The sequence below is a fragment of the Anabrus simplex genome, chromosome 5 (assembly GCF_040414725.1).
Source record: "Anabrus simplex isolate iqAnaSimp1 chromosome 5, ASM4041472v1, whole genome shotgun sequence".
In the NCBI taxonomy this organism is placed as follows: Eukaryota; Metazoa; Arthropoda; class Insecta; order Orthoptera; family Tettigoniidae; genus Anabrus; species Anabrus simplex.
This window is the reverse complement of record NC_090269.1, coordinates 352684428-352756516: the sequence shown is the minus strand read 5'-3', so window position 1 is coordinate 352756516 and position 72089 is coordinate 352684428. Positions and strand designations below refer to the sequence as shown.

Sequence of the window (72089 nt, the reverse complement as noted above, 5' to 3'; positions counted from 1 at the left end):
ACAGGCGTTTGGCACGCAATCTAGTGTTTAGAAATTGTATACCATCACCTCTCCTACCTTGCCAGCTAACATTCTGATGACGCACATGTTTACTAGCAACGGGACTCCAACCAGCTAGCCATAAAGACTTGATGTGTTAGCAATCATGGCCATAGGTGGGCTAGTAAGTTGGCTGGCCTGAACACTTTCAACACTACCGTAGTTTAACATGAACCCTGGCAGCGAACTGGGTCCTTTGCCTGAATTTTAATACATTATTACACAACAGCGAAACATAGTACATAATTATCTCATTTTTGTATCATATGAAGTCATCCAAAATGAAGATGTTTATCAGGAACTACATATCTAAACTGATTTAATTATACAAGTCTTATGAAAAACAATAAAAATGTACGAGAAGGAACTTTTACATTCAAGTTTTACCAATAAGTCTGCTCAAACAATAAAAATGAATCATCTAATGTGGCTACTTAAGCCACAAATGAACACAATAATATTTGGAATACAACATTAATTTATCTATTCAACTAGTTTGTTTTGATACAATAGCGTTGAAAACATTGGACTATGCCCAGTCCAACCTTGCACTCCTTGCGCCACCATCTCCTTTCTTTTCGCGGTACAGGTGAATCATCATCCCGAGTCCCTTCGTCTAAACGAAAAAATAAGCCCAAATTTCTGAAGAGGTGAAGTATTTCCATCATTTGTATTCGGAGTAAAATAATGCAGCTAAAAGGAACTTGCACTCGAAAGTGACGTAACAAATAGAAATCTTGGCCGAAATATTACTTGATATGTTATCCAGTCGTAAGCAGAGTATATACCACTGTCAGCTATTTCTGGACCCGCTTCTCCGGATAAAAGATCCAAGATATCACTATAATTGAGCCGGTGTGAGCACATGTTTGTACAGAAACACAGATGACAGATTTGGCGCGCTCAGCATCTGGCATATCGAGTGCTTCGATGGAGGTTACGGCAAGGAGAAACTATCATTTTTATCGTTTCAGTTTGAACTTTCTGATAACTGCTGCATTTTAGTGCACACTAGATAAGCTGCTACTTCCAAGCAAGGGACGAAAACCGTATGGTATACGTGCAGCCTATAAACAGGCGCAAAAATCACGACCGTATGACTGTCCACAACCAAGGAAGCAATGCGGCCGTAGCCCGTATCCCGTGAAGTAGTGATGGGTTGCGACTGGAATCGCGAAAAGTCGATTCCATATGCCGGGTACCCGATTCCGGAATCGATTCCGAGGAACTAGTAGCACCATCTATGATGCAGATACGTAAGCACGTACAGCACGAATGTGTTCTGTAATGTAAGCTCGTTTTGTTTTATAACCAGATCAGTGTACAAGCCATGCCTGCTCTCATTATAGTGTCCTGGAGTTATATACTCTAATACCATTGTAATTTGATCAGAAAATATGATTCCCTGTTTGAAACTAATCAAATTGTATGGATTGTAAACAAATCAAAGCTTGTACGGGGATTATGAGTTAATATAATTCTACTATTTCAACGAAATACAATTTACTAAAGAGAGAGTCCGCCTCTGTGATGTAGTGGTTAATGTGATTAGCTGCCACCCCCGGAGGCTCGGGTTCGATTCCCGGCTCTGCCACGAAATTTGAAAAGTGGTGCGCGGGCTGGAACGGGGTCCACTCAGCCTCGGGAGGTCAACTGAGTAGAGGTGGGTTCGATTTCCACCTCAGCCATTATGGAAATGGTTTTCCGTGGTTTCCCACTTCTCCTCCAGGCAAATGCCGGGATGGAACCTAACTTAAAGCAGGCCACACACGAGCGAACATGTTGGCCAACATGCTCTCCGGCGTGCTCGTCAACATGTTCTCTATTGCCCACACACGGAGACAAATTTCAGTTATACGCGAGCTGGGCTGTGGGTAATATATCTGTATAAAAATGGCAGTGTTGTCTAAGCAACAGAAACTGGCAATTGCAATAGGCCTGCAAATAGCGGTGGAAAAGGGTAGAAAAAGAAGAAGAAGGATGTGGACAAAGCAGTGGCTATTAAATCGCAGAAAATACACCGTTAGGAATTTGTTGTGAGAACTGAAATCTACGGAACCAGCAGACTTCCAGAACTATTTAAGAATGGACGATAATACTTATGCCACCTCTTAGGGCTAGTGAGACCAAGGATTGAGAAGCAGGACACCATAATGAGGGAGTCAGTCAGTGCGGAAGCACGATTAGTAGCAACATTAAGGTTTTTAGCTACAGGAAGAAATTACGAAGATCTTAAATTTAGTAGTATAATTTCGCCACAATTGTTGGGAAAGCTGATTCCAGAAACATGTCAAATCTATGAAGTACTACAGAAAGACTACTAAAAGGTAAGTTCAACTTTATTACATCTTAATAGTGCAATACAAGAATAATGAATTCTGAAAAACATTAAGCCGGAGAAAAGATATAATAATAATAATAATAATAATAATAATAATAATAATAATAATAATAATAATAATAATAATAATAATAATAATAATAATAATAATAATAATATTCAAACGGAATAACACGAGAAATTTCTACAAAACCTTTCGCGAAGAACTGACCAGCTACAAGCCACCCACTCTTTCTTTTCGACGCCCTGACGGAACTCTCGGGACAAATACAAAGGCTAACTGTGACATCCTGAAACAACACTTCAAAAAGTTACACAACTGCGAATCACCAACTGAGAAACTTCAATTCCACATACCCACTCCAAACCCAGATTCCCTTCCACCGACTCATGAGGAGATAAGGAGCATCATATTACATCTCAAAAACAATAAAGCACCAGGAGAAGATGGTGTAATCGCCGAGATGCTGAAGATTGGAGGGGATCAAATAATCGACCAATTACAGGTCATCATTACGAACATATGGGAAAGTGAAGTCATACCTGTAGATTGGAAAACTGCCCTGATCCATCCACTGTATAAGAAAGGTGACAAGATGGATCCAAACAACTACCGAGGTATCTCTTTTCTGTCAATAGCATACAAAATTCTTTCACGTGCTCTGCTTACCAGATTGGAACAACAGACAGAAGATAAGATCGGCAAATACCAGGCGGGCTTCCGTCCACATCGATCGTGCGTGGAACAGATCTGGAACATGAAGATGATACTCCAACACCACCAGTCAAACAGCACAGTGGTCACTTTCGTAGATTTTAAAAAAGCATACGACTCAATAGACCGTGGTACCCTGTTCAATGTTCTTCGAGAATACGGTGTTGATAACAAAACACTCACGTTAATCCAACAAACCTTAACAGATACAACCTCTAAGGTGAAGTTCATGGGTAAAATCTCTGCACCCTTTGAAATAAAAACAGGCGTTAGACAAGGTGATGGATTGTCCCCACTTCTGTTCAACCTAGTACTGGATAAGGTCGTTAAAACATGGGAGAAAGAAGTACCCGGAATAAACATGGGAACGAAAAGTAAACGGATTAACATTAAATGCCTTGCCTTTGCTGACGATCTAGCAATAATTACCCGGACTCCCGAAGAAGCCAGGCACGCCATCGAGAAGCTTCACGAAATTGCAATAAAAACTGGTCTCCACATCTCTTATGAAAAAACACAATACATGGACTCCAAGTGCACACACCTAACATCACTAGCGACCAAATATGGCAACATTTTACAAGTCAAACAATTCCAGTACTTGGGTGAAATTATTGGTGATTCAGGCAATGAAAAAGCAGCCAACAAAATGCGCGCAGAAAAACTACGTAAAGCATACCTAATCACCTACAAGTTCTACAATAAGAAATCAATATCCACAAAAGCCAAACTCCGACACTACCACACCGTTGTCCTCCCTGAGGCACTCTACGCAACTGAGACATCAGCACTTACCATTAACATCAAGGACATTGAGAAAATTGAACGACGGTACTGAGGAAGATATTCGGGCCCAAGTTTCAAGGGGGTAAATGGATGCGAAGAAGCTCGGAAGAACTCTATGCATTAACTGAGCGATTCTCTTCAGTCGCACGCAAACGGCGTATGAAATTTTATGGACATTTAGCACGAATGGATGACTCACGACTGACTAAGAAGATATTTATTATCAATGGAAACAGACAATCCAAAGCTCGCTGGCTAGTGGATGCACAAAAGGACCTTGCAGAAGTCGACGTTGATCCAATGGCAACCACAAGGAATACATACAGACAAAAGATCAACAGCCATAAATTTACACCCAAGAATCCATCTGAGAAAAGCTTGAAACTCAAAAACTCGTGGACACAAGAAAGACGGCAGGCCCATAGTGAAAGGATGAGGAAGTTTTGGGAAGATAAGAAGAACAAGAAGATGAAGAATACCAGTGCTATGTAATGGTTCCACGTGCTCCTTAAGGGGCTAAACGAATGTATATATATATTGAACCCATGACCTTTGTGCCCTAAGAACATTATGCATAAAGTAACAATTAAACTAAAAGTTGGATTCTTGTTAGCATGGATTTGACACGTGACGAGGGGGTGATTACCTTCGGTGCCACGCTCTGGGGTACGTGACGTCAGCCACACGTGTCGATGGCGGAAGAATCTCAAGTCATTTTTGTGAACTATTTCAAAGCGCGTGTACATGGCGTGACCCAAGCCAAGTCAAAAAATTATAGTGCCTATCAAAGGGGGTCAATCATCTCACAAATCGAACCCGTAAAAATGTTAATGTCCATGAACACTACCGCCAGAAATGTAGCAAGCATGTAGTCACTTTCAAAACTCTTGAAATTACAGTTTAGTTAAGTCAGAAAATTTATAGAAATTTTCTTGGCGGCAAAGGGAGATATCCGAAGAGAGGGGGCAACTGCTATAAATATGAAGGGACGCCATGACGAAGTCTCCTTCTCCGGCATTTGTGATACAAAGCGGACGAAAAATTGTTGAGCTGCTCTGCGAAATCAAACCAACGAAAGTAGACTGAGTTCAACTGCAGATTTTAGCCATTGTGGCTAGGTCATGTCTCCATGAGGAGATAGTTTTCTTGAGTGAAATAATTGTACCAGATAGGACGGTCAAAATACTGAATAAATTCTAATGTGATTAAGTAATTCGTGTGCGGAAATAATTATAGTCCATCGTATGCGCTCAGCAAACAAGTGAAGGGTATTTTCTTTTTTTATGCTTTATTCCAGGAAACCTGAAGATATATAAAAATGGTTTGTAAAGCCATGAATGTAAAAATGGCTAAATAAAATGCCAGGGTCGCAGGTGAGCCCTATGACGAACAATGGTGTGACTACATGAGGTAGGTGACTTTCCATCTTACTACCTCTTATATCTTGTCTCATGATCTCTAAAAGTGTATTTGAATGGGGATATACGACGCAGTGGTCACCCCTACTAAGTTTTGTAAATGTGAGAGTACGACTAAAAGAGTCATTTGTTTTATTTTCCACTAGGATAAATTTTTGAAGTCTTGCGAGTGCCGTATAAGGTTGTAAAAAGTTATTGAATAGGGTTCCGAAGTGATATCATGTCCAAAGTAGATCGTCATCCGTGTGAGTGTACTGCCTATATTTTGTGATGTCAAATTAAGATGTTCATTCGACGTAAAATTTTTCTGGCTGCAATTTGACGTTAATAATGTAGAAATCCATGGTTACTCATTTTCAATCGAGTGGAAGCGCGCTGTCGGGTGCGAACCTAGGGTGATGAACTTGGTCACCGAGAGAAACGTTTTCTAGGCCCATTTTTAAACTGTGTCTGACTGACAATAAAAAGATCTAGTAGAATGTTTCAGTCATTTCTCGTAAAAATCAAGTTATTAAATACGATAACATTTATGCGATGTTATTCATGATTAATGCATTGTGCGATATTAGACGTCGAGATTTCTAGTGAGGATTTTATTCCAGTTCTTTGTCGATGATAATTGTGGAACTGGGAAACAGAGGTTAGTTTTGTTGATATGAGATTTGTGAATCAGGTTGGACCTGTCATTGAAGCCGGGACATGGAAGCCCGAGGAATGTTTTATATGAGTTGAGATGAGATGTGCGAATCAGGTTAGAGTCCTGTCATTGAAGCCGGGACGTGATAGCCCGAGGAATATTTTATAATGTTGGGAATGGAAAGAAATACATAGAAATCCATAGCGGTATTAATTGGCGACGCGTATAATTAGTGTGGGCATCTTGAAGCATAATCTGTGCATTTTGTTGGTTAGAACATCGGGTTTGTTTAATTTTGTCGGCAGAGTTTAAAGAGAGCATTTTGAGAAGCCAGTCAACTGGAATAAACCAAGTGTTTCATGTAACTGCCAAGCGAACTTGGGGACGAGAGGCCTCAGCTGTGATAACGGGACAGGCGTGGAATTGAGATTGTACTGTATTCTCGGCCGGGGAAAACGTTAAAATGCTGGATTTAGTTGAAATTCATAGCCGGTAATGATCTGAGTATTGTGAAATACTGTAAAATTTGTTTAATTGGGGACGTAATGAACATTTGAAATCACGAACTATGAGTATAAGGAACAGAGTAACCAAATTCAGGGTTGTACAAAATATAGAGCGATGGTCGTGATGATTGGTTTGTCTGTGAGGGGTGTGCAAAATTCATAAATGGTATGACGAGATATGACATCGTAATTATATGGCGAGTTGTTTGGTTTGTACGTAGATTATTAGGATATCCAAGTTCTAATAACGGTTAGGGCTAGATTAGATTTTAAAAGTGTGAGATCAGGAGACAAGATATATAACTGGACATGAATTATGTAACAATTCTTTTCCAGCCAGATAAATATCACTAGATTGAATTCACATCACAGCTGCGTAGGAATTTGTGAAGAAACCAGAGTCCGCGGAGATAAAATTTACGGTTCTTTAACATTTCGTTAAATCATTTAAATTTATTTAATTATTAAATTCAGTGAAACCGCATTTTGAAATAACTTTAATCAAGCGAATAACTTGGAGATGCATTCTGGAAATTTTAGTTTGTTTTTTCTGGGGGAATATTAAAATATAAAGTAACGATTAAGGGGACATATCCGAAGGAAATGGATTTTGCTGCCACAAAGTTTGTGAGCATTGCTATTGTTTTAATTATTGAACTTTGATTGATTGAGCAGTGAATGTGCTGGGGATAGTAAAGTGGAAACTTTGGTCATCAACCGATGTAACTTAATCGTGTTTAGCCTTCAGCCTAGAAACTTGGATGGTCAGGGGGTCATCAACCTCAGTGACTTAGATTAGGGCCATATGCCATTGTAGCATCATTTTCCTTGCGGTCATCATCCACAATGACTTTAAAGTAACTTAGAAGTGTAGATGTCGGTCCATGACATAGAAGCAGGTCACATCGATTCAATTAAGGGTCCATGCCGTAGAACCACTGTGTGGCACACACCAATTGGGCTGCCTTAATTATACCCAGAGTCCAGAGTTCGTGTTACGAGGGCTGGACTATAACGAATCACTATGATGGTGCATGTGGTCTCACATGGAACCCGAATTTAAGGATGTACAGACTTGCCTTTCTTAAATAATTAATAATTGAGACAATGGTTTCTAGTAAGATTGCCCATCAGGCAGTTACGTTAAAGTCTCACACCAGTGTTCTGACCTTTATGTTAAAATGATTGCGGTGTCCAGTGGACACAGTTGACTTCTATGATACCGTTGACATATCAGATTGCTTCAGAATTTTCCTGAATAAATAGGAATCTTTTAAATAGACTTTTCATTCCAGTAGATAGATTAGAATTACTGAACCCTACCTTTACCTCAGCAAGTGACGAAGAACCCGATACGACCCAAGAGACAGATCTCATGAACTTTGCTGATAGGTAAAAAAGGTAGGTATCCCTCAATATGGACCAAAGGGTTCATTAAATATATATAATAATAATAATTAATAATATAATATAAGGTAATATAACATAACATAACGATAACGCCACTTTAACCAGCATTTTTATTGCCACTTATTTCCACATTTGGCGTTTCTGCTCCAATGTTTTCTTCATTTTGTTGGGAAGCATACTTTGATCCGGAACTCAAAGATCCGTAATATTCACGTGCAAAGAACTGGTTTTTTTTTAATGTCCTAACTAAAGAAGCATTAAATGTACCACCTCGTAGGAAATTGCCTGGTATGGAAGTTGCATTGCCATACGTTTTTGTTGGGGACGCAGCATTTCCTTTGCAAGAAAATATTATGAAACCTTATCCACAAAGGATTATCACACACGACGAAAAGATTTTTAATTACAGACTTAGCCGGGCGAGGAGAGTAGTTGAAAACGCCTTTGGCATTTTAAGCTCACGGTTTGGATTTCTTCAGCAGTGCTTTTCCATTCAACTGCAGAATGTAGACGCGACAGTACTTGCATGTTGTGACACAGCACGAATTACTTGCAGTCGTCTTCTACAGATTTCGAAGATGTCAACAGCGGTGAAATTAGAGATGGTAACTGGCATCGAGAAGTAAATCAACTTTTGGGTCTTCAGCGTTTGCGAGGAAGACAAACATTATTGAGACAGACAGGAATTAGAGACTTATACAAAACTTATTACAATAGCAATGCTGGATATGTGCCTTTTCAAGAAACAATGATCAGTCGTCACTGAACTGGTAGAGTACGTTAAAACAGTTGGATATTGTATACCTTGTGCTAAGAAAACTACAATGTGCTTCAAATGATTTATTACATACGTGTACTCTGTGGTAAGAAAACTAGAATACGCTATAAATGATTAGTATTAATGGCAATTACTTACCGGCGTATGGCCTTCCTCATCTTCACTATTGCTATTAATATAAATCATAGATGACATGCCATCTCGAATAATTTCACAATCGGCAGTGAATAAAAGCAGGTCGTAGTACCATGGATACGGCTCATAAATATCATCGGGAGATGCACCAGTTCTTTTCCACGTTAAAACTTTCCTGAGTTCTCTTCTGAACGATGCTCTTAGGCTCTTAATTTTTTATTTACGAATTCTTTATCCGTATTAGGATAAACACTCTGACATTTTTCCATTAATGTTGGTATTGCTTCATTCTTCAGGTGTTTATTTGAATATTATCTTTTCTTACTATCCCACAAGCATAGTAAAGATTCATATAGTTCAATAAATTCTTTCCAAAACTCTTTGTTATAACTAGGGCCCGGATATTTTGAAAATGCATATGAAAGTGCGTATTTTGATACATTTTCTCTTGTGTGTGACTGATTATCGAAGATTTCTGAACGCATTGAAAAATCTAATGAACTCTATATATGTTGTATATCTCTTGGCAATACGAGAAGCCTTTCCTGATCAAGGAAAGTGCTTTCAGTATCGCAGGCGGATAATGACCCTTTTCAGAACAGCTATTTCCTTCCTTCAGACATTCAATCCATAAGCAACTACATAAGTAGAATCAGGCATTCTTTGCCAGAAGAATGTTGTAAGCAGTCAGTGCCAGTGTAGGCCTACAAGTATTGCCTAGTCACGTCCGTCGACGGAGAACGATTATTTGTAACGTATAAATTAATTCTGTCTGACAACAAAGTAATTGAACCCTGAAAACATTGAAAAACTGTTCATAACCCACTGCCATGCATCATTCTGTAAACAGCGAAGCATATTTATCAATTTGACACTGAGTTAAAATTAAATGTCCCCCTCTGTGGTGTAGTGGTTAGTGTGATTAGCTGCCACCCCCGGAGGCCCAGATTCGATTCCCGGCTCTGCCACGAAATTTTAAAAGTGGTACGAGGGCTGGACAGGGGTCCACTCAGCCTCGGGAGGTCAACTGAGTAGAGGTGGACTCGATTCCCACCTCAGCCATCCTGGAAGTGGTTTTCCGTGGTTTCCCACTTCTCCTCCAGGCAAATGCCGGGATGGTACCTAACTTAAGGCCAAGGCCGCTTCCTTCCCTCTTCCTTGTCTATCCCTTCCAATCTTCCCATCCCCCACAAAGGCCCCTGTTCAGCATAGCAGGTGAGGCCGCCTGGGCGAGGTGCTGGTCATCCTCCCCAGTTGTATCCCCCGACCCAATGTCTCACGCTCCAGGACACTGCCCTTGAGGCGGTAGAGGTGGGATCCCTCGCTGAGTCCGAGAGAAAACCAACACTGGAGGGTAAGCAGATTAAAAAAGAAAGAAAGAAAGAAAGTTAAAATTAAATAATGCGTTTGGTAAATGTATTTTGTTTTATTTTTAGTGCATATTTTCAATATTTTTAATGGTTATGTGCATGCATATTTTTGGAGTTTCCAGTGCATATGAATCCGGGAACTAGTTATCACTGAAAGACATCGTATACACTGTTTATTGCAAGCAGACCACTGTCTACTGGCTGCCAAGACGTTGGAACATGTTGACACAACGCCACACACGCAGCAACATGTTCGGCTCGTGTTGAGGCTTTTAGCATTTCTTCGCGAGCCTGCAACTTGCTAGCAACTTGGCAACATCTTCACCAACCAGCCAACGCACGAACGAACTTCTTGTCGCAACTTGTGTTGACGAGCATGTTGGCCAACACTGGAGGGTAAGCAGATTAAAAAAGAAAGAAAGAAAGAAAGAAAGAAAGAAAGAAAGAAAGAAAGAAAGAAAGAAAGTTAAAATTAAATAATCCCCCGTAAGGCCCCTGCTCAGCATAGCAGGTGAGGCCGCCTGGGCGAGGTACTGGTCATCCTCCCCAGTTGTAACCCCCGGCCCAGAGTCTGAAGCTCCAGGACACTGCCCTTGAGGCGGTAGAGGTGGGATCCCTCGCTAAGTCCGAGGGAAAAACCAACCCTGGAGGGTAAACAGATTAAGAAGAAGACTAAAGAGAGAACCTTAACTAATGTTAAGCAGTGATGAAAACAAAAATAGTAATTCTAAGTTTCTCATAATAATATTTAGCAGTAGTGTGAAATGTTCTTCTTCTTCTTCTCCTTCTTCTACTACTTCTCTTTCTACCACTTTACCCAAACCTGTGCGATCGTGAGTGCGAACTGTATAGCACATGTGAATTTGGCCCTGTTTTACGACCGGATGCCCTTCCTGACGCCAATCCTGTAGAGAGGGATGTAATCACTATTGCGTGTTCCTGTGGTGGTTGGTGGTTTAGTGTAGTGTGTTGTTTGAATATGAAGAGTAAAGTGTTGGGACGAACACTAACACCCAGTCCCCGAGCCCAAATAACTAATGAGAGGCGATAAAAATCTCGCCCCCTGTACCGTAGTCGAACCCGGGACTCTCTGAACAGAAGGCCTCAACACTGACCATTCAGCCAATGAGTAGGACAGCAATAAAAATGTTCGTTGCAAATTAAATCTAACGAAAGAGAGGTATGCTACGAAACAAGTTCTGTACGGTACTTATTAAAAATGTGTCTTAATTCCGCAGACTTTATACGTTTATACTAGCGATATTTGAAAACCACATTAGAAAAAATAACAACGTCGATTGCTACACCCAGTGCCGAAAGGTGTAATGTGATTTCCAGACTACCAGAATAAATTGTTATTTCAATATTATGTGTCATAATTCATTCATGACAACCAATAAGGCATTTCATTTAAATGGGTGTTATACTATACTGTATACAAAAGAAATGGTAAATCTTACACGTTCGAATTTGGCCCACTTATGTACGGACGACTCACTCTAGTGAGTACGCCCAGCACACTCTGGTGATGTCATTGGAGAACCGATTGAGTGCGACCGCGGAATCGTAGGAACCGATTCTCGCGATTCCAGGCGTCATTCGCGCACATCACTACCATGAAGTAATATAGGTGCTTCGCAGAAGTTGGTTTTCAGCTTTAACTCCCGCTGTGTCGGTAACCTCTCTGCTTGACCCGTGATGAGGGACGAGCCGCTTCGGAGGAGAAAACATCGAGTAATAGAACCGAGAACAGAGTAAAGAGATCAGCGCAATTTTCTTTACCGTAATGAGTTAATTATACAAGGAGGGCAAAGTAAATATTTATAAGACTGACGCGGAACTGACCCTTGGTAATGAATAGGAGAACTGCCTATCACTGGAAATGCTAGAAACCGTGATGTCGATACACCAATCGATTGATGTCACGTGTCTGCGCGTGCGCATCTCCCAAGTACGTCGCTGTGTCATTACATGTGAGTGAGAGAGAAGAGCAGCTGAATGAAACAAAAAATGGTGCTCGCGATAAAACAGCGCATGTTCATTGTCGAGTCACAGTCTAATATAACAAGTCGCGAAGCTCTGATATATTTTTCATCCGAGGCGACTACAGCGCTCCAAGCGGCGAGGTAGAAGCAACTTGCTAGCAGACAACAGCTAACGAATTACCACTGCAGTCTAAAATGGTCATAACTTCTGAACCATTCATGCAAATAATGTCCTGACTAGGTTACTGTAATCCTTATCAAATAGTGGAGGAGGTCAAACGATTTATTTCGATGAGGAGTTAGAGGATAATATCGAAATATTTATTTAATCGTAATGAGTTATTTTTCTTTACCGCGGACTAGAGAGCAACCGGTTCGAAATAGTTATATACCATCGCGGCCTTTTTGTACAGGTTTCTATGCTCTACGGAATGGAACTGGCCACCCTACCGCACGTAAACTCCGGCTCAGGAACACCTCTGCGGAGGGTCGGACCTGCCTTCGGGCAGAACAACCCTTACCTTGCCTTACCTATGCTCTACAATTCACACGCTTACACTTGGTGTCTATCGTTGACGGTTCACGCAGCGTCCAAGAAAGCAAGTGACTGACCGACCGACATCGAACCAGCCAAGTTGATTGAGTTCTCGCTGTGCTTGCGAGCGCGTCGGACGTGTTTAGTAGTAGTGTGGCGAGGAAGTTACGAGTACCGTTGTATTGGTCGTGTTCGGAATTTGCAAACAGTGACCCTGTTACCAATTCCAGACAAGGTGTTTCTACATATTGGCAACGATAATTAGACAAATCAACATGGCAGCAATCGAAAGAAAAAACACAATTGTGATTAGTTTTATTGATCGTGATATTCCCCGACCTGCACCGTATGAAGTTCACGACTGGATATTCGACACCCTGAAACTTGAGGAAAATGACATCGAAATCCTCCAGCTCAACGGCGTATCAAGACAAATCTTCGTTAAATGTAAGAATTCTGAAATATCGGACCGATTACTTCAAGATTATTCAGGTGAGCCCACCTTTCTTCATAGTAATGGTTTCCGAAGTAAAGTGACAGTAGACTCTGCCGGCCTAGGCACCAAATTGGTTAGGATTTTCAACTTACCGACAGAAGTGCCACACAGAATAATTTCCGATCGGATAGGTAAATTAGGTACAGTGCTTTCCATTAATGATGAGACCTGGGGTTCAAGTTTTTGATATCAAATAAATAATGGTGTCCGTGCAGTTAAACAGCATATCCCTTCCTATCTTGATATCCGTGGTTTCAGAGCTTTAATCAGCTACGAAAGCCAGCCCATAACTTGCTTGATATGCAGTGAAACAGGTCATCTGCGAGGTCAATGTCCCAAACGAAAACATCCAGTTCAAACGCCGGCAGCGGTCGATGCCCCGACCTGGGCAACACTAGCGAGTGGCAAACTCCCAACCAAACGAGTTCCGTTATCAGCTGCCCAACTCACACTAGAGGACAATATCAACAACACACACACAGTTGACGCAGTACCTGAGTGCACACCACCAGAGACAGAGGACCCACAGAACTCCGAACAAGTTCCACTACAACCCCTCATGGATGTTGATACAAACATTGAGACATGTAAGTTAGCTATGACAAGTGCAGACAAGATGACTGTTGTACCGAACCTCACCTCAACATCAGTTGGTGAGTCTACGGAACAAGATTCTTCTACCCCGGCGTTAGATGTCCCAGAACAACAACACAACCCCATGAACTTGAATCCATAAGCGACCAACAACATATAGGGGAAGACGAAGAACCCATGATAGCTGACCAAGCGGAACACCGTTCTACTCCAGATGTTCTAGTGCCGGAACAGACCTTGGATAATGGTCCAGGTCAACTACAAACACTTTCATTACCAACCAGCTCACATGAGAATACGGAAATGGATGTCCGAATAATCAAACCTCCGGGCACTAGTTCGAGGGACCCCAGATTAAAACGCCCGGTTGACGACTTTAGTAATAAGCGAGGACCGAAAATTCTTAAAAACACCCCGCAAGCCAAAATTCGAGGCCAGATCAAAAATGGTCAGTAAAATGTGGGTTGCTAAAAGTATTCTCCTTGTGTTTCTAATACTCCTTCGCACTTACGCCACCCTTAATGTGAACTGCCTGCGAAGTAGAAGTAAACAAGTTCTTCTCCGAGACTTTATTCGAGATCACGACATTGACATCATTTTTCTGCAAGAGATTAACATCAGTAATCTATCTTTTCTTGGCCCATTATATGATTACATTGCCAACCCCAGAGAGGAGTCCAGAGGTACTGCTGTACTGTTTAGAGCAAATATACCCATCAAGTTTACCGAAAGTCATCCCAGTGGTAGGATTACATCTATACTTACAGACGACAACACACTTTACGTGAACATTTACTTGCACTCAGGGACACACAGAAGACATGAAAGGGAGGAATTTGTTACCACACAGCTACCATACTATTTGCGACGCAACTGTCACAGACTAGTCATTGGAGGTGATTTTAATTGCGTGTTGCATTCCAAAGATCAAAAAGGTCACTTCAATTCGTCGCCAGCGCTTGAACGCCTATATACGGCTCTTCAACTTCGCGTTGTTTGGGAATCCAAACATGGCCCGCTTGTTCAGTTTACATATTTCCAAGGATCAGCGGCATCCCGTCTTGATAGATTCTATGTTAATAAAGACACTATTCCTAGTGTTCATGACATAACAGTTAATATCGTACCGTTCAGTAACCATGATGCAGTTGTCCTGAAAATGCGATCTGACTATTTTTTACCCAGGATAGGGAGGGGATACTGGAAATTAAACGACTCCCTGTTAGATACGGAGGGAATAAAAGAAGAATTTAATCAGATATGGTTAATTAAACCGACTACAAAGGCAGAGGCCCCTCAACATATCAACATGGTTGTACAGAATGAAGCCTGCAATTCAATCCTTTTTTAAAAGACATGGGGTGGAAATGGCAAATAACAGGAGACAAACCCTACATTCCTACTATGTAATCCTCAATGATTTATTGATTCTCCAACAAGCATGCTTTGATGCCTACAACCGTAAAGCAGCTCTCAAACGTCGAATAACATCTATCCAGGACCACATTCTTCAAGGTTCCCTTGTGCGGTCCTGCCCCTCATCCCTCCTGGCGGACGAGAAAGCTCAACTCAACCATATAGCCACGAAGAAAAGGAAGGCTCAGAGGAAATTTGTACAAACCCTACACTCGGAAGGTAGTAGACAGTTGAATGGTACGCAAGAATGCCTAAAGGAAGCACAGAAATACTTCAAAGAAACATTTCAAGATAACGGGAACTCCGTAGCCGAGCAACAAAAAATTCTATCATTTATAGAACAGCACTTGGGTGAAGAAGAAAAACAGGATCTGACCCGTCCCATCACTGAAGAGGAAATATTTGAGGCAATACGCGCAGCTAGTACCAAGTCCGCACCAGGCCCCGATGGCCTTAGCTACCTTTTTTTTACAAGACTTACTGGCCTATCATCAAAACTACGTTTGTGGAGCTAATGAATGTACTTATCGAAAAACTGCCTGATTGTACCGGGTTTTATGATGGTATAATAATACTCATACCCAAGGTTAAAATGCCCAAAACAATATCAGACTTCCGTCCAATAACATTGCTCAACACTGATTATAAGATATTTATGAAAATTCTTGCCAGTCGTATAATGCCTTTCATGGGAAGAGTCATCAAACAAGGTCAAACATGTGGTATTCCAACTAGAAAAGTAACACACAATCTTCAAGACATTAGGAACACGGTGCTATTTTATGCAAGGAATACAGATATGGCTGTTGCCATTTTAAGTCTGGACTTTCAGAAAGCTTTTGATCGAGTTCATCACGGATACTTGCTGGGAGTTCTGAGACATATGGGTTTCCCCGACGCTCTCTGTAACATTATACATAATGTTTATCAATCCGCCCACTCTAGAATTTTAATGGTTTCTTTTCTCGTCCGATTCCTATTCAGACGTCAGTACGACAAGGATGCTCCTTGTCTATGATCTTATATTCCTTGAGCATAGAACCTTTCTTACGTGCTGTTCACCACGTCCTTAACTCAATACCTAATCCAAATAATCTGTTTACCATTAGAGCCTATGCAGATGACGTCATTATTCATCTTCGGACCACAGAAGTCGCTCAACAGCTAATAGGAATAATATCTACCTACGAAATGGCCTACAACGCCCTTGTAAGTTATCAGAAATCGGAACTTCTTCCTCTTGGTAGATGGCCGCAGGCAGTAACGTTAGCCGAAGTACCAACCAAAGCGCGTGCTAAAATACTAGGGAATCGATGCACCTCAGCAGGAACTTCAACATAATACAAAAAGTATGGCATATCAACTTGTTTGCCCTGTCAAAACTATGGTACACAGCACAAATTTTACCGATGCCCGAAAGAATTGCCCAACGAATAGAACTTTGTGTCGGATATTACTTATGGAGAGGATATCCTTTCCGTATAGCCAGGCCACAACTGAGGAAACCAATTGACCAAGGGGAATTAGGCCTCATAGCAGTCTCCGAAAAATGCAAAGCTCTTCTGATCAGAGAAATGGTGCAGTATTCGTCTTCCGACCACGATAAAGCACTCCAGTTTTCCCCCCTTGTGGAAAATAATCATTACCTTCGCTCGTCTTGTTTTAAATCGTTTCTGCAGGCTTTGTACAGTTTGCAACTTTCTGACCATAATATCCCCACTGTTAAACTACTTTATAATAAATTGCTACAGAAGCATGATCATCTTCCACACATCATGGTCAAATACCCCAATTACAATTGGACTAATATTTGGACAACTTTCCAAATGTCTTGCATCTCCTTAGAATGGAAAGTAGCTAGCTATAAGGTTATAAACGAGTTACTTCCGACAGAAGAAGAGAAATTCCGCCACAGGATGACACAATCGCCGCTATGCAAGAAATGCTCGGTAATTGACACTCAATTTCATAGACTGACCAGTTGTGGAGCCGTCAAGGACATTTGGCAGTGGCTCAGAGTAGCATTCCACAGGTTGACCGGATCTAGAAACCCGAACGATGTGTATCGTGCAGTATTGACTTCGGACATTAGCAGACGTGATCATAGACATGCTCTGACTTAGCTTAGTATGGGATATCTCTTTTACCTTCAAACCAACGACAAGGTATCCCTGACTTCCTTCAGAAGCAATTACAAGAATGTAAATGGAAAATAGCAAGATATGGTAGTCCCGCCACTAGTCTACTCATAAAAGACCTCCGAAGTATACTGTGATATTTTCAGGTTTGTTGTCTCAGCCGTGTCTAAACTTTCCACCGATATCTCGTGTGTATTATAATTTCTTTATTTAATCCCTGTCACAAAGGTGCCGGAAAGCGGTGCGAGTGTCAGCGACGCGCAGTGTTACAGTGAAGATCGTGGTTACCGACAAGTAGCATTGTATAGACTGTGTTCCTTAGTGAATTGCATGTAGCATGTTAAGTAATACATTTTGATGTAAGTGCATAGGCGTGAAAAGTAAGCACAGGACACTGAGGTGCAAGAAAAGTGCTAATGATGATAGATAACGATATCACGTTTCTTTATCAATACATCATGTCCCTTGTTAAGTGCTTATGTTTATATTGTAAACTAGCAAGATACCCGTGCTTCGCTACGGTATTATACTGAAATTTATAATTGAATGCTTATTGTTTTAGATATATAATCCGACGAAATTCGGGATCTGACTCGTTCTCTGCGAGAATCCACCAACATTCCCGATCTATTATTTTACGGCACGTTTCCTCCCATTTTTAAATCTTCCTTTCCAGCAATCGATTTCGTACTTCCCGGGTTAGGCTCAGGTATTCCTCCAGGTCAGTTGGGTCCGTAAATCTTTGCCATCTTTTCCTATAATATTTTTAATACGGATATAATCCTTCAGGAGATCCGGCGTGCTGTCATACTGGGTGCCTTGGCGGCACTGAACCCGCGACCGGACTGCATTCTTAGTCATTACCCGTCCAGGAGCCGTTTCCATCGCGGTCCGCAATTTGACGACGGTCCGGAATATTATTATTATTATTATTATTATTATTATGTGTTGCTGGAATGGCTGGTGACAGGGAAAACCGGAGTATCCGGAGAAAAACCTGTCCCGCCTCCGTTTTGTCCAGCACGAATGCCACATGGAGTGACCGGGATTTGAACCACGGAACCCAGCTGTGAGAGGCCGGCGCGCTGCCGCCTGAGCAACGGAGGATCAAGTACATTAATAACAGTAAAATCAATTGGTCTCACCTCCTTCTACACCCCACCGCCGTTAAGTTTATTTACAGCCACCCCCCCCCCCACGAAAAAGAATTAAAAGGATGCTTGTTTCTTTATGTTTAAGGGAGATTCCAAACACCAATGTTCACGTCTATTTACCTTCAGTTTTGAGATATAAGTATCCACATAAAAATAATTTACTTTTTTTTCACTTCATTTCACAATAATCTCTCCTCCCCCTAAATGAATTTTCCCGCAAAAAAATACTTGTTTCTTTAATAGTAAAGGATCTTCTAAATACCAATTATCACGACTCTAACTTCTTCAGTTTTTGATTTATGTGTCCTCATGAAAGGAATTCAACTCCTTTACACTCCCGCCCTCCAAGATGGTTTCCCCACCAAAACGCCTTTTTCTTTGTTTTTAAAGGAGATCCAAATACGAATTTTCACGTCTGTAACAACTTTAGTATTAGATGTATGTATTCTCATACAATTAAGTCAACTAATGTTTCAATTCTTTCACCCCCCCCCCCCCCCCTTCATTGGATTTTCCGAGAATACGTGTTTCTTTACTTTTAAAGCAGATTGCAAATATCAAATTTCACTTCTGTAACATCTTCATTTTTGAGATATCAGTAGCCTAATTAAAAGAATTCATCACCATTTTCAGTCACTTTTACCCCCCCCCCCGCCCACCACCCAAGTGGTATTTCCGAAAACTAAAAATACACTTTTCTTTATGTTTAATAGAGATAAAAAATACCATTTTTCACTTCTGTAACATGTTAAGTTTTTTAGATATCCGAAAAATTCTCATTTTAAAATTTCACCCCTTTTGGGTTCCCCTTAAGTAGAGTTTCCAAAAACAAATAACCTATATTTCTTTACATTTACAGGAGATTTACACCCACTTTTTACGTCTGTAACATTTTACGATTCCAAGATATTCTGTAGATATAGTCTTTCAAAAAATTCACCCCAATTTGTCACTCCTGTTTAACCGCCATTAATTGGCTTTTCCAAAAACTAAAAAATACGTGTTTCTTTATTTTTAAAGGAGATCCCATATGCGAATTATCAGTTCTGTAATATCTTTCGTTTCTGAGATATGTGTATCCTCATTAAAGGCATTCAACCCATTTTTCACCCTTTTACACCCCTCCTATTAGGACTTACTGGAAACAAAAAAAATACGTGTTCCTTTATTTTTAGAGGAGATTCTAACCACCAATTTTTACATCTGTAAATTTTAAAGTTTTTAGATGTAGACACACCCATTTTAAAACGTTCACCCCCGTTTTCACCCCCCAATATTTGGATTTTCCAAAAACGAAAAAATACCTGTTTCTTTACTTTTAAAGTAGATCCAAAATACCAATTTTCAGGTCTGTAATATCTTCAGGTTCTGAAATATAAGTATCCTCATGAAAGGCATTCAACCCATTATTCACCCTTTTACACCCTTCCTATTGGGATTTTCCGAAAACAAAAGAATACGTGTTTCTTTATTTTTAAAGGAGATTCCAAATACCAATTTTTACATCTATAAACTTAAAAAGTTTTGAGATATAGATACACTCATTTTAAAAAATCACCCCCTTTCACCCCCCCCCATTAATTGTATTTTCCACAAACAAAAAATACGTCTTTATTTATTTTTAAAGGAGATCCCAAACACCAATTTTCAGGTCTGTAATATCTTCAGGTTCTGAAATATAAGTAGACTCATGAAATGCATTCGACCGTTTTTTCAACCTTTTCCACCCTTCCTATTAGGATTTTCCGAAAACAAAATATACGTGTTTCTTTATCTTTAATGGAGATTCTAAATACCTATTTTTACACCTATAAACTTTAAAAGTTTTGAGATATAGATACACTCATTTTAAAATATTACCCCTTTTTTACCCCCTTAATTGGGTTTTCCAGAAACAAAAAAATACGTGTTTCTTTATTTTTAAAGGAGATCCCAAACACCAATTTTCAGGTCTATAATATCTTCAGTTTCTGAGATATAAGTAGCCTCATTAAAGGCATTCAACCCCTTTTTCACCCCTTTTCACACCTCCTATTGCGATTTTCCAAAAACAAAAAAATACGTGTTTCTTTATTTTTAATGAAGATTGTAAATACCAATTTTTACATCTGCAAACTTTAAAAGTTTGGAGATATAGATTCACTAATTTTAAAAATTCACCCCCTTTTCACCCTCCCATTAATTAGATTTTCCAAAAACAAAAAAATACGTGTTTCTTTATTTTTAAAAGAGATCAAAAGTACCAATTTTCAGGTCTGTAATATCTTCAGTTTCTGAAATATAAGTACCGGTATCCTGATTAAAGGCATTCAACACATTTTCCCCCATTTTCACCCTTTTTCACCCCTCCTATTGGGATTTTCTGAAAACAAAAAAATACGTGTTTCCTTATTTTCAAAGAAGATTCTAAATACCAATTTTTACATTTGTAAACTTTTAAAGTTTTGAGATATAGGTGCACTCATTTTAAAACTTCACCCCCCCTTTTCACCCCCTTAGCAACGGAATATCCAAAAATCCTCTCTTAGCGAGCACCTACATCTTAATATGAATGTATCCCCAAAATTTCATTTCATTATGTCCAGTAGTTTTGGCTCGGCGATGATGAATCAGTCAGTCAGTCAGTCAGTCAGTCAGGACAAGCTATTTTATATATATATAGATTTATGTGTAAGTGTATAATAAATATGATTTTTTAAAAATTAGAAAAGGTTGGACTAAGGCCAGCGCTCTACCATGGTCGGTCACTTGATTTCTTGGCTTACGCTGCCTGAATTGTCAACGATAGACTCCAAGTGTAAGCGTACGAATTGTAGAGCATAAAAACCTCTACAAAAATTCCGCGATGGTATATACCCATTTCGAACTGGTTGCCCTCTAGAAGCGATTTTCTATTATAGTCCGCGGTTAAAAAACATAACTCCTTAAGATTAAATAAATATTTCGATATTATCCTCGAAGTCCTCTTCGAAATAAATTGTTTGACCTCCTCCACTATTTCATAAGGATTACAATAACCTTGTCAGGACATTATTTGAACGAATGGTTCAGAAGTTATGACCATTTTAGACTGTAATGGTAATTCATACCCTGTTGTCTGCTAGCAAGTTGCCTCTACCTCGCCGCTAGAGCAGCTAGTGTCGCTCCAGCTGTCAAGTGGAAGAACCTTCCTCTTATTAGAGCTTTAGACTGTGGTCGAGTGTTGTGCGAAGTATGATTCGTGGAAAACTTGTGCAGAAATGTTTGCGCAAGAGTTTTTTTTTTTTTTTTTTTTTGCTAGTTGCTTTACGTCGAGCCGACACAGATAGGTCTTATGGCGACGATGGGACAGGGAAGGGCTAGGAGGGGGAAGGAAGCGGCCGTGGCCTTAATTAAGGTACAGCCCCAGCATTTGCCTGGTGTGAAAATGGGAAACCACGGAAAACCAGGGCTGCCGACAGTGGGGTTCGAACCTACTATCTCCCGAATACTGGATACTGACCGCACTTAAGTGACTGCAGCTATCGAGCTCGGTGCGCAAGAGTTCAAGACTAGAAGTGTCTTGGGAAAACTTAGTGGTAAAATGTCCGGCTCCACGGCTAAATGGTTAGCGTGTTGGCCTTTGGTGACAGGGGTCCAGGGTTCGATTCCCGGTAGGGTCGGGAATTTTAACCATAATTGGGTAATTTCGCTGGCACAGGGGCTGGGTGTATGTGTCGTTTTCATCATCATTACATCCTCATCACGACGCACAGGTCGCCTACGGGAGTCAAATCAAAACATCTGCATCTGGCGAGCCAAACTTGTCCTGGGACACTCCCGGCACTAAAGGCCATACGCCATTTCAGTGGTAAAATGGTGTGAAACGGGCTCTGTAGAGAATGAAAACAGTAGCTATCCGAAAAGAGTTCGAACACCAGAAAGCATTGCTCGAGTGAAGAAAAACCTGGAACGAAGTCCGAAGATATCTCAATGCAGTTTATCTGCGCAAGTGTAAATTAAGAGATCGTTGTGGCGGAACGTTGTTTAAAAAAAAAAAAAAAAAAAAAAAAAAAAAAAAACTGGCATCGGTATCCTCACAAATTGACTGTTGTGCATGCGATAAAGCAGGTCTCTCAGGGTGCATGTACCGTCGCGTGTTGAGCTCTGCTGGTGGTTTGTGAATTAATTGGAGTCAGGGCCTTTGGACCTGCACCAGGCCTCTCCGAAGGCCACATGCATTATCATTATTACCACCTGGTAAAGACGTCACATTCTTAAGAGGCTGGGACTTACAGCTGGAGTCTTCACAGAACAGATACGGAGGTCCATTGATGAACAACGAGTTGCAAAGCCACAGACATTAATGCAGACCATTCAACAGGCAGCTAGGCAGAGAACCAGAGCAGACAAGAGAGCAACAGAGGATGCTAATAGAGAAGAGGAGTATGGTTATGGGCAGTTTTAGGAGAGGTGTAGTCTTGAAACTTGATTATGAAAAGTTTTCTTTTATTTTCTGAATTTCACATTTTTATACTTTAGGTACAATTATCACAAGAACTCCTTCTTCTTCTTCTTCTTAATCTGTTTACCCTCCAGGTTCGGTTTTTCCCTCGGACTCAGCGAGGGATCCCACCTCTGCCGCCTCAAGGGCAGTGTCCTAGAGCTTCAGACCTTGGGTCGGGGGATACAACCGGGGAGAATGACCAGTACCTCGCTCAGGCGGCCTCACCTGCGATCTGAACAGGGACCTTGTGGAGGGATGGGAAGATTGAATGGGACAGGCAAGGAAGGGAGAAGGAAGCGGCCGTGGTCTTAAGTTAGGTACCATCCCGGCATTTGCCTGGAGGAAAAGTGGGGAAACCACGGAAAACCTCTTCCAAGATGGCTGAGGTGGGAATCGAACCCACCTCTACTCAGTTGACCTCCCGATGCTGAGTGGACCCCGTTCCAGCCCTCGTGCCACTTTCCAAATTTCGTGGCAGAGCCGGGAATCGAATGCGGACCTCCGGGGGTGGCAGCTAATCACGCTAACCACTACACCACAGAGGCGGACATCACAAACTACTCGATGTAATTTCATAACATTTTGAACACAATTCACTCAAGTATATGCAAAGCTTTGAAGTGGAATAGAGTTTTAATATGTTGAACAAGAAAAAATTATACATTAAAATATTTTTAAATAAGGAAAAATTACCATCAAGTGCTAAATAATTACAGAAAATCAACAAAAATATTTAGGAAAGAGTTACTGCACTTTGAGGTCTCTATGCCTGTGTAGATTATTAAGATATTTGAAATTTGAAATTTGATGTCATAACTTACTCAAAATGTGTACCGAAAGACAGTGGCGTATGAAAAATTTATATTTCAATAACTTAGGATAAAATATCCACAGTGTTCCTTAAACATACACAGAAAATCACTAGGTCATTTTAAATGAGTGTACCGACTTTCATTTACATTTGATGAAAATTGTGGGAGATATGTGTAATAAACGTGTGACTGTAAATCTGCCTACGTCTCCCTTAATGAAGTGATAAAAACAGGTTGCAGTTGGAGATGATCCTCAAAATAATAGACCATACGAGATAGTACCCAATGGAAAATTCATTTGACTTGAACCATGAGATAAGTGTGCTTTATCCAAGATTGCTTATAAATTGCATGATGATACAAAAGTTCGTATGGAAGAGTTCTAGTGACTTCAGTAAAGGTTGTGTTAAGTGATATCAGTTCCACAGGTTATTATTGGAGAATTGAGATATTAGTAGAGAAGGATCCTTTGAACAGGTTATTATAGCCATTCTTTAACGAACAGTATCAGAATTTGGTTGAAACAGCAATAGACTTCTTACTCAAAATTTCCAATTCATTCTTCGCCATAGTTTTTGGTTCTCTCGAATACCCGTTCAGTTTCTCCTTCGCTACATCATAGAGTACATGCAAACACAAGAATACGATGATGGCTATTTTAATGAAATCTCGCTTTTCATAGTAAAAGAACAGTTGGTGCTGTATTATCAACATTCAGTCTTATCTAGCCGTGCCAAAGAAAGATGTAGATTTAGATTATGTTTTAAAACACCATCATAAGATATTGTTTAATCGCCAGAACATGCGAGATAACACTCTCGGCGTGAGAAGAATTTAAAATAAAATGAAATTGTTTGAAACCGAGCAAGTGGCTACAGGGTTTGAATCACACAACTAACAGCTTGCGTTCGGGAGATTTCCTTCGTATTCCTAGCCATTTCCTACCTCCATCGTCGCCATAAGACCTGTCTGTGTCAGTGCGACGTAAAGTAAATAGTAAAAAAGGAAAAAAAGAAGCTGAACCAGAACGTACAACTTGCATTATTCAGGATTGTTCTGGGGTGCAGATGCTGCAATAATATTTAATGAAACTGAAAATATCTTACGAAAACGCTAGTCTTGAATGTAATTTCACGAAGAAGAATGGGCCGACTTCATATTCAAGATACAGTGAGGGAAGATCAGTAGGCTATCTCAAAGTACGAGATAATTCTCCACTAAAGACAAATATCAAAAATTGTACTGAGCCATCTTCAACAAACTGGAAGAGAATAACTCGACCGCGAACAGCCCAAATCATAACGCTTTTGAGGATAATTAAATGCCATTGGAAGAATGAACTAGTGAAGCGAATTACACCACCAAATATATGTTAAAAGCGAGGAATTATTTCTCTTCAGGGAATAAAAAGCATGTTTCAGCTCATTTGAGACGTATCAAGGGAAAAGGTAGGTATAAAAATGAACTGAGTAAAGTTTAGATATTGTAAAAATGTTTAATTGACAATACTATTTGCTTGTAATGAATAAAAAATAAAATAGGTTTTTAAGAAATTTGTAAATAGTGGAAAAAGGTATTAGTGTGTACAAATTTTAAAGTTCCTCATTGTAACTATATTTCTAATATATATTAATTTTTTAATGAAAACTAAAGTCAGTCAGTCCGGCCATTCTATCCGGTCTATTTCCTTCATTATTTTTTTAATTGAAAGATATTCATGCACAGATTTGTCATCAGGTACTATAAATCACTTAACTTCTGCCTTCCTCAAATTATTTGATTTTTCCCGTTTTTGGTCTCTTTGAAGCAATCATATCTTTGGTTCTAATTGGAGTAAGGAGTTCATTTTTGGTCTAAAACACTCAGTAGATCAAGCGCTTTCTTGTGAGGTAACAACTATTTCAATTGGTAGATTATGAGGAACGTTATGAGTACATTTGTCTCTATGACGAAGATCTTTGAAGGACTTTTTAACAGTTTGGCGCGTAGTGTTCGTCCAAGGAACGTTTAATTCAATTTTTTGTGTGATTTATTTTCAAGTGTTTTGTTGACATAATATTACATTCTATTAGCACAGCAGATCATGTGCTTTATTTCATTAACTCGAAACTTTGCAAATACATCCGTGAGGATAGTAACGAACAACACCATACTTTGTACATTGCGGGCGGAGCCAGCGGGAAACTGCAAGTATTTCTAATTCTAATTCTATTTCTCTGTGTATTACAATTCACTTCTTGGAACTTCAAATGTCTCATGCCAATATATTTGTGCTGTTGATTTAGCATGTACACTATCAGAGGTGTGACTGACAACAAAAATACGTCCTCTTCAGCATCGAATTATTTCGCAAACTCCACCACGGCAATGAGTTCCTGGTCGACAGACACCATTTGTTGGAACGAAGGGCATACATGGAGCACCCACATCTGAAATCCAACAAAGGAAAAATATTTAACAGAGAATATTGCGGCAACATACATAATATAAAACTAAGGATACAACACCAGTAATGGAAGTAATGCAATTTATTTATCTTACTCAAGTGTTTTTCATTTCGGAAACGACAGCACATTACATAGTTTCCTTTAAAAAACAGTCAGATGAAAGGCTTTTCAGGCGTTTGCTCTATTAACCAGCGTTTCGTCTTAGGTCTGACACTAGACTCGTCAGAGTGGGATGTGTCAGACCCTACCCTGCCCATTCGGAATTGTTAGGCGGGCAATAATTCCATTGTGGAGTTTTATCTCCCGTATGCAGTAATCAGACTGTGCCTCTTATATAGGCTTCTGATAAGTTCACCTGCATACACCCAGCGTCAGTGGGTAGGCTCTGACACATCCCACTCTGACGAGTCTAGTGTCAGACCTAAGACGAAACGCTGGTTAATAGAGCAAACGCCTGAAAAGCCTTACATCTGACTGAGTTTATTATTATTATTATTATTTTTTTTTTTTTACATGCTCTATTGGTGGAAAAATATCTAATTCCCTCCTTGGGAACTTAGAATTTCCATAGTTTCCTTTGGGTATGTAAATAAACCAATGATGTGATAGAATTGGCGGCGTAGGAATTAGGACAAGAATCGCCTGAGTGTATTCACCAAATGAGGGAGCAGATGAGGATGAGCTAGGTATGTTATACGAAGCACAGAGTGATGTAGTCAGAACCATCAGGAAGTACTCATAGGCGGTTGTAATGGAAGAATTCAAAACAGAACTGCTGGATGTGGGAAACTAATCGGTATATGCAGGCAAGATGCGAAAACTAATAGGAATGGAAAGTGTTTACTAGATTTCTGTGCTACAGTAGTATGGGATTAGCAGTTGCCAATTCATTCTTCAAGCACACGGCTATTCACTACGACGCATGGCAGAGTGGAAGCACCAGATACGTAAGAGACCATATCAGAAATATCGTTGAGTTCTGGAAATATATTAGGAATTCACGGGTATTCCGGAGATTTTTTCGATGATATACAACAGAACTCAATCTGACCTGCATGCATCTAAGTATTGCTAGGCCTACAATAGAGAAAGTGAAGTGTATACGCAGACGGATAAAGGTAGATAATTCCTAGGACTAGCAAATTAGACAGAAGTACATGGATATGAAAAGTTTCAAAATATAGCCTGTCAGCAGGTTCAGGAAACAGAGCTGCTGGTTTAATGTCGCACAAACACATCGAAGGTTTTTGGCGACGCGAGGATGGGAAAGGGTTAAGGATTGGGATGCAAGCGGCCTTGGCCTTAAGAATAATAGCAAATAATGTTATTTATTTTACGTCCCACTAACTATTTTTACGATTTTCGGAGACGACGAAGTGCCGGAAAATTTCCCGCAGGAGTTCTTTTACGTCCCAGTAATTCTACCGATACGAGACTGATATATTTGAGTACTTTCAAATACCACCGAACTGAGCCACGATCGAACCTGCCAAGTTGGGCTTAAAAGGCCAGTGCTCTACTGTCTGAGCCACTCATCCCGGCACCTTAATTAAAGTAGAGCCAGGTGTGAAAATGGGGAAATGGAAGACCACGGAAAATCATCTTCAGGGCTGCCGACGGTGGGATTCAAACAAACAATTTCCCGAATGCAAGCTCACAGTTTCGTGACCCTAACCACAGGGCCACCTCGGTCGATCCGGATACAGAAAGAGGATGGGTAGCATACAGGGATGCTGTAGTAAACCCGGCAAAGGAATCCCAAGATAACTTATAGTTGTGTGTAAAGATGAGAAAACCGAACATGTTGGTGGAACGATGAAGTCAGGGCAGCTAGGGAAAGTGAAAGGTTGTTGTTGTTGTTTCAGTAATCAGTCCATAGACTGGTTTGATGCAGCCCTCCATGCCACCCTATCCTGTGCTAACCTTTTCATTTCTACGTAACTACTGCATCCTACATCTGTTCTAATCTGCTTGTCATATTCAAACCTTGGTCTACCACTACTGTTCTTACTACCTACACTTCCTTCAAAAACCAACTGAAAAGTCCTGGGTGTCTGAAGATATGTCCGATCATTCTATCACTTCTTCTTGTCAAATTTAGCGAAATCGATCTCCTCTCACCAATTCGATTCAGTATCTCTTCATTCGCCGGCCCCATGGTGTAGGGGTAGCGTGCCTGCCTCTTAACCGGAGGCCCCGAGTTCGATTCCCGGCCAGGTCAGGGATCTTTACCTGGACCTGAGGACTGGTTCGAGGTCCACTCGGCCTACGTGATTAGAATTGAGGAGCTATCTGACGGTGAGATGGCGGCCCCGGTCTAGAAAGCCAGGAATAACGGCCGAGAGGATTCGTCGTTTTGACCACACGACCCCTCGTAATCCGCAGGCCTTTTGGCTGAGCAGCGATCGCTCGGTAGGCCAACGCCCTTCAAGGGCTGTCGTGCCATGGGGTTTCGTTTGGTTTGGTTTGGTATCTCATCATTCGTGATTCGATCTATCCATCGCACCTTCAGCATTCTTCTCTAACAACACATTTCAAAAGCTTCTATTCTCTTTCTTTCTGAGCTAGTTATCGTCCATGTTTCACTTCCATACAATGCTACGCTCCACACGAAAGTCTTCAAAAACACCTTTCTAATTCCTATATCAATGTTTGAAGTGAGCAAATTTCTTTTCTTAAGAAAGCTCTTCCTTGCTTTTGCTAGTCCGCATCTATGTCCTCCTTACTTCTGCCATCGTTAGTTATTTTACTACCCAAGTAACAATATTCATCTACTTCCTTTAAGACTTCATTTCCTAATCTAATATTTCCTGCATCACCTGCCTTCGTTCGACTGCACTCCATTACTTTTGTTTTGGACTTATTTATCTTGTACTCCTTACCCAAGACTTCGTCCATACCATTCAGCAGCTTCTCGAGGTCCTCTGCAGTCTCAGATAAAATAACAATATCATCGGCAAATCTCAAGGTTTTGATTTCCTCTCCTTGGATTGTGATTCCCTTTCCAAATTCCTCTTTGATTTCCTTTACTGTCTGTTCTATGTAAACATTGAAGAGAAGGGGGGACAAACTGCAGCCTTGCCTCACTCCTTTCTGGATTGCTGCTTCTTTTTCAAAGCCCTCGATTCTTATCACTGCAGACTGATTTTTATACAGATTGTAGACAATTCTTCGTTCTCGGTATCTGATCCCAATCACCTTCAGAATCGTAAATAGCTTGGTCCAATCAACATTATCAAATGCCTTTCTAGATCTACGAATGCCATGTACGTGGGCTTGTCCTTCTTGATTCGATCCTCTAAGATCAGACGTAAAGTCAGGATTGCTTCACGTGTTTCTACATTTCTTCTGAGGCCAAATTGATCTTCTCCCAACCCATTCTTCTGTAAATAATACATGTTAAAATTTTGCAAGCATGAGATAATAAACAAATGGTGCGGTAGTTTTCACCAGTCAGCACCGGCTTTCTTGGCAATAGGTATACCAACATTCTGCTGAAAATCGCATGGGACTTCTCCTGTCTCATACATCTTACACACTAAATGGAATAACCTTGCCATGCTGCTTTCTCCTAAGGCAGTCAGTAATTCAGAAGGAATGTCATCAATTCCATGTGCCTTGTTCCTATTGAGGTCACTCACAGCTCTGTCAAACTCTGACCTCAAAATTGGGTCTCCCTTTTCATCAGCATCAACAGCCTCTTAATGTTCCAGAACCAAATTATCTACATCTTTACCTTGATACAACTGTTGGATATGCTCCTACCATCTTTCTGCTTTGTCTTCTTTCCCTAGAAGTGGCTTTCCATCTGAGCTCTTAATATTCATACACCTAGATTTCCTTTCTCCAAAGGTTTCCTTGATTTTCCTGTATGCAGCATCTACCTTTCCCAGGACCATACAACCTTCGAGATCCTTGCACTTCTCCTTCAGCCATTCTTCCTTAGCTACCTTGCACTTTCTATCCACTTGATTCTTTAATCGCCTGTATTCTTTTCTGCCCTCTTCATTTCTAGCATTCTTGTATTTTCGTCGTTCATCAATCAGGTCTATTATCTCCTGAGTTATCCACTGATTCTTAGTTGATCTTTTCTTCCTTCCTAACGTCTCTTCAGCAACCCTACTGACTTCATTTTTCATAACTACCCACTCTTCCTCTATTGTGTTTCCTTCAGCCTTTTCATTTAGCCCTTGTGCCACATGTTCCTTGAAACAATCCCTCACACTCTTTTCTTTCAACTTGTCTAGATCCCATCTTTTTGCATTCTTTCCTTTCTTCAATTTCTTCAACTTCAGATGGCATTTCATGACCAACAAGTTGTGGTCAAAGTCCATGTCAGCTCCTGGGAAAGTTTTGCAATCCAACACCTGGTTTCTGAATCTCTGCCTAATCACAATGAAGTCTATTTGATATATTCCAGTGTTTACAGGTCTCGTCCACGTATACAGCCGTCGTTTGTGGTGTTTGAACCAAGTATTGGCAAGGACTAAATTATGATCAGTGCAGAATTCAACCAGCCAAGTTCCTCTTTTGTTCCTTTGTCCCAGTCCGAATTCTCCTACTGTATTGCCTTCTCCTCCTTGACCTACCACTGCATTCCAGTCTCCCATCACAATTAGATTCTCGTCACCTTTTACATGTTGTATTAAATCTTCTATCTCTTCATATATTCTTTCGATTTCCTCGTTATCCGCTGAACTAGTAGGCATATAGACCTGCACTATTGTGAAAGGTAGGCACATAAAATGGCTCCAAACAAGAAATTATGTACGTAGATGAACTAAATAGAGCGAACACACTGGACGAGTTGGCCGTACGGTTTCCGTGGTTGGGAAGATTTCGGTAATAAGCTGGAATAAACTGGAAAGGCTTAGTCAAGAGGCGGGGAAACCTCTCTGGATTGTAATGAAGAATTTTAGAAAGGAAAGGAAAACGGAAGTGAATAGTGTTTTCAGCGTAGGCTACATCTTTTAGTCCACGGAGTGTCCGAGGACATTCTGGGTTCGCTAATTCTCTAGATACTTTACCCCGTACATCCCTTTGGTTGGAGAGGTGAGGAGATGGAGTTGATTTACAAATACCATTGTGTGAGAGTATTGTTTATGGATATAGTTATAATTTCACGGGCTGGGAATGGAAAGGAGTCGGCCGTAACCTTGAGAAAGGTTCCATACCGGCATGGGGAATGGGGAACCACGAAAAAACATTTCGAGTATGGCCAACGGGGGTGTTCGAACCCACCTATCTCCTATGTACAGAGCTAGCAGCCATAACTGGCCGTGTGGTAACGCATTGAGCTAACCTGCTCGGTAGTGCATGGGGTAAATCAGATGAACAATGCATAGCTTTTTGCCGTAGGTAACAGGTAAAGGAAAATGACACACTGCTGTGCGACTAAGGGCCAGTATTATAATAGAGGTTTAAACTGTTGGTTCAGTTTAAACTTCGGCTTATCTGTTAGTTGCGTATTATAAAACTTAATCTTAAGTTTAACTAGAGATTAATTTTACTGCCACTCATCCACCGTTTAAACTGAAGTTTAGAATACATAACCTTACAACATGGCAGAACGAAGATACTTTTGAGGTGTTTGAAGAAATACTAAGCGATGACGAAGAAGTGGTTCAAATTATTGAATGACCACGGGCACTACGAGTTTTCTGAGCAAGGGGTCGTCACTTTCATATAAGGAATGAAAAATAATTTTTAAATAGATTTAGGCTTACAAAACAGACTGTCATAACCCTATTTCAGCAAATTGGTGCTAGAATAAAACATGCAACAAAAAGGTAAGAATGTAAAAATGTTTTGAACTGTTTGAATGTCAAAAGTGTAAATTTTAGAAAATAAAGTAACTTCCTTCTATTTCAGAAATCATGCTGTAGAACCCGTCAGCCAGCTACTAATAGCGTTGTGGGTTTATGATTCCCGTAGTATGTTTATTAAAATGGGAGATTTCGGAGGAATTCATAAGGCCACTGTTTCACGGACTATATAAATATTTCTGTACTAATTGCACAAGCAATTCTATTTCCTTGCAAGTAAAATTCGCACAACGTTTATTGCTTTTATCCGCCATTTTACCTACAAGAAGTAAACAAAACATTATCGATAGTCATCTTTTCTCGCAAGTCACTGCTACCAAGATCGTATATTTCCTTCTTCACTTCAGTTTAACTTAGCAGGGTCATCATAAGACTCAACAGCGGTTTAAACTCAAGTTACAGTTTAACTCAATATTCAGTTTAAACCCTCATTATAATACCGGCTCTAAGGGACAACCATTGTCTCCCTTAATATGTACCTTTAGGGTGTTTTTTACTCAACCAACCATATTGGTAGTGCAGTTAGTGTCGTAGCTGTGAGCTTGCATTCCCACCATTTGCAGTCCTGACACTGGTATCTCATTTTCACACCAGGCAAATGCTGGCGCTGTACCTTCATTAAGTCAACCTTTCCAATCCTAGCCCTTTTCCATCATTGCGTTGCCGGAAGCCTTCGATGTGTTAGTGTGACGTTGAACTACTAGCAAAAAGATTTAAATTTATTTTTTATGTTATGTTATTGTCCGCCTCTGCGGTGTAGTGGTTAGCGTGATTAGCTGCCACCCCCGGAGGTCCGGGTTCGATTCCCGGCTCTGCCACGAAATTTGAAAAGTGGTACGAGGACTGGAACGGGGTCCACTCAGCCTCGGGAGCTCAACTGAGTAGAGGTGGGTTCGATTCCCACCTCAGCCATCCTAGAAGTGGTTTTCCGTGGTTTCCCACTTCTCCTCCAGGCAGATGCCGGGATGGTACCTAACTTAAGGCCACGGCCGCTTCCTTCCCACTTCCTTGCCTTTCCCATCCAATCTCCCCATTCCTCCATAAGGCCGCTGTTCAGCATAGCAGGTGAGCAGGTGAGGCCGCCTGGGCGAGGTACTGGTCATTCTCCCCAGTTGTATACCCCGACCCAAATTCTGAAGCTCCAGGACACTCCCTTGAGGCGGTAGAGGTGGGATCCCTCGCTAAGTCCGAGGGGAAAACCGACCCTGGAGGGTAAACAGATTAAGAAGAAGATGTTATGTTATTGCAGAATAAATATACCGCGATTTAATTTCAAAAATTCACTGACATTGGTTAAACATTACGTTTTAAATAATACAGTGTAGTAACGTTCACATTAGAGGGAATATTTTACTGTCAGAAAAGAGTGAAGGAAGTCTGTTCGTCAACAAGCTCAGATAGTGTGTTCCTTGAGAGCCCGGATAATGACTCTCTAGAATACTACGGCTGGTGAACGAAGCATGCTTAAAGGCATTTCATTTCCTCGAGAACTACTTGTCAGATTTTGAAAATAAATACACCATGAATTTACAATGCCCATGACTCCAATGCTTGGTGTAGAAGACAGTGGCGTTCTACCGGGTGGGAAAAATAAAACAGGCCCGGAAAATATTTACAATCGGACCGACGTGGAATTGACCCTCGTTTATGAACATTACAGAAGATGCTGGAAATTACCTCATCTGAAGAAAAGAAAAACTGAGGAACTAAAAGTCCTGACCCCACTTCACTCAGGAACCACCGGCAGAACTCAGCACGCGAAGGTTCGTCTGGTTGCATTAAGGCACAATCAACAGTAAGTTTGTAAGGATACAGATTCAGGTCCTTTTCGATCATGTTTGGACTCGACGATCTCCTAATTCCCTCTTGCACAGATTAACGGCGTTGAGATTTCGTCGGACTTTGCTCCAGGCTTTCCTTCACTCGGGCAATATTTTCCGGTGTTCGAACTCTTTTCTTACAGTTACGATTTTTATTTGCTACAGAGACCATTTCACGTCATTTTACCAGTAAGGTGTGCATTGCAGATTTTGCTGAATATTTTGTCAAAACACTTCCATTTTGCGCAAACAGTCCCGAACAAGTTTTACACGAATCATATTTCACACAACACTCGACAATGAACACGCCCTGTTTTATCGTGAGCACCATTTTGTGTTGCATTCAGCTGGTCACTAAACACGTCTGCTCCTCTCTCTCACTCACACGTAATGCCACAGCAACATACTCGGGAGATGCGCACTCGTAGACATGTCATAGTAACCGATTGGTGCATGGAAATCACGGTTTCCAGCATTTCCTGTGATGAGCAGTTCTCCTATTTATTAACAAGGGTCAATTCCGCGTGTCTTATAAATACGTTGACTGAGCAAATGTCATGGGATAGCGGAGCACTGATGCGCAGGTGTGTTGTCTGCGCACCACACGCCCCCTGTGCCAGCGCCTGTGCATGTGACAAGTGTAACATGGAACGTCGTCGTGAGCTGACACCGTTCGAACGGGGTATGGTGGTCGGTGCCCGACGGATGGGAAGTGCGATTTCGGAAGTGGTGCGGGAATTCGGCTTCACACGATCAACCGTGTCCAGGGTGTATAGTGAATGGTTGAATGCGGGTGTCACCGTCCACAACAGACGAACGACCGGCCGTCCAGCTACCCTCCATGACTGTGACCGGCGACATCTGAGACGGATTGTCAATAGTGACAGACGGGCAACAATGCAAAAAATCACGGCACAATTCAACACAGGCCGTGCTAGACACGTCTCCCAGTGGACAATCCGTAGGAACATGGGTTCTATGGGGTATGGGAGCCGGCGTCGCACACGGGTGCCACTGTTAACCCAACGTCATCGGGCACAACGACGCGCATTTTTTCGCCATTCACCAGGGATGGACTCTGGAACAATGGCGTAACGTGATATGGTCGGACGAATCACGATTTCAACTGCACCATGCCGATGGGAGGCACCGTGTATGGCGCAGACCACATGAAGCAATGGATCCCGCCTGCCTCGAAGGTGTGGTCCAAGTCATTGGTGTCTCTGTTATGGTCTGGGGTGCATTTTCCTGGTATGGAATGGCCCCCCTAGTTGTTCTGGAAGAGACTTTGAATGGTACGCGGTATGTTGAGCTGCTCGGAGACCATCTCCACCCATTTTTGGCCTTCCAGCGTCTAGACGGTTCTGCGGTGTTTCAAGATGATAACGCGCCGCCACATCGCTCCCGCGTCGCCCAGGAATGGTTCCAGGAACATGCAGAAGAGGTCCAACAACTGCCATGACCACCCAGGAGCCCCGATATGAACTCTATCAAGCATATCTGGGATGTCCTGGAACGCAGGCTCTGTGCCATGGATCCTGCACCTACGAACAGACCAGCATTGGCGGCCGCTATGCAAACGATTTGGTGTCAGCTACGTACAGAGGACTACCAGGGACTTGTCGACTCACTTCCACGGCGTCTCACTGCGGTTCGCAGGGCCAGAGGAGGCCCCACACGCTATTAGGTGACTATCCGATGACATTTGCTAAGTCAGTGTATTTTCCTGCCCAGTTTTATTTTGCTCACCCGGTATTAAAAATCACAGTACCATTATCTCGGAAGATATTGACTCCCAGTTGTGAGTAGTGCAAATTCGACTGTGAGCCCAGTGCTAACTTTACTAAAAACGAAAAAAGCTAATGGCAAATGATATTTAAGTGAATATAGCTGACTAACTCTGTACACAACACCACCGTAGAAAAGTGCGAGTCTTGCTACTAACGAGGAACCCATTTAACTTCGACGTCAGGAAAGTTAATCAATGTTATTTGCTTTACGTCCAACTAACTACTCTTTTACGGTTTTCGGCGACGCCGAAGTGCCAGAATTTAGCCCCGCTGGAGTTCTTTTACGTGCCAGTAAAACTACCGACACGAGGCTGACGTATTTGAGCACCTTCAAATACCATTGGACTGAGCCAGGATCGAAGGCCAACGCCTCAACAGTCTGAGCCACTCAGTCTGACTACGCCAGGAAAGAGACATGTCGTTGACATAATTAAAACCGCCAAACACTATCCAGTCCTTAACCACAATATTGGATTGTTTCCTTTCTAATTCTTCTTCTTAATCTGTTTACCCTCCAGGGTCGGTTTTTCCCTCGGACTCAGCGAGGGATCCCACCTCTACCGCCTCAAGGGCAGTGTCCTGGAGCTTCAGACATTGGGCCGGAGGATACAACTGAGGAGGATGACCAGTATTTCGCCCAGGCAGCCTCACCTGCTATGCAGAACAGGGGGCTTGCGGGGGATGGGAGGATGGGAAGGGATAGACAAGGAAGAGGGAAGGAAGCGTCCGTGGTCTTAAGTTAGGTACTATCGCGGCATTTGCCTGGAGGAGAAGTGAGAAACCACGGAAAACCACTTCTAGGATGGCTGAGGTGGTAATCGAAATCCCCTCTAGTCAGGCTGAGTGGACCCCGTTCCAGCACTCGTACCACTTTTCAATTTTCGTGGCAGAGCCGGGATTCGAACCCGGGCCTCCGGGGGTGGCAGCTAATCACACTAACCACTACACCACAGAGGCGGACGGATTAAAAAAAAGCCATTTATTCGGGGCGTCGACCTAAGAAGATCTTTTACCCCTACTTTGCACCATATGTTATGAACCTGCGTGTATTTGGGAAAGTGCGGAAGTGAGAGTGTTGAATGTGGGGAGAGGAACATTAAGGACGACACAAGCACACAGTCACCAGGCCAGGGATATTAATTATGAACAATTAAAAAACCCTGACACGAACTGGAACCGAACTCGGGGCCACCGGGTGACAGACGAACGCGTTGCCCCCTACACCGCGGGGGCTGACATATTTGATGTTACTAGAAAACATTGTAAAAGGAGAGCAATGGAAAGTTTACCACTGGGTGGTATAAAAAGCATTCACTCTGAACAGGAATATGCTATACGTAAGAAATAGGAATTACATGTCATAAAAAGGGACTATAAAATTAACGCGAACCCATTCCATGTAGTAAACCATACAGGGTATATGTGAAATAAGTGTAAATAACATTCCGAAGCTCGGGGTGCATGTTCGCAGCTCGTAGAATATGGCCTTTTCTTTTAAATTTAGATAATTTAGCGAGAGAGGATCCAGAACTGGGAAGTAATTGAGTAAAAGTAATCAAATTACTTGTAAAGATTACATTCTCAGTCATTTTTACTTGTGTTCGTTCGTTCGTTCGTTCGTTCTTAATCTGCTTATCCTCCAGGGTCGGTTTTTCCCTCGGACTCAGCGAGGGATCCCACCTCTACCGCCTCAAGGGCAGTGTCCTGGACCTTCAGACTCTGGGTCGGGGGATACAACTGGGGAGAAAGACCAGTACCTTGCCCAGGCGGCCTCACCTGCAAGGCTGAACAGGGGCCTTGTGGGGGGATGGGAAGATTGGAAGGGATAGACAAGGAAAAGGGAAGGAATCGGCCGGTGCCTTAAGTTAGGTACCATCCCGGCATCTGCCTGGAGGAGAAGTGGGAAACCACGGAAAATCACTTCCAGGATGGCTGAGGAGGGAATCGAAACCCCCTCTACTCAGTTGACATCCCGAGGCTGTGTGGACACCGTTCCAGCCCTCGTACCACTTTTTAATTTTTTGGGGAGAGCCGGTACTCGCCCGGTAATCATCTTCATCCTCTTCATCTGAGTCCATTGCCCTTGTTTGAAAATACTAGACACTACCTAAATGAATTACCGCAAACTGATATAATGAACTTCCTGTGTATAGACATAGGAAGTCATGTTTAACATGTTTAACACTTTTAACATTTAACATGTTGTTAAATGTTAATCAGTGGAGACCGGCCTTAACAGGCAATTCTTTATACATTGCTACAGTGAATACCCGGAGAGTTGGCCGTGCGGTTAGGAGCGCGCAGCTGTGAGCTCGCATCCGGGAGATACTGGGTTCGAACCCCACTGTCGGCAGCCCTGAAGATGGTTTTCCATGGTTTCCCATTTTCACACCAGGCAAATGCTGGGTCTGTACCGTACCTTAATTAAGGCCATGGCCGCTTCCTTCCCATTCCTAGGCCTTTCCTGTCCCATCGTCGCCATAAGACCTATCAGTGTCGGTGCGACGTAAAACAACTAGCTACAGTGAATTGCATCCACCCGTCTCGTAGCGTAATGGCTAACGCGCTCGCTTAGTAATACATAGTGCGCAGGTTGGAGTCTGCATTACACCGCAAAATTTGTGCATGCATAGTAAGTCGAAAGGGGCTGCCTGGCCGAGGCGGTAAAGGCGTGCTCGGTTCGCCTGGAAGGACGTGGGTTCGAATCCCCGTCAGGAAGTCGTAAAATTTAAGAAACGTGATTTCCACTTCCGGAGGTACATATGGCCCTGAGGTTCACTCAGCCTACACCAAAAATGAGTACATGTTAATTCCTGGGGGCAAAGGCGGCCGGGCGTAGAGCTAACCACTCTACCCCATCACGTGCCGTGGTTAACAATGGTGGAAGCCTTTACCTTCCACTCCTCCAAGGGCCTTCATGTCTTTTACAGTAAGTCGAATGTAAACGTTCTACGTACAAGAAGCGAACACCGAGTAGAGTAAGCATCGGCTTAACAGCAGCTAGCTTTACTAGCCTTGCAGATTTTCATTCGGAAGATGGTGGAGGGCTGGTCCCCACCGTCGACAGTCCTGGTAATGGTTTCCATTCTCCTGTACTATGGTAAATGCCGGGATTGATCTTTTCATAGGCCACGGTCACTACCACCAAACCTTCTCCGCACCTCAAAATAATCACCTCTACAAATCTCCTTGTCCTAAGCACGGGCGTTAACCTCCAGGAGGCTCCCATTCAGGGTACGGAATTAAAGCTTGCTAAAAAAGCCGAACATTTCACACTCGAAAATATTGTAATGTATGTCAGCAAAGCCCTGAGCCATGCATTGTAAAATACTCTCTGCTGAACTAGAAACATCAAACTGTCAACTTAATTTATTATTTTTTAAATAGGACATTATTTTCACGTCATATACGAGAGCCATCCAGAAATTAAGTTTCCCTATTTAAAAAAAAAAGACAACATAGTTACATGAAAACCTTTACTGGCGCCCGATACAGCAATGTCGGAGCAAGTTTTCGACATAATCACTACCAGAATTGAGGCACTTGTCATATCGTGCGATCAACTTTTGTGTACCTGTGTCGTAGAAGTTTGCCAGCTGGTAATGGAATCAGCGTGTGATATTCGTCTTCTGCTCTTCCTCTGTGTTAAAATGTTGACAGGAAGACAGGAATTTCTTGGGACGAAAGAAAAGATCAAAATTACTGAGAGCAAGATCAGGACAGTACGCTGGGTGATCAAATAACTTCCAGCCGAACTCCTGCAGAACAGTTGCTAAGCGCCGAGCCGTATGTGGGCGAGCATTGCCATGTATCAGATCAACACCTGCACGGACCAATCCAAGCCTCTTGTTTTGAATGGACCATCGACATTTCAGTAGAAACTTTATCACAGCCCTAACCTCGCAGGCGGCGGGAGAAAGAATACGAGCTGCCATTTCGAGCCACTGCTGCTGCGCTACTGACACCAGGCGGGACTTGTCCGGCAGGTATATGATTGCTACCTCAGAGAGCTGTCACGCATGCTCATATTTCCCGGCTAACTACGTTTACTTTACAAGAAAATAAATGGGAACTCTTAATTTCTGGAAGCGTTACGCATATTCAGGGCCCTACCTGTAATCAGCAGAAAAATATGTATACTTATCTCCCAAACACCCTGCAGAGGATTCTAATATTTTTATTATTGTAAAAGCATTATTGTCCTTCAAGTACAATAAAGTTTTATAATTCAACTAATTCAATCTAAGGGTAAATAATCGTATTACGACATTATGTGAATCAATCTTATTATGTCCAAAGAGGTTTTCTTTCCCGATTTTCATAAAATATGATACTGAAATAATTTTATTTTCCATAGTTCCTCAGGGAGTTGCATAAAAGAGAACAATTGCTTTTTTGCTGCTTCGTAAATACTTACCTATGGTCGTAATATTAAACGATACGTTCTGACAGTTCTTAGAAGGAAGTCTGTTTACTGCTTGCCTGGGTGGGGAGAAGGGAGTAGGTGGTACGGTTGCCATGGAAACATAGGTGGTCCCATGTGGTTGCCATGGAGATAAGCTTACTGGCCGGCTTGTGTTCTTTGAATTTGTGCTTGAAGTTGCCAAACCTCTCACCTCTGAGTCAAATACAACAGAACACAGCGGTCTGAACGAACGAACAAATGAGCGAGAAGCAAGAGGAAGGCGAAAGGAATGCCAGGTTGTGGCAACATCATGCAATGACACTACAGTTGCTCCTCCCTCCAGCCCTATGTGTCGCAACGCTTCTTTTAGTATCATGGGTATAGCAAGGCTATAATCAGGTCCTTTTATCTCTTGTAAAAGGATAGTGGACAAAGTAAACTTTACAGTGAAACCTCTCAAATATTTTGTAGTAAAATATATATTGACAAAATTATTTTAAGTATAATAAAAGCTATATTTTAATGGATATCATATGCCCTGTTATTTTGAACAATGTACTTTTTTAAACTTTCTCCCCACTCTTTTCTCTACATCAATCTGCTCACCCTGTTTTACTCACCCAGGTAAACCACGCATGCTGCACAGCACCCACACTCCACTACCATCTTACTAGCGCAGTATGATAGGTTCACCACAGGGCACTTCTCAGAGCAGTTATGACGAAGACAGTTCACAAGTCTATCTTGATGAGAATAATAGGTTGATTCGTAAGCCGCAGAAACGACCAGCACGGACAGCAGTGTGTAGATCCTCATCTGTTGAAATACAGAGAATGTATGAAGTTAGGGTTTTAGGTCCTTTTACTATAATATTTCCGTAAAAGTGGACAGGAAGAGGAGAGCTTGTTCCGTGGCCATTTCGTTCGCCTGATCTGATCCCTCTTGATTTCTTCCTGTGAAGTTATGGGAAGAGCCTAGTCTGTGAGACACTTTTAGGGACTGAAAAAGAGCTGCTGGTAAGAACCCTCACTGTTAGTGGCATTGCTAGAACGACGCCAGAGATGTTTGACTGGATACACCAGAACTTCGTGAGACATTGTCATGCCTTCATCAAAGTTTGGGGGCGTTATTTTGAACAGCTGTTGTGAATGTCTTCGTAACGTGTTGTTGCAGTGAAAGTAAATAAAAGTATTCCATTTCCACAAACAGATTATTATGTTTTCTTAAGTCCCGGGTTCGTAAGGATCTCACCACAAAGTTGGTTTTTACCCGGTGACTGAGACGTTTCCGAGCCGGCGTTCCCTCTCTCAAATTGATACATGTGCCGTTCTCCAGCATCCCTTATAGTATGCGTTATCATCACGGAAACGTCCGACTCGTTGACTGAGTGGTCAGCGTACTGGCCTTCAGTTCAGAGGGTCCCGGATTCGATTCCCGGCAGAGTCGGGGATTTTAATCTTCATTGGTTAATTCCAATGGCTTGGGGGCTGGGTATTTGTGCTGTCCCCAACATCCCTGCAACTCACACACCACACATAATAACTCAAGGCACTTCTCAGGGCACAATAATACGCAGTTACTTACATATGGTAGATGACGCCCACCCTCATCGGAGGGTGTGCCTTACAAGGGCTGCACTCGGCTAGAAATAGCCACACGATATAAATTAATTAAATCACGGGAACACCCTGTACATTACATGTTCCGTTTACACGGAGTGACCCCGAACTGCACTGACAAACTTTCGGACCTTGTTCGGGGATACCTTCTGAGTATATTGGTATAATGGCCCCGTGGTCTCCAGTGGCTCATTACAGAGTAATTGCATTTTGTTTTGTGTGTTGCCCCAGTTGGCTCTGTACCTGTATTACACTGAAAATAATCTTGAAAGTGGAAAGATTCAAGTACCTTGGTGAAAGGGTTGAATCCAATAATTCTGAGAAGTTCACCGTCTCAACGCGTGTCCAATAAGTTTGGAACAGCCTCCCAACTCACTCAAAACATATATAACAAAAGTACTGTACATCTCTCGAAATGAAAAAAATTCGACATAACCAAATTGTAATTAGACCTGAAGCATTTTATGCAACAGAATGTTTAACACTTCGAATGCATAGCCTGCTTGAAAAATTGGAAATTAAGGAAAGGAGGGTTGTCCGAAAAACTCTTTATCCCAGTCTCAAAGATGGTGTTTACAGACTTCGGAGCAACTTAGGAATATTCACAAACACTGAAATGATATCAAGTGTAATCCGGGAAATAAGGATAACATTTTACGCTCACCTCTTCAGATTGCCAGCTGAAATAATCTGTAGGCCTAAACATTTGTTATCTTACTTCAGAAGTTTCAGAACGATTCCTCCTTGGTTGGTGGAGATCGATAAATGTCGTTTAAAGCAGGGCCTTTCAGGGTGCATGCGCCTGGTGCATGAACTGTGCACGGTGCAAAAGACGACTTCGCTTGCTTGCCCAGAATGCAAACCCCCACTTCTCGATTTGGAGCAATAGCGCTGTCTCTCTCTTTCCCCACGTCTGTCTCGCTCGCTCCCCCTCTCTCCCTCTTCCTCACTTGCTCCGTAGCGCTCCAAATCCGAACCGAGTTGAACCGGGTTGAGCCGAGCTTAGCCGAGTAGCCCAGAGACGAAGCGTTGGTCCGAGCCGAGCGGAGTGTAACCAATGCACAGTCCACGGAACTCTTGCCCCTCAATTTGCACGCGTGAGATTTTGGGCTTTTGAGAGGCCCTGGTTTAAAGTATGGAATCTCAGAAACAGACATTCAACTCCAGCACCACTCAAACAGAAACTTAGACAGGTTCATCAAGAGGAAGTCCCAACTCGATTGAAGCATGTCTGTTTTGATGCATGGAAGAAAGCACACTCCGAAAGGATGAAAACCTGGTGGGCCCGGAAGAAGACAAAAACAGTTGAGATCTCACGGTCCTTAGTGGCCTTAATGAATAATAATAATAATAATAATAATAATAATAATAATAATAATAATAATAATAATAATAATAATAATTGTACCGGGCGGTACACCTCTACGACGCAAGTTCAAATCTTGCGCCACTTGAAACTTCTCTACTGGAGAAACCCGGAACTTTAACAACTGAAATAACTCTACTGGTTATCAGAAGATGTCACAGTGTGTTTTTGATTTGCTTTTGTTTTTCATTGATCAAGAAGTGTGGACATTCTCTAACAGATGTCTCTACCAAAAACTATGGCAATACACTCTGGTGCAATGGAATGAACTCTCTTGAAGAAATTTTGTATTCATAAGTTTTGTCTTTACTAAATTTTGTTCTGTGGTTTGTGGGTTGGCAACATTCATCCTTTCTTTCCGCCTGTTTTGAATTTAGCCAATCAGTAATTTCTGTAATTAATTTTCCTCCAATCATAGCTTTCTTCTTCAAATTTCCATGTGTAATTCTTAGTCTACCTATAAAAATTGAGTGGGTGTGTCTACTCATTCCTGAAAGGTCTCGAATTTTCCACGAGGGTATAAAAACTGCTGATTTTCTTGTCTCCGGGCCACTTCAGTAACATCTAGCTTAGTGTGTGGATATGTAGCAGGGGGCGGGAAGCGCCTCTTTCTTCGGGCAACAGATCTCCAACAAGGTAATGGCCTTTTAACATCTTTATTTCTTGCTAGCTCAGCAGTTTTACTCACGGGGAAGGTTCGAAACCTTTAATATGTAAACTATTAAACATGTAAACTCTTTTCCTGGTATACTTCAGTTTTCTTGAACTTTAATTCGTGAATAGAGAGTGCTTTACCCTCTTGAGCTCCCCTTCATTTGAAATTGAGGTGACTACGTTTCCGCGACCGTTTCTTTCCTTCCTTAATGTATTAAAGTTTTCTCATACGAGTCACCTCCCTAGCTTGGGATTAGCCCCTGTGTATCGGCCTAGCGCCACTAAGGTTTTAAAATGTGTATTTAGGAGTGCAAGTTCACGCCTCCAGTCCTTTCTGTATTTTGGGCCAGTAACTTAACCTGTTTTTTTTTTCTTTCTTCATGCGAAGGCCCTGTAGGTTGGGTACAAATACCCCTGTTTCTTGTAAGTATGCCGTGAGGGCAGTTAGTAGTAAGGTTTTTTGTGGCCTTTGATAGGCTTGCAAAAATCGAGAGCAGGTTAGCTCTTTCTGGTATTGTGGAAGGTGCCTCTAGGAGGCTTGACATTACTAAGCAGGAGCAAGAGCTCCATGTAATGAAGGGGTTTTCTGCCCTTTGGTAACTTGTGGTTGTGAGCTGAGAGCTCAGACTTTGGGGCTCGTAGCCCAGGATTTGTAAAGTTGCTGTGTATCTGATTTTCCTTGTTATTTCCCCTAGTGGAAACTGGTTAAATTTTTCTGTAATTTTGGACTTCTTGATCGTGTACCTGATTTAACTTGTTGTTATTTGTTGTACGCTCAAAAATTTTACGTCGCCATTGTTAAGTTTTTGAAAATATAACCTCTGTTGAAATTTTAATTCATCTTTCGAACTTGTAGTTAGACCCATTCCAGCCCGCACCTTCTTTCACCTCTGACTTCCACGGATAACTCCGTAACAACAACAACAACAACAACAATAATAATAATAATAATAATAATAATAATAATAATAATAATAATAATAATAATAATAATAATTGTTTTACGTCAGTCATAAAGGCTAGTTCTTGACAGACGCTTGGATGTCAATATTTTGTCCTACAGGAGTTACTTGTGCCGGAAGCCAACGACACCGAGTTGTTACCGGTAAGGGAACAGTTCTGCAGTTTTTACGTACTGTACTGTACAGGCAGAAATGACTGAACACACTGTGACTACTACTACTACTACTACTAAATGTTTTCATTCCTCCCCTGAAGGGGGAGGCGGGCCTCTTAGACGGTGATGCCGTCTCTCAGGTCGGGAGATTTGATACGGTGAAGGAGATGTGCGGAGAAGGTGAGGGGGTGGGCGGCCGTGGCCTACACTACGAACTGTCCCGGCATTCGCCTTAGTGTAGAAAAACGGAAAACAACGGAAAACCATTCTCAGGACAGCCGACGGGTGGGACCGGGTGTGAAGTCCGGCACTGTGCCTCAGGCCCGTCTCCCGAATGCAGAGGCGTAGAGCCACGGTAGAGCCGTAGCCAACTTTCCTCTGCTCGGTTGGCCGGTCAGAGTACAGAGCTGCTGGACAACGAGCAAGCCGTGGCCTCTTAAGGGACGAAACTCAAGGGCCGAAACCCACTCTGCATCTACCGACGACACACTCTGATAGTAGTGGTGGTAGTAGTAGTAGTATCACTACAAGTACGTATTTGTAGTAGCAGCAGCAGTAGCACTAACATTAGCAGTAGTAGTAGTAGAGCGTTATTGCATTACTCAGTATTTTGTATTGTACACTTTGGTTATTGCATTTTACAGGCTTTTTCATCGTTGAGAAGGTAATTTTACAGAAATAAGGACGATTGGAGTAACAACAGCGAATAAATCATAATTACCACGGAAAACCAATTCGAGGATGGCTAAGGTGGGAATCGAACCACCCCCTCTACTCAGTCAACCTTCCGAGGCTGAGTGGACCCCGTTCCAGTCCTCGTACCACTTTTCAAATTTCGTGGCAGAGCCGGGAATCAAACCCGGGCCTTCGGAGGTGGCAGCTAATCACAGTAACCACTATACCACAGAGGCGAAGTATTATTATTATTATTATTATTATTATTATTATTATTATTATTATTATTATTATTATTATTATAAAAGAATAACGCCCGAGCTTAATCCCTTGGTAACCGATACGTTTAATAATTAAAAGTTCCTCTAAACAGTTAAAAACAGATTTGTTTTTTCATTGACTCGTTTGTGTAGTTTCATTATCATAATAATCCAGCTCCTTGACTAAATGGTCAGCATGCTGACCTTTGGCCCAGTGGGTCTCGGGTTGATTTCCAGCCGGATCACTGGTTAATTACGAAGGCTCGTGGGCCGAGTGTGTGTGTGTGTGTGTGTGTGTGTGTGTGTGTGTGTGTGTGTGTGTGTGTGTGTGTGTGTGTGTGAGTGTGTGTGTGTGTGTGTGTGTGTGTGTGTGTGTGTGTGTGTGTGTGTGTGTGTGTGTGTGTGTGTGTGTGTGCAGTCTACATCATTATAATCCATTCTAGATAGGGTCGCATCCTCACAGACGCGCAGGTCGCCTACACGGCGTCAAATCGAAAGAACTGCACCAGGCCTCTTCGGAGGCCACACATCGTCAATAATAAAAGAAAACCTATTTCACGTCCGGTGTGTACATAAAAATAGTTAAAATTTTTGTTTTGCTGTACATCTTAACGACTGAATTTACTCTTTCCTGAGACGCCGAGGTGCCGGTATTTTCAGTAAGTGACTTTTATGAGTTCTTTTTACTTTTAAAATTTTTGCTTTTGGTCCTGCGTAGCATCGACTCAGACAGGCTTAGTGGTGACGAAGGGATTGGACAGGGCTAGGAGTGTGAAAAGATACGGTTGCCTGAATTAAGGTGTGAAAATGTGGAAACAACAGATATTCATGTTCATAGCTTCCGACAGGGTGGGGGTGGGGGTAGGGGTGAAGGATTCGAACCAGCGGACTGAGCTGGGATCAAACCCGTTACTTTCTCCACTATTGGTGGGGTCGCAGGTGCAGTCTTTGGACATGACCCTTCCCGACACCAACCCTATTTGGAGGAATGTATTCCACTCTTATGAGTTTCTATGGTGGTTGTATGTGTTGAATGTAAAAGAAGATGTGTGTTAAGACGATCAAAGACAATCGGCCTCCGAGCTGGAGGAATTAATTAAACCAGGTTTAATGCCCTGGCTCAACCGGGAATCGAACCCAGGACTCTGTAAACCCAAGGCCAGCACGCTGGTCCTTGAACCAAGAAACTGGACAACTACCACACCAACTCTACCGGAAAGCCTCTCCGGCGTTTTAAATCGTCTCCAAAACTCTACAATGCTGTAATCTGTGTTATATTCCATGGACTATCAGCGATCCTAGTAGTTTAATCTCTTGGGACCAGATGTCTCTGGCATCAAGTTTTTAATGATACCTTGTGGTGAAAGAATATGACTGATCACAGAAAACTTGTGTTTCAAGGTTGGGCACCTACTAGCTCTCAGTTGTTTATCTAAGTTTCTGGATGTTGATATCACTATTGTGTACCTTTTTCGTCAATCATAATCTGCCGTCTCAAGCTCTGATCCTCCAATCAGTGGGGAAATGACATCATTGTGTCGAACAATTTGCCACCCCGAAAGGTATGCCTCACAAACTTAGGGGCACTCCTATTCAAACACAGATCCTTCACCCTCCCTATTTGCTACAATCGACTCATTTCCTCTTACCTCTCGAACCGAACAACCCATATATCCATAAATAATCAACTCTCCAACTCCTTTTTCCTCACAAAAGGATTTCCACAAGGTTCCTCTCTCCTCTTCATCTTCTTTATTGCAGTTATCCCACAACCCCCACCACCCATCCAACTCCTACAATTTGCTGATGAAATAGCCATCCTCGCCCCCTATCCTCAGTACAGACCATCAACTGAACCGCCTACCCATATCTCGATTCCTTCCTGGTGCGACCGGTGACACCTCAAACTCAACCCTGACAAAACCCAAACCCTCTTTCGCCACAAACGCAGGAAGTTCAGTACCACCTGCAACCCCGACCACCTCAATCCCCAGATCCGAGGAGCCCTCATCCGCACCCAAACTACCCTGAAATACTTCGGTATCCTTTTTGACCTACAGCTAACCTTCCGGCCCCACTTTCTCCATCTCAAAACCAAGACCACCAACCATGCCCGACTAGTGCGCCGCCTAGCCGGGACCCGGTGGGGTCTCAAATCCTCCCTCCTCATCTTGAAATACAAGTCCTTCGTCCGACCACTTATAACCTATGGCATCACCACCTGGGCAGCTGACTCCAACCCCAACCTATATCGCCCTCTCGTCTCCATAGGAAGCCCCACAGCCAGTCACGCACTGAGGCTCTCGTTCCGCTACCCCACCGCCGACCTACTCGACATCTACCCCTTCCCCAAACTCGACTTCTACGTCCTATCCCAATTCCAACGTACCTTCCACCGCGCCCTGGACCGAGACCATCCCTCCTCAAACCAATTCTTGTGGGGACGCCCTCCCCACTCACCTCACTTTATCCAAACCACCTTTCACTTCTACCGGTCCCTCCTCTCACTCCCAGAGAACTGTGACGATAACTATCAGCCCCCCGACTCCCCCGCCCCTATCATTACATCGCAGTGGCAATTCACAGCAGCTCGGTGAGCCGTCCTTGACGTCCTCCCCACTTGAGTTCGGTAGTGCCCTCTAACCGACAAAGATACCCCTACTATTTACTGTATACAGTATTCCATATCTAGGCCTATGTAACTATAACTAGCTGGTTTGTATCATATCGTAAATAGTTCTTTTACGGCATTTGTACATTTTAATCGAATGGCCCAGAAGAAGACTGACAGTGTACTGTATACTAACATAAATTTTCACCAACTTTAATCTGACCTCCACTCTATAATTGTACCATCCAAGAAAAAAACTGTAAATGCTATGTTACCACAACTTCCCGCATCCAATTAATTTTTATGTTTTAAAAACGTGTATAATCTATACTAATATTACAAAGAGGAAAAATTTGCTTGTTTGTAACGAATAGACTCAAAAACTACTGAACCGATTTTAAAAATTTCTTCACCTATAGACAGCTACATTGCCAATGAGTAACATGGGCTGTATTTTATTTTCAAAACAATTCGAGGTGCGGGGCACGGGGGGAGATATACAAATAATAGGCTAATATAGGCAAAATATCGAATTTGTCGGATAAGAACGAGACCAAGCTCAATTTGATCCTCTTGACACAAAGAACAAAACTCGGTAAGCCCTGCGGGCCCGAAAACCAAGTTCTAAGGCCGTAAAACCAACCGTTACGAAGATATTGGCACCACACTACCCCTGTTCTAGGAATCGGATAAATGAAATGAACTGCCGTAACCATGGCAACGTCAGCTCCAGGATTCTAGAGCAGCGACATTATGCATATACAGTACGTTTGGGCATAGCAGCCAACCTAAATTGGTACACATAAGACTTACTATCTGGAAAAAATATACTGTTGTGTAAGGCACTCATAGGACTCCATTGGGCGTGGATGGAAATGGGGTGCTTATCTTACTAAACTTATATATAAAAATGGATGTGTGTATGTGTGTAAATGACACATCTCCTAAATCACTGAAGCAATTTCAACCAAACTTGGTACACGTATTACTTCCTATCGGGAGAAGAGCACTGTCGGTGCAAGCCATACCTAGCGCCCTTAAGGAAGGGGGGTCAGGGGAATTAGTTATAAAAATAATCGAGAATAGTGTCGAATTCATAGCTTTCGGGGTCGCTGAGTTGAAAAGTAATACTCCAGAATTTTTTAAAGTCCAAGTTCAGCCCCCATTTAGCTGGGGAGCGAATGGGGTGTGAGATATAGAGATAATTAAAAACAGTTTCGAATCCATAGATTTGAGGGTCTCTGAGATGAATAGTAATACTCCGGATTATTTACTGGTCCAAGTGGGGGGCAAAGAGGGTGAGATAAAAATAATCGAAAAACTATGTATAACATCGTATCTTCTTCTTCTTCTTCTTCTTCTTCTTACTATATATAAAAATGGATGTATGTGTGTGCGTGGGTGTGTAAATGACACATCTCCTCCTAAACCACTGGAGCAACTTCACCAAAATTTTTACACTTATCAATTAGTATCAGGAGGCAAACCGCGTGGGGGTAAGACACCCCTAGCACCCTTATGGGCAGGGGGCGAGGGGGGTATAAAGTAATCTAGAATAGTATCGAATCCATAGTTTTCGTGGTCGCTGAAATGAATAGTGACACTCCGAATTTTTTAAAGTTCATGTTCAGCCCCCTTTGGGTTGAGGGTGAGGGGGGAGTGAGATATAAAAATAATCGAAAACAGTGTCGAATCTACATTTTTCGGGGTCACTGAGATGAATGGTGACAATCCAGATTATTTATCTCTTAGGGGCGGGAGGCGAGAGAGGGACAGTCTCATTGACAGTTGAAATCCTGTACATCGTATCTACCGTGCGACGGCTAAATACATATAGTTATCACTTATTAATTTTTGATAGGATCAAATAATTCTCAGTCGATTCGAGCTTCGAAAATTAAGTAATCAAAAACTTGAAATCAAACACATCTAAATACTTCTAAAACTAGATAATAGATCGTAACATATCAATCTGCAAATCAAAAAGGAATTCTATAAAAAAACACTTCACACATAACTAACTGGTAATGCAAAACTTAAAGGTAAATATTCAGAAACTATCCGGGCAACGCCGGGTACTACAGCTAGTACAAAAAGAAAGTCACACCAGCCGAACTTCTCACCTAATTATATATCATCGCCTGTACATCCAATCTATAACTGTTTATAGCACGTATATCATAAATACATATGTCAGTAGTAAATTATATAACTTCAGGAAGGAAGACAAGTCAGTAAACTGTATATACCATTGTAAATAATCACAACATACCCTTAAGAAATATCACAATTTTTAATTACCTCAAAATCAACCAGAAAGACAAGGCAATTACTTGTATGAAACTACTGCACCAAAACACTTCATCTGTCTATACTATAGTAAAATTCACAGCGTATGTAAATTTATTGTACTGTAGATTACCCCAGGAAATATATCAATTGTAAAATATAAACAAGAAGATGAGGTCATAATTTGTAAGTATTAAATGTAACAAAACTTCAGTCCTATGTTAACATCAACTGTAATTATATCGCTCATCCTAGACAGAAGAAACAAACTATAAATATCAAACAGAATGTAAGAAACTACAATTCAATTGTCAACCAACAGAAAAATTGTAAATTGTTAACAAAACCATTGTAAAAAGGGAACTATTGTAAAAATCTGAAAACAGCAATAAAGTACACATCCAGAGTCAAAAAAAAAAAAAAACCCTCCCATCTCCTTCACCATGCCAAACCACCCTAACCCATCCCCTTACTCCATCATACCTCCAAACCCGCCGATTCTCTTGGTCAGAAGGAAGGCGTTCGGGGAGGGAAATGAAAACCTTCCTTGTCCTTGTAAGCCCAGGGTCCAACTACCGTGGATTGTGGAGTGTGCTACGTTCTGGGAGCTCTACCTTGCGGAGATGTGAATGGCAAGTGTTGGCAGGTTGGTATAAGAAGGCGTCAATAAACGGAAGGTATGGCAGAATCTTAACTATGTGAACTCTCTGCGTGTAAAGATAGGGAAGATTTCAGCGTACCCATTTAGCATGCAATCGTTAGATCGTCCAGCTTTCTTAAATTTCAGTGTATGTTTTTCTCTTTTCAGCCGTAAATTAAATGTAGGTTTCTATTGCAAGTCTTCGGACTTTAAAGTTATTCCCCTAAAGAGAACTTGTTAAAATGTCAGGACGCACGAGTGGTTCCCTCGTTCTCTTCTTCTAATTTCATTTTGGGTGACTTTTTCTAACCTTGTCAATGTATTATTCTCTTTTCGGCCTTACTTCTTCTTTTCTATTCACTTAGACACTCGTAGCATTGCTTAGCCTCTGTGTCATCGGGCCCCACGCTCACTTAGATGTTTATTATTGTAATTTAAATTTTGGAGTGCTTGGTATTTGCGCATTCATTCTCATTTTCTTCTCGGCCTTTCGAGTATAACCTTTCGTTTTTCTCTCTGTTTTTCGTTGGCCGTGTAGTGTGGGCCTTCTGCCTTTGTTTATTATGGATATAGCGGTTCCTTTTCGTGTGTGGGACCCTATTAGTTCAGATTAATTAAATTATTAAGCAAAGTGTTGTTGCTTTCGACTTTTGGTAGTCATTTAACATTAAAGTAATCTCCTGGCTAAAACAGGGCTGTGTAACGTAATTTAAATTGAACTCCTGGGTTCGAGACCCACCTATGAATGCGTTCTGGAAACTATGGCTTCTTCTGATGAAGTGTAACTTCCCTACGTTGTAAAGGAGAGCAAAGTTTTGTTGCTTTCGACACGTGGTTGTCATTTAACATTAAAGTAATCTCCTGGCTAAAACAGGGCGTGTGTAACGTAATGTAAATTGAATTCCTGGGTTCGAGACCCACCTATGAATGCGTTCTGGAAGCTATGGCTTCTTCCGGTGAAGTGTTACTTCCCTACGTTGTAAATGATAGCCTATTTTCCTGACCTTGTAAAATTTGCTAGACCTTGAGGTCAGAAGGTTTTTGAGAAGGTCTACTCCCAACATTATAATTTAGGAGCTAATAGAATGGAATGTGAATTTCTGGAATGTGAATTTCCGGAATGTGAATTTCCTGAGTTTACAACCTACGAAATTGTAAGGTTTAAAGAGTTTTGGATCTACTTTGTTATATACTTCGAGCTTCTCAGATCTTCTTGGTTATACCGTCAATTTAAAATTGTTGTTGCTTTTGTTATAAATTAATCACAGAAAGAAAATAATTCTTAGGTTTTGCTGGCTATAGATATTTAAACTCTAATTTATGTTTTCTTCAGCCATTCATCCCACACAATTTGTTTACTCTTTGAGCCACAGAAAACACCGTAATAATAATAATAATAATAATAATAATAATAATAATAATAATAATAATAATAATAATAATAATAATAATAATCGTATGGCCTCAGCTACCGTGTGCAGATATTTGCTTCAAACTGACGCCATCTGGCTGTCTAGGCCTACTAGATAGCAGAGTAAATAGAATCTCTCGTGGGCGTCTATGGCTGTGTTTTAATTAATTTTGTCGGGTAAATACCAGATATGTTACCAGAGATCTTTTACATGCCAACATCTTACGAGATAGAGTGTCGAACTGACTCTTTTCCGCCCTTCAAAATTCCGACTACCTCTGTCGGGTTTGAACCCGCTATGTTGGGATCCGGAGGCAAACACACTACCAATAATAATAATAATAATAATAATAATAATAATAATAATAATAATAATAATAATAATAATAATAATACTGTTTTACTACCCACTAACTTATTTAACGATTCTTGGAGACGCCGAGGTGCTGGAGTTTTGTTGCTTAGGAGATTTTTTAAGTCTACCCAGCAGTATTCGAGGCTGGTGTATTTTATCACCTTCAAACACCAGCGGACTGAGCCGCGCTCGAACCCACCGACTTCAGCTCTGGATGTCAGCGCTCGACTGTCTGAGGTATTTAGCCCCGTGGACCTTGGTATCGCTTTGAAAATGGTATTAAACACCCCCTTCAAAGTAGAACACTGGGATTTATTTAAATGTCCAACATTTGTGGTTTAGCGGATTTCAGCATAACAGTGCATTAAGAGCAGGTGGCTGCAATACGGTCCTTAACGACAGTCAAATCTAAAGTAAGTTATTCCTTACCTTTATGTTTATGTTAGCTTATCGTTCGCTCCTTGTTCACTGCGATGTGCCGTTATTTCTGGAACGTTACTCCGTATATATATTGTGTACAATCTATTTCTATGGAGGGGGCTGGGAGAGGTGGATGGGGGGTGGGGGTAATGTTCTTCCCCATTTCGTCACAAAGGTTACGAACAAGCGAGCTGGTAACAACGAGGGCGAACAGACTAATGCCCAGATGCAACATTCTCGGTAAATATCAGGTGTTACGAAACTGTGATAACGTAGTAAACATTGCTATTCCTTAGTTTCTAAACCGCGATTTCTAGACGACCATTTGTCTCGCTATTATTCTCCTCGGGGAGCCTCCGTTGCTCAGATGCAGCGCGTCGGCCTCTCACCGCTGGAAACCTTGGTTCAAATCCCGGTCACACCATGTGAGATTTGTGCTGGACAAAGCGGAGGCGGGACAGGCTTTTCTCCGGGTACTCCGGTTTTCCCTGTCTTTTTTCATTCCAGCAACACTCTCCATTCTCATTTCATAGCATCTGTATGTATGTACAGTCATCAGCCCTAAGGCTGGCTGGATCCTCAACAGCTCCGCCATCAGCTGTCATAGATGGCTTAGGCATCACTGAAGAGGCGTACTAGGGAAATGAGGAGTGATGTAGTTTCCCTTTGCTTTCCTCACCGAGCCAGAAGATGCTATTACATATCAGTCTGCCAAGCCCACTGAAATGCATGCACCAACCAACCCTGTGAGCAACATTTTCACACCATTCATAGCAGGGACTGGCTGCATAAGGAATGGCATTACTAGCATTGCTCATACCTCTGTCACTTTCATATTGTCAAAGCCAAGGAGAAGACAGAGACAGATCAATGAAAGTAACAAAATTGCTCTAGCCTATACCAGAAGACTTAGTGCACTGTAAACACTAGGTCCTGCCAGTAAAGGCAGTCATAGCATCAATCATTCATTAATAAAACACTTTGGGAGTGGCGACCCTATCGTACTAACAGCCTATATCTGGTTCATTCATTACATCCCTGACCCGGTCAATGACTGGAAAACAGGTTGTAGGTTTTCTTATTCTCCTCGGATGTAATTCAAAGTACCTATTCAGAGGGCAGTTATGAGTTCGACAGACATTTGTGTCTAATTGATCCAGTTCCCATTTGTTTACCTTTTGTCTGGAACCGTCAGCTGTCCTTTTTATTTCTAGGACAAATATTATTCAAATTATTTTACACTTTCATTAAAAAAAGTATTATAAGTTTATAATTTTTCTCCTTGTTAGAATCATTGTATTCATTTTTATCATATCTTCTATTATGGCCCTTTAATCCTAAGTAGAATTAATCTTAATTATTTTTTTCGTTAGGTTAGGTTATCATCAGCATCAGCCGATATGGAAAAGTAAGAGCGAACGAGAGCGCCCAATTTTAGAACTAAACAGCTGTTCTCAAAACACATACCTGTTTTTTTTCATACATACGGTGAACCGGTATTACAAATTTGATATAAACTTGGGAATAGAATCCGTAAAATATGATTGATAAAGATTAATAAAACCCTACTATTAGGGTAAAGTATTGCTTACAATTATCTGAAAAGGTCGTAGCCTTAAGTTAGGTACCATCCGCATTTGCCTAGAGGGGAAGTGGGAAACCACGGAAAACTACTTTCAGGATGGCTGGGAATGGAACCCACCTCTACTCAGTTGACCTCCGAGGCTGAGTGGACCCCGTTCCAGCACTCGTACCACTTTCAAATTTCGTGGCAGAGCCGGGAATCGAACCCGGGCCTCCGGAGGTGGCAGCTAATCACACTAACCACTACATCACAGAGGCGGACTTGTTCATTAATGACTCCTGAAGTGTCCTTTATAGAACCTGTTTTTGCCTTAAAGTACCTATACATAGCCTTCCAATTTTCAGTAAAATTTGTATGACAGTCAATTATGCTTGCTGTGCGAAATATTGAACACATTCGCGCATCGCCATGTTGCGGGCGCTTCAGCTTCGATTTCATGGGTAGCACGTGGTAATGTATACAGTTCCTTAGCATGTTTTCGAATTAAATCATGTTTGTTAGTGGACTTGCTGTAGAATTATAAGTGACGGAGTGATAATATATTGTAAAATATTTTCAAGGAATGTAGGAGCTTGTTAAACTGATCAGTGATATTAAAGGGAAATAAGTTAGGCTTTACGAGGAATGGAAAGGTATTCACAAGGGTAAATTCATGTGCAGTCTTTATTTATACAAATCGCTATCAGAAGGCGTCTGGTACTTCTTTTCACATGCAAGTAGACATTGAACTGTTATAAAATGATTTTAAATTACCATAATCGAGAACTAAGCAGGTTATAGAGTGATTGATTCAGAGGACGTATGGACATGACATTTAGACTCTTTAGCCTTCTTCTGCTTCTATCGGGCTGTGGGGCTCAGATGGTGGAGGCGCTGCTAACCCCAACTTGGGAGGTTCGAACCTGACTCAGTCCAGTAGTATTTGAATGTTCTCGAATACGTCACCATAGTGTCGGTAAATTAAACAATCCGTTCACAGAATTAAGTAAAATTTGCAATAATTACTTATCAGAGAGGAATGATAAGCTATGTACCTTTCAAGGCCGATCTCCACTTATTAACATTTAACAATAACATGTTACATGTTAACTGTAGACACCATCAACATGTTAAATGTTAAATGTTGAATACTGTTTCATTTAACATTGTTTCCACACTTAATAAACATGTTAAATTTGACTTTCTTTGTTTATATATAGGTAGTTCATCATATCAGGTTGTGGTAATACATTTAGGTGGTGTCTGGTAGTTTCAAACAAGGACAATTGACTCAGATGAAGAGGATTTTGCCTTTAATATTGCCATTGTTGCTTCTTGTTATGATTTAGAAATGCAGTCATCCTGCTCATTGCTTCAAAAGCAAACCACTTTGAAGTATAAATTTTGTCCGCTCCCGCCCCCGACTTTTCTGATTTTTTTGCAATACTCGATTGTACTGGAAGGGGAGGGACGCTAGGTTTTTTTCGATACACTCGCGGGAACAGTTATAGATCATTTAGAGTTCCTGGAAAATGTCGGCTTTCTTCGCCTTATCGCTGCATCCCTTTGATGAGACATCCCACAAACAAGGCCTTTCTATTATATCATTAATTAAGTCCAAAATTATCTTGCTCTACTCCATTTCTGACTATAAATTTTAGTATAGTGCAGAGAAAACGACACACGGCAGTACTGCGGCACGCACGGGGAGCGTACCGCATAAAGGGCAGACCCAGCACCACACTGAACGCCCTACGCGGTCGGACAAATCACTGCGGACAGGTATAGCAAACCTGTCACCGCGTACATCACCTGACGAGCAGGCACTATACCTGGAGCAGAATATCCACCTCACAGGGCGATACATCGCAAACATGGCATGCACATCTACAACGTACACAGTCACAACCACCACAACACGCACAACCCCCACCACAACCATAACCCCCGGGACGCACATACCAGTGCAAGCGGTACCTAACCGGCCGGCCAGCATTATAGCAGAGTCCCGAACTAGAAGTGCGCTGCCCAGGGAAAGCGGAACTGAGTGGTTCGTGGCACAGGAGAGCGAACGGGGACCGGGGCAACGCCCTGATGAGCCGGATCTCTCCCAAGGGGAGGAGTTAGAGGACTCCCTCGAGGCTATAGACGGGAACGGCAAAGCCACGGATTCGAACTCATAATCCGAGGCTGGTAATAGATGAGTCTCTCGTCACCCAGACCAAGGAAACATCTGAGAAGGAGGAAGGCAGGGCAGTACCGGTGCTCAAAGCGCCCACCCCGCACGCCACGGCCCCCGAACTGCAGAGGCAGCAGGGGCGCTATGTAAAAGTCAAGAGCAGAAGGACACGCCAAAGGGAGAGTAAGCAGGGTAAGGAAACCCAGTCTAACGACCACCCTAACGCTTCTGTTCGCTGTGAAGGGTCTCTCAACTCAACAATACAACAACCCAAGATACACCACAACAACATGAGAAACCACGCTATCACAATATACTCCAACGACCTAATGAAAATTGAGTTTGCGCTGCTGAAGTACTTTCCACACAGCGAAAGGAACTATACGTTCGTAAAGCCCAGTAGAGATTCACACGAAGCTGTCCAGCTGATATTATACTCAGAAAAAAAAAGCTATCACCTGGCAACTATTGCACTTGACGAGCAAGAAATTCAGTACACATTGCTCAACTACGGGAGGGCTAAGAGATATGTACTCAGAACCCCCGTAAACAAGTACACGCTCAACGAGATTTCAGACACCATCTCGGCTGAGCAAATCCCAGTCCTGGGTGCACAGCGGATGCGAACAAGGGAGGGGAGGAAACAAGCCCCACTTTACCTTGTCACGCTATTGGACCAGTCAGGAGTGGAAAAGATGAAGAGTCTGCGCACCCTCCTAAGCATGGCTGTGAAGGTGGAGCCTTACCGGCCTAAAGCCGCGTGCACTCAGTGCAGTGTGTATCAAAGGTTCGGTCAATCCCAAGTGGGGTGTAAGCTTAGGCACAGATGCAGGTGGTGCGCTGGGCCCCACTCCTCCCGTGACTGTCCGAACGGCGGCGACAGGGAATATGTTGAATGTTGTAACTGCGAAGGGAAACACGCGGCCAACTACAGTGAGTGCCCGAGCCACAAGGAATACGAAAGCTCCCTTAGAGCTAAGAGCAACAACAGCGTGGCCGCCCTAAGGCAACAAAGATCCCCCTAACCAACCAGGAAATAGAGGCCCTTCTAATGGAACAGGCCCCTCAGGTCGAGGCAATACACAAAATAAACAGACACGGGAAAACAGTCACCCCGAGGCACAAACTCAACCAACCCCCCTCCCCAAGCCTCGGGCAGAAACCCAGACTCAAACAACAAAAGCAGGCCCAAACTCCAAACTAAATGTAACAACTGGCAACCAAAGGCCACGCCTAGGGAACCCGAGCGGGTACCAAAGGGAGAACCCGCCGCCTGCTCCACCCCTCGCAGTCAGCGCACAGTAACCAGGCTCACATATAAAGCATCCGCTACCAAAACCGAGCCCACCACCACTCACACAACCCCAGACCCACCATCCCAGCCACAACCCCCACGATATCCTCCAGGTCAGAAGACCAACGCAGTCGAAGACATATTGAAGTCACTAGGCATAAATATACCTCTGAGCACCCTAATCCCCACCATTCTTAACTTCTTAAAAAGGGTGGCAGAGGAAAAGAATCTCAAGTGGCTGAGGATAATAGTAAATCTCATCGAAACATTTATCTCTATACCCTGAAATGGCTGCACAAAATACACAACACATAAATACACACAACACACACGGGCTACGAGTTCTAATTTGGAATTCCGAAGGAATACGCAACAAGAAAATAGAACCAGAAGCCTTCCTCGTAAAGCACGACATACATGTAGCGCTAATCGCGGAGTCATTTCTTGCCCCAGGCTCGAAACTAATAATTAAAGGTTACGGGTACAAGTACGACAGACCTACACCCAGAGGCGGCGTGGTAGTCCTGGTAAGAAGGAACTTAAAACACATGGAGCTCGAAATCCCAGAACTAGTGGCAATGGAAGCATGCGGAATACGGCTATTGGTACGTTGGACGTTAATCAACATCATAGCACCGTACACCCCCCCCCCCCACCAAAGCAGTCCACACAGGCGACATTGATATACTACTGAGACTAGCCAGGAACACGATAATAAGTGGAGATCAACTCGAAACACGAAAGCTAGGGCTGTCTTAAGCCTAATAAACAAGGCACCACACTGTACGCCCGCGAATACATAATTGCAGCACCCAAGGAACCCACCTTCCTAGCTCCGAGAGAGGGCAGGCTTCTCATATACTCGACAATGCCCTACTCAACCCCATCCCTCTGGAATACAGTATGAAGGTGATAAATGACCTAGCATCAAGACACCAACCAATACTTCGAACACTGGATGCTGACCATGAGGGATACGAGCTAAATCCCAAGCGAAGGCTAAACTACAAAGCAGCCAAATGGGACAATTTCGTAAGGAAACTTGATTCGCTGTTACAGGGGATAGAAAATACCACCCCTGAAAGCCCCGCTGAGATCGAGGAGACATTCATAACCCTCATCAAAGTGATACAAATAGCGACGGAAGCGAGCGTACCAACCCGCACATATAAGGAGCACACATTCGAAATTCCAAGTAACATTAAGGATCTCATGAGAAGAAGGAACCGGCATAGACGTAGCTGGGCTCGATACCACTACGACATAGACAGGGAAATGAAAAATCAGCTGAACACTGAAATTCAAAATGCCCTAAAAGAACACCGGTCCAACGAATGGAGCAACAAGCTGCGAAAATTCGACACGAACACTAGACCAGTCTGGCAACTAGCAAGACACTTCACATGCGAACCACACGTAATTCCAACCATCAAGGGACCGAATGGACCAGTATTCGACACACGGGAGAAGGCGGAAGTCATAGCCGATGCATTAGAGGCGACATTCACGCAGAATGAAGACCCTTCAGACCCCGAATTCACGCGGCGAACCGAAGCAAAGGAAAGCAATGGCAAACTACCTCACTCCTCGTCTCCTCCTAGTACGCCTCATTTTGGTGCTGCCATTGGTTTTTGGGGTTTCCTTATAACCGCATAACCTTTGGTGGTGCTATTTGAGGATCCAACCAGCCTCTGGGCTGATGACCTAACAGACAGACAGACCAATGATATGCCGACAGCGGAGCTCACTACCACGTACCTGTGTACAAAATGAAATGACGTTAAAAAGACCATTATCCACGAAATAAAATGGATCATTGATCACCTCAACCCCAAAAAAGCCGCCGGGCCAGATGACATCATGAATATACCGTAGTTCTCAAGAAACTAAACAACAATGCCCTCACAATACAATAATTACCAACATATGCAATGCCATGCTTAAGTTGCAATACTTGTACTTGTAATCCTTGTATTCGGGAAGCCAAGGAAAGATAAATCGGATCCCAACAACTATCGACCCATAACTCTGCTAACAGCCATAAGCAAAGTATTCGAGAACATACTGCTAAAAAGTCTCGTAGCCCACATCAAGGAGAAAGAATACTAAGGAACGAATAATTTGGGTTCCGTAACGGACATTCCTCCATACAGCTCCTCACGCGGTTCCTAGAACATGCCACAGTCGGGTTTAACAAGCGAAGGTATGAGAGACGTGGTCTTCCTGTCGACTTCTTCCCTACGACCTTTCCTTCGAAGACATTCTGGAGAAAGTTGTCATATCGTAGGACGTGTCGAAGAAATTTAGCTTTCCTTTGCTCTGTTGAATAAATTAAGGTCCGTTTCTCATTAACTTCATTCAAGATTTGGATATTACTTTTTTTTATTTTTTTTTTTTTTTTGTTCAACTCTTCCCTGTCAGTCTTCTCCAGAACCACATTTCCACAGTTTCTAGTACTGATTGTGCTTGTTTTCACGAACAAATTTCCAACATTTATTACGAAAGAATTGTTAAAGACAAATTAACACATTTCCGTGAGATTTCTGAACGCGTATGGCAGTGGGCGTCTTTTGTTTCTTTACATAAAGCACTCCTAGTGGTATGTTGAAATAGTATTTTGTCACACAGACCAGCTGCACAGACACATGGTTGACATTATCATAGATTATGGTTAGCGGAGACAGATAAGACGTACACATATCAAGTAAGACGCAACAAAAGCGTTATTATGATGAATGCGAGACAAATGTTGTTATAGTTTTAATTTAAAATTATGCGAATGTGCTTAAGAAATGAAAGAACGGACTGTTATATCGCAACATTCGATATAGCCTATTCTTATAGGCTATTCTTATATTCTTATCGCCGGGAAAATGTGATAATTGATAACTTATGTATTAAATGGTTTTCGGGCATTCTTTTATTGCGGGAAAATAATGCAATACCTTGTTAATGCTGCAGTGGCAGCAGGAATTCTTTGCAGGATTCTACACACCTTTTCTTGCACTCGTGAACATAGTCGCCTACAATTATATGAAAAGTGTCTCAAGCATAATATCTAACAAGTAGAGGCCAGACCCTGCGGTCAACCGATTTCACCCAGCTTCAGTGTACCTATGGGAGGTACTCAACGGTAACTCGTGTGTAAGGGTTTAAGTCAATAGGCTTCCGTTTTCGAAAAAAATTGAAGTCAGATGTCAGAATCCGTTTCGGACAAAGTAGAGGTGGTAGAACACTAAAAGGCGAACAAATTTTACTTAAACATGTCAGGTCCGCAACCTAATAGCTTCTGAAAAATTGATGAATCCCCGATTCCAATGCAAGGCATATATACTTGGGAGTTACATCACAGCGAAACGGAGTGGTGGCCTGGTGGTCACCGTACTTGTCTGCGAACTTCGTAGAAGTGAATTCGAGTCTCGTCGCAGCTATAATTGTTGCACAAAATAAATTAATATTCCCGACTCTGCCACGAAATTTGAAAAGTGGTACGAGGGCTGGAACGGGGTCTACTCAGCCTCGTGAGGTCAACTGAGTAGAGGTGAGTTCGATTCCCACCTCAGCAATCATGGAAGTGGTTTTCTGTGGTTTCCCACTTCTCCTCCTAACTTAAGGCCACGGCCGCTTCCTTCTCTTTTCCTTGTCTATCCCTTCCAATTTTCCCATCCCCCGCAAGGCCCCTGTTCAGCATAGCAGGTGAGGTCGCCTCAGCGAGGTCCTGGTCATCCTCCCCAGTTTTATCCCCGACCCAGACTCTGAAGATCCAGGACACTGCCCTTGAGGCGGTAGAGGTGGGATCCCTCGCTGAGTCCGAGGGAAAAACCGACCCTGCAGGGTAAACAGATAAAGAAGAAAATAATAATAAGACGAATAAATTAATATTTGAGGGAACATTAATATAAAAATAGGAACAAAAATATTACGTCCGCCTCTGTGATGTAGTGGTTAGTGTGATTAGCTGCCACCCTCAGAGGCCCGGGTTCGATTCCCGGCTCTGCCACGAAATTTGAAAAGTGGTACGAGGGCTGGAACGGGTTCCACTCAGCCTCGGGAGGTCAACTGAGTAGGGGGTGGGTTCGATTCCCTCCTCAGCCATCCTGAAAGTTGTTTTCCGTGGTTTCCCACTTCTCCTCGAGGTAAATGCCTGGGTGGTACCTAACTTAAGGCCACGGCCGCGTCCTTCCCTCTTCCTTGTCTATCCCTTCCAAACTTCCCATCCCCACATAAGGCCCCTGTTCAGCATAGCAGGTGAGGCCACCTGGGCGAGGTACTGGTCATCCTCCCCAGTTGTATCCCCAGACCCAGAGTCTGAAGCTCCAGGACACTGCCCTTGAGGCAGTCGAGGTTGGATCCCTCGCTTAGTCCGAGGGAAAAACCGACCCTGGAGGGTAAACAGATTACGAACGAACAAAAAGATTACGCAAATTGCAGAACACTTTATTTTCTACCTTAAATTAGTATAGGCCTAAATGTTTTCACAGTGACTGCTGGATCTCTTTCTTTGTATATATATATATTTAATTTGAGGTAGAAAAGAAAGTTCCACTACAATTGGATTATTCATTTTTTCGCTATTTTTACCTTCACATTCCCTGAAATAATAATTTAATTTGTATTAAAAATGTATGTCTATGGCGTGATTCAAACTCACGTCGTCGCGGTTCGGAGACAAGTACGACGGCCACTCGGCCACCGCTCCGCTTGTCTGGGTCGCAACTCTTCGAGTATATACACGTTGCATTAGAATCGGTGGATTCATACATTTTTCGGAAATTATTAGGTCACGGACCTGACAAGTTTGAGTAAAATGTGTTCGCATTTTAATGTTCTATCACCTCCATGTGGTCCGAAGCGGATCCTGCCTCATGATATTTGTCTTCACTGTTGGAAACTCTAACCTATTTTCAGTACCGTCTAGTGCCGGTACCTTGTTCATTATGGCTTTGGTAATTAGAAATATATCTTCTGAAAACTCTATAAAGTCGTTATTTCTTAGCATGGGTCGTCCTTTTCCTTCTTCAGTTTATAAATAGTCTTCATGCAACAGTAAAACTTCAAACTTACGTCTTCTACATGCTTCCATTTTGAAATTTTAGCAGCAGTTAAGAGATTTAACACAGGGTTGCTGCCAGGTTAATTTAAAACAAGTATTAACAATTTGCTAGAGTTAACAATTCTTGATGAGACGACCATTTTGTTAAATTATGTGTTAAGTCTCCTTAACAGCAGAGTTAACACTTAACATTCGTTGAAGAAACCGGACCTGGGTGTAGCAATCGACATTGTTACTTATGCTTAGGCCTATGCTGTATTTTTCGAATGTGGTTTTCAAAAATAGCGAGTATAAACGTACAAAGTCTGTGGAATTAAGTCACAGTTCGGTACTCCTAGGAAAGAGATTAGTAAAAGGGCATAGTTTTTGCCCTGGGAGTCGCCACTATTCGACTCTCTCCCCACCGAAAAGGGACGAAAAGTGTTCACGGCCCATGGCAGTCTGCGCCTTGGTCATTCCAGCTCTGGAACTTAGGACTGTTACATCGGCAGTGCAGTCCTGTTCGTTAAAAGTGAGAAAATGTGTGGTTTTCCATTTGATCGAGTATTTCATAAGAAAGCATTGCTTTTTATCGCGCCATTCCTGCTGACGTCATTGTAATGTATGTTCATTCCAGTTGGGAAAACCACTAAGACAGTCTTTCTGAGGATGTAAAAAGGCAGGTGGAGAGTGAGTGTCTACAATTATATTGAAAGCTCCCCAACCTGATTGTGACTGATGGTATGCAAGCGGGTCTACCATTACAGTGAAAATTCCCTAACTCAGTCTTCATATGAGAAAAGATGTTTGGTGACTTCCCCGTCGCGTTTCTAGGGTAACACTAAGAGCTATGCAATTTCATACAATCTTGCTCAAAACGTGTACACTACCTAACCTAGAATTCTGTATACAATGTAGAATTCCGCAGCGAAACACGGGTACATCAGCTAGTTATCTCATAATCCCCAAACAAGTTTTGTTTATTTATGTCAGTAATCCATACAATTTGATTAGTTTCAAACAGAGAATCATATATTGTGATCAAATTGCAGTCGTATTAAAGTATATAACTCAATAACTCTGTAATGAGATCATGCATGGCTTGGAGAGTGACCTGGTTATAAAACAAAACGACCTCACGTTACAGAATACATTCGTGCTGCACGTGTTTCCGCATCTGCATCATAGATGGTGCTACTAGCTCCTCAGAATCGATTCCGGAATCGGGTAACCCGATTCAAGACCGACTCCAAACCTCAGACCTTAATGCTCCTCTCGATCGTTCAAAGATGGCGAATCGAGTAGCCGGAATTGTTGGAAATGTGGGTTTGTTTTGGTTTGTTGTTATCGTATGTAGTCGGTGTAATTTTATGGAAGTTGACGATGAATGTTAGTTTCTTTGTAGAATATAAGTGTGCGAGTGTATTTATATGAGTCAGTGGACACATAGGATCTGTAATTATACACAGTAATATGAGAATGTGCTTGTTTCGATCGTGTTTTTACCCAGTAAAGAACATGAGTGCACTAGATAGACCATGTTTTAGTCTAACTATGGCAATGCCTCTCATACAAGTATTCCTAAGTTTTCTACGGAATAGAACATTAAGAGAGAAATGGATTAGGAATATACATCGTGATTATCTTGAAGTGCATGAGAAAACTGTAGCGTGCATACATCATTTTGAGAATAAGTCTGAGGTTAGGGGAGCCATTTCTCTACTTCCAAACTATTCCTGTTTCTCGAAAAATATTAATTTAGATAGAATATAACTGATATTGTGTTAATCAGTCAGTGTCTATGTGCTTCAAAATGTAGAGTGATTTAGATGCAAGTGTATTTTACAATAATCTGTGCTTTGCCTGCAGAAATGTTCGGCTGGATCTTGGAGTATAACAAAACTTATAAGTGTGACAGATTGAGCAATCTGTATACTGTTACACAGAAAATATAGTGACTTACGGGATTAGCTGCGTTTGTAACGTAGGTTTTTACACTATCAACATCTTCAGATTCCTGCTGTGGTTATCTGTTATCAATCAGACAGCGCCGGACTGAAGCTCGTCCATGTGGTTAAGTATCAATGTTTAGTCAACAGAGTTTTTGCACTCGTGTTCTTTAATAGTTAAAAACCTATTATATATTTAGTGTGTGAACGTTTCATTACTAAGGTTACTATCATTGTGTGAAGTGCTGCTATGCCATACGTCAACATTGTTAGCATTACCAGGGCCGTTCATTGGGTTAACATAATAATTTCGGGTGTACTTGGGCTGAGTGACTCAGACGGTTAAGGCGCTGGCCTTCTGACCCCAAGTTGGCAGATTCGATCCTGGCTCAGTCCGGTGGTATTTGAAGGTGCTCAAATACGTCAGCCTTGTGTCGGTAGATTTACTGGCACGTAAAAGAACTACTGCAGGAATAAATTTCGGCACTTCGACGTCTCCGAAAACCGTAAAAAATGTAGTTAGTGGGACGTAAAGCCAATAACATTATTATTTCTGGTGTACTACCCATTCATTGGGTGCTGAATTTAAGAAATTGTCCACCACTTCAAAACTAAGGTAACAAATTATGTTTTACAGTTTTCATGACAGCGAATAAATCGAGGAATTCCGCACCTTAATTTATTTTGAAACATTCAAAATGATATATCATTTTAACAGTTTCATCATGTATTTTCGTCTGTCCAGCGAAGTGAAACGTTATTTGACGAATTGAAATTTCTAAATAATGAGCTTGTTGGTCTCTTTTCTAGTAGAATATATGTGATTCTAGTTGATTTTATGTGATGCGTACTTGTTGACGAAGCGTTTTCTTACGTGTAAAAGTGATTTTCCGTATGATGTTACATTTATCATGTTAAATTACCGCCGTTTATATAATATGTACGTGATATTTGCGTGTTAGCCAATACCAGCAAACCGGCTACTTCGGCCGCCATGTTTTTTTATATTACGGTCTGAGGATTGGAGTCGATCTCGCCCGATTCAAGACCGACTCCAATCCTCAGACCTAAAAAAAAATGGCGGCTGGAGTAGCCGGATTGCTGTGATTCGCTAACGCGAAAATATCACGTACACGGGCGGTAATTTAACATTACAAATGTAACATCATAGGGAAAACCACTGTTGCACGTACAAAAACACGTCGGCAACCACTACCCATCACATATAATAAACTAGATGTACATATATTCTACTACAATGAATGGGCAACCCCAAAATAAAAAAGGAACAGCAAGCTGATTGTTTAGAAATTTCACAGTCAAATAACACTGTCTCTTCAATTTCACTTCACAGGATAATGGGAAAAGATTACAAAACTGGTTAAATAATTTTGTAACATCATTTTGAACATTTAAACAAATTATGGTGTAAAATTTCTCAATTTTTTCCTATGCATGAGAGCTATGAAAGCATAACGTTTGCTCTGAGGGAATCTAACATTTTAACAAGAATATTACAGAGCAGAGTGAACTGGTGAGGATGTGACGCTGGAATATTCCTGGAATGAATCAAGCTAATGTTTGAAGATGAATGGAGGTAATCAAGCCAGCCAAGAGAAATAGGTGCAAATGCTACAGGACAATAAATGAATGTAAAATATGCTTTAGGCCTACCTTATTTACTGCTGAGTTTTAATGCCTTACGTTTGTTCATTTTAACTCCGAGTTCCTCAGTAATTTTCCTTTTATGTTCCTGGTTCTCAAGTTTCTTTGCCAGTTCCCTGGACACATTTTTATCATGCAGCACTTTTGAATAGTTATTAACAAATATGTTAGCAAACACTTTCACACATTTCTTGACAATTTTTTTCAAAGGCACACCACAACTGCATTTGTCATTCACATTGCTTATATTTCTCTCTATAAATTGTATCCCTAATTTAATTACAGCATCTCTCTGATTTTCCAACTTTAAAAATGCAGGTTCAAACCTGCTGCTAATGAGTACCTGAACAAGTCTATAAATGTCACAACATAAACACATCAAAAAAGATGAAGGGCACTTCAATCCACCCCTGTTGAGTTCACTGAAGTAAGATATAAGATCCTCCTTGTCACAATTGATGATTAAGTCGTCTACAGATTGTAATACTTGCTTACACTGTGTGCACTTTCCACTTTTCTCTAACTTTAACAAAACCTTCATGCTCGTGTAACTTGCAATACATACAATTATTTTTGCGTCTCAAGAGAAATCGACACTAAAGGCGTTTCATCCAAGACAGACTGAAATTTGTCCAAGTTCTCAACTACCGGTACTTTATCTTGGCTGAAAGTAACTGTCAGATCATTGAGGGTAAATTCCCCCAACTTTGCAGAATGAAGTTTTAACAAACTTATCACCTTGAGTCTTCGTTCAGATTCTAGCACTTGTTCTACTGAGACATTATATGTGCAGCCACTTAACCTTCTGTATGCTCCGAATCTGCCCTCTAAACTGTCTGTCTGTAGCTTACTTGTCAGAATGTAGGACCATTTATATTTATTGAAAATATATCTGCATAACTGAACAACTGCGCTCAATGTGTGTGTAAAAGCTAAGAATGTTTCATTACTAAGTTTATCCTCATTGTGTGAGGTGCTGCTATGCCATATATCAACATATGTCTTAATAGTTTCTAGAAAGACAAGCTTAGCATCACCAGGGCCATTAATCGGGCTAGCATCATCATTTCGTGTGTACCATATCTGAAGTACTTATTTCATTATTGTTTGGTCGGAGGAGCTATACCAGATGAATGGAGAGTTGCTATAGTAGCCCCTGTGTATAAAGGAAAGGGTGATAGACATAAAGCTGAAAATTACAGGCCAGTAAGTTTGACATGCATTGTATGTAAGCTTTGGGAAGGCATTCTTTCTGATTATATTAGACATGTTTGTGAAATTAATAACTGGTTCGATAGAAGGCAATTCGGTTTTAGGAAGGGTTATTCCACTGAAGCTCAGCTTGTAGGATTCCAGCAAGATATAGCAGATATCTTGGATTCTGGAGGTCAAATGGACTGTATCGCGATTGACCTGTCTAAAGCATTTGATAGGTTGGATCATGGGAGACTACTGGCAAAAATGAGTGCAATTGGACTAGACAAAAGAGTGACTGAATGGATTGCTATATTTCTAGAAAATAGATCTCAGAGAATTAGAGTAGGCAAAGCTTTATCTGACCCTGTAATAATTAAGAGGGGAATTCCTCAAGGCAGTATTATTGGACCTTTATGTTTTCTTATATAAATAAATGATATGAGTAAAGGAGTGGAATCGGAGGTAAGGCTTTTTGCGGATGATGTTATTCTCTATAGAGTGATAAATAAGTTACAAGTTTGTGAGCAACTGCAACATGACCTCGAAAATGTTGTGAGATGGACAGCAGGCAATGGTATGTTGATAAACAGGGTTAAAAGTCAGGTTGTGAGTTTCACAAATAGGAAAAGTCCTCTCAGTTTTAATTACTGCGTTGATGGGGTGAAAGTTCCTTTTGGGGATCATTGTAAGTATCTAGGTGTTAATATAAGGAAAGATCTTCATTGGGGTAATCACATAAATGAGATTGTAAATAAAGGGTACAGATCTCTGCACATGGTTATGAGGGTGTTTAGGGGTTGTAGTAAGGATGTAAAGGAGAGTGCATATAAGTCTCTGGTAAGACACCAACTATAGTATGGTTCCAGTGTATGGGACCCTCACCAGGATTACCTGATTCAAGAACTGGAAAAAATCCAGAGAAAAGCAGCTCGATTTGTTCTGGGTGATTTCCGACAAAAGAGTAGAGTTACAAAAATGTTGCAATGTTTGGGTTGGGAAGAACTGAGAGAAAGAAGAAGAGCTGCTCGACTAAGTGGTATGTTCCGAGCTGTCAGCGAAGAGATGGCGTGGAACGACACCTGTAGACGAATAAGTTTGAGTGGTGTCTTTAAAAGTAGGAAAGATCACAATATGAAGATAAAGTTGGAATTCAAGAGGACAAACTGGGGCAAATATTCATTTATAGGAAGGGGAGTTAGGGATTGGAATAACTTACCAAGGGAGATGTTCAATAAATTTCCAATTTCTTTGAAATCATTTAGGAAAAGGCTAGGAAAGCAACAGATAGGGAATCTGCCACCTGGGCGACTGCCCTAAATGCAGATCAGTATTGATTGATTGATTGATTGATTGATTGATTGATTGATTGATTGATTGATTGATTGATTGATTGATTGATTGATTGATTTCCCTTTTATTGAGTGCTGAACATTAGAAATTGTCCACCACTTAGAAACTAATTTTAAAAACTGGACAGTCCCCTCAGAAATAGTGACACCCTCACTTTTAAGCAGATACAATGCCACTGTGTTTTTGGTATCAAATATACTCATAGGAAGAGCAACATTCTGTCTCTCTATAGCGGTGGGATACAGTGCCTTTCTTGATAAGTTTGGAGCCAGTTTTTATATCATATTTTTTTCATAATGGAACAGGTCTCTAATATCAGATAACTTGCCTCAACATCTGTGTACTGAAAAGTAGATTGGTTTGCAGTAGAGTGTAGCATGCTTTCTATTTTTGGAAATATCTGCTCAGTATTAGGAATGACAAAAGTTTGACTGGGTTGATTTAACCAATTGTTTCTTACACATTTCAGCAAATGTACACTGTCGAACAGAAGAAATAGTGACCTGGAAGGATTAGCTGGTTTTGCAATGCAGGATTTTAGAGCACCACCACCCAAAAGCTCAAACATCTTGTGATTCATGCTATGGTTATCTGATATCAAGCAGACTACATCAAATTTAAGCTCCTCCATGACGGTTAAGACATCAATAGTTAGAGTCAATAGAGTTTTGCATTCATGTTTCTCACAGGGAAAAGACCTATTACATCTTTATTGTCTGAATGTAAAGAGGACAACATGAAAGCCTAAATGGTAGTGACAGAGTCTCCTCCTGAGCTATTTTCAGCCATTCGTATTATTTTCCTTGCTTTATAACTGAATTTGGAATTGACATAGATCTCATCCAGCAAAATAGCGATAACTTTCTCATCATCGTTCAGGAGCTTACTTTTTCCTCTTAAAAATGACTTTTGCAAAGGGCCAATACCAGAACTCTTCGGACCTATTTTGGACAAGAACTGTCTCTGATAAACATGGTGAGGTAGTGTCATTTTGTTCTTCTCAAAGATTGATAAGCCCCTGGATGTGGGTAAGAAATACTTGCAGCCCATATTAAAAGATCTGCTGAATATTTAATTTGACGAGAAAGAGCAAGTTCAAACTGTTCTAATGCAAACTTTATCTTTCCAGCCCTCTCTACATTCATATCAGCATCGAGTAGCAAGCCCTCCTTTGTAACATTTATCAGTGAAGTTACCCTTTCAGAGAGGGATACATTTTCCTCATTATAATTAGCAAGACAACTCACCAGATTCTCCAGTTTGCTCCATCTATTACACTTGTAGGTTTTGTTTCAATTAGACTCCAAGATCCAGACAAACTTTTCCATAGGCAAGCAGAGATTCTTGTAAAATACACTTACATCTAAATCGCTGGACACTTTAAAGCACACATACACTGATGGAATATCTCGATATCCATTATCATCTGTTTTAATGAAACTAACATAGTCTTCCTTTACAATCGTTGTGAATGGATTTACCTGCCTATATTTAATTTCACATAAAAAAAGAATCAAATTCTGCAGTAGTATCCTGTTCACACCATTCCTTAAAATTATCCTCATCTCTCTGTAATATCTTCTGCACACGTTCTTCAGGATCTTTTGTTCCTTTACTTAGCCTGACTGTTAGATATGATGGTTGATTAGGGAAAATTGTGGGGTAAGCATCATTACTTAGTTTTGGATATTTTCGAGGAACACGAATAGGTTCTCCATTTAGAACTGGAAAAACATCTTCCCTAACCACAAACTTATCCTCAAAGTGGTGTATGCACACGACTGTTTTATCATTTACTTCAAAATTGTCACGGTGTATACTCCTAATCCACTTTTCTCTTAACATTTTCTCCTTAGGAAACTTAAAAATACTAGTACGAGAGGCATTTGTGTAGTTTGATTCATAACCCGGCACACGGCATGAGCGACCCATATTAAAATAAACACATTTTCACATTACTACACATAATTACATATCATGAATGTCCACTGATTCATACACACACTCCCACGCTAAAATTCTGCAAATAACCTAACGTTTATCCTCAACTTTCATGAAATAACACCGACTGAACACGATCACAACAAACCAAAACAAACCCACGTTTCCAACAAATCCGGCTGCTCGATTCGCCATCTTTGAGCAATCGAGAGTAGCATTAAGGTCTGAGGATTGGAGTCGGTCTTGCCCGATTCCCAAGGCTTATGGAATCGATTCTTCGCGATTCCACTCGCAACCCATCACGGAACGGCAATAAGGGACCTACGCACTCTAACAAACACTCGCTCTATAAGACACAACTTGTTCTTAAAAAGTCCACATTTATAATTAGAAAGCAAACACTTCGAATGTACACCAAGGCGTGGGGCAACAGGATCAATCCCTTAATCAGGAGTATTGGAAGGTACGGCCCAGATCAATACAA

The 72089-nt window shown here is 41.7% G+C and overlaps 1 long non-coding RNA gene across 1 annotated transcript; it reads right to left on the bottom strand.

Annotated features, from left to right (window-relative positions):
• Positions 1-25205: 25205 nt before the first annotated feature.
• LOC136874106 (uncharacterized) lies at positions 25206-53504 on the bottom strand. The gene is made up of 3 exons (XR_010860236.2): positions 53444-53504; positions 40638-40833; positions 25206-26159 (listed from the first exon to the last, which is right to left on the bottom strand). It is a non-coding gene; the product is annotated as an uncharacterized lncRNA (long non-coding RNA).
• Positions 53505-72089: the final 18585 nt, after the last annotated feature.